Consider the following 63,403-nt stretch of genomic DNA (forward strand, 5'->3'; position numbering starts at 1 on the left):
TGGGCTTGTGAGGAGTGACCGAGTCTCTACTTCTTAGGTAGTGGGCCAAAGGGATAGCTTCCGTCTCCAGGGACTTTGAGCGTGTTGCAAGCAAGGTCTCCGGGCCCGTGGAGGGCTGCTTTCACTCTTGTCTGTCAAACGTGAGTCATGAGACCCTTCAGATGGGGATCAGCGGGCCATGCGTTTGCAAGGTGATTGCTAACCTGTAAAGGGGGGCGTTAGCGGTTGGCAGAGGGAAGTCAGGCTGAGGAGAGCAAAGCCATCGCGGTCGCACGGTAGAAGAAGTCCTTGAGGGAGCCGCAGGAGCCTTACCCTCTGTGAGCCTCTGAACACCTTTGACGCTTCAATCTTCAAGGCTGTGGCGGGCAGAAGGGCTCATCTCCTGTGACTTCCCCCTGCTGAAGCAGGGCGCCGACACGTCCCTCCCCTGGTCCCCGCTGGCCCGCTGAGGGTTTACTAGGAGTCCCGCAAGGCCCAGACGCTGTGCGTGCAGGTGCTAAGGGCCGGGAGTGTCCTCGAGTGGGGAGGGTCATCTGTGGGCTTGACCCGGTGGCAGTGAAGGAGTTCTGGCCCCAGGGCAGAGACGTTGGCAAAACCAACAAAACAGGATGAAAACAGCAAGAAGAAAAGAAGCCCAAGGAAGAGTCCTCTGACGGGTGACCAAAGTCCTGGGGCCCACGCGTCTGGACCAGTCACGGGGCAGAGGCTCAGCAGCCCCGGGGGTCAGGGCCCCGAGCGGCCGGCGCTGGCCTGAGGAGGGACCCTCGGGTCTGACCCCAGAACCTCTTCCAGCTCCCTTCCGACTTCTGCCGGCCTTCCCGTCACCTCGCCCTCTGCTGTCCTTTTCCTTCCTGGAACTGGCCACGCAGATTTTCTCTCAGAGTCTCCGCTCTGGTCCCTGTGTCTTCCTGGAACCAGTCCCCAGCTCCTCCCAGGTGTTTAAAGAGTCAGCTTTTCTTCTTCCTTTAATTTGCTCCTGTGTGAGCTTCAGTGACCCCTGAGGGCCCTTCTCTGACGGCCTGTGTGAAGGAACAGCCCCACGGGCCCCACCCGCCGGTCACCGTGCTCAGGCCGGGCTCTGCCTCTGTCCCAGCACCTGCCATCCTCTTCCTCACTTGTCCTTTGTCAGCCACTCCCCCGATGTATTGGCTGCCCTAAGGAAAGAAGGGACATGCGTGTCTCCTTCCCTCCCTCTGATCTCCTCCTACCCCCTCCACCCCTGGGAGTCGAGAGTCCTCCCAGGTATGAGCCAAGCACTCAGAAATTCCTTGCTAGTCTGAGTTGTGCCTTCTGGGTCACAAGCTGCACTCTGCACCGCTGTCCCCCTGCCAGCCCTGGGAAGGAGAAGAAGCCTCTGAATCCCTATGGGGCCAGATGCCTGCCTTGATCCCAGCACAGGGGGACACAGGGCCAGGCTGAACTGTGCCTCCCCCAGCAAGGCTGCCCCCTTGCTCCTGATGCTGTGACTTGTGTAAGAGCTAAGATTCCTCAGCCTGCCCCCCCAGAATCCTCAGGCCACTGAGTGCATGTGTGAGGACGGACAGGGACCAGGGATCAGGTCCCCTGCTGCCCTCAGGATGGAGCAGAGCAGAATGGCCACAGCTGAAGCTAGACACCTGGGATGCTGACCCGCGACGGACACGCAGACGTGGATACGTCCTGAAGGCTCTAAGTGAGGCCCCAGCACAGGCCTGTGGACAAGCTCTCCACTGTCCCAGGTGTGAGTCAGGCAGCTGCACACATGACAGGTGGCACACGCCATTTTCTGGGTTTTCCTCCCTTGTCTTTCTTGTTTTGTTTTGTTTTTAGGAAGTAGAAACCTTGTACATACAGGCACAGTTCCCACTCTAAACTGTTTCTCCTTCTATCTGTTCATTTGCGGAGGTCTGCTAACGGCTAAGTTTGGAATCAATGGGCCTTCGCTTTGGTAAAGTCATTCCCCGTATGAGAAAATCAGTCTCTCACATGAAAGAAGAAATTTCCAGGAAAGAGCGTTCATCGGCCCAGTCAGGTGTCCACCACTTTTACCATCAGCTCAGACCAGAGGAGAGAGTCTTGTAAGCGTCACATGGTTTGGCCCTCGAGAAGGGGTGTCTACCCCGACTCTCCCACCCAGCCCACGGCGAGTTGTGAGCCTACGTGTGACCCGTGAATACAGAGGCAGCTCCAGCCATCCTGAGACCATGACCAGGGGATAACCAAAATTATAACGCATGTTTTTCTGAGGAGGACAACTTCAGGAGTAAATGAATCTTCCAGTGGCTGAGAAAACTGCCTCCCGGGGAAGGACCAGGACACGTGAGCACGTGTGTGCTTAGCGTCAGAGCGTGGGCGGTGTCCGTTCAAGGGCACCCAGGGAACCGAACCCACATCTGTTGTCCGGTGTCCCCCGCTGAGCCCGACTGAACCTGGGGTGCACCGCTAACGTTTTTAGCTGCATCGCCTGCATCAAAACTCATGAATAATTTGCAGGTGCACAGGGGAGCCCTGGGAGAAGGTGGTTTGGGGGACACACCGGGGTGTCTATGAGGAAGGGAGCCAGGGAGATAGCAGTGACATTTCTGATGCTGTCCAGCCCTCATGGATGGTTTTGAGTTGAAAAGGTTCAGAGTCCGCCACCCCAAAATATGTCATTTGACACAGGACCATTTTGAGGTGAAAGTCATTTCTAAGATGCAGATACAAGAAAAGCTCGTGGGCGGCCTCTCTCCGCCAGGGAGGGCAGGTGGACGCTGGGTCACCGGGCGCAGCTCTAGACGCCAGCCCGGAGGAATCTTCATAACCTTCTGTACTAAGTAGCCTTGCCATTCCTGTCTCCATAGAGTTACCTTCCCATATTTTGCCACCTCTGAACGTATAAACCCCTTTCCTGTTGTCACTTCTGCACAAAATGTTTCCTCCTTGTCTAAATGTTGTAGATGAGCCCGTTGTGGTTGCTCAGCAGGGGTGAACCCCGCGTGTGGGTGTGAGCGATGCGTGTGTGAACACGCTGTCTGCATGTCTTCCTCCTCATCTGCCTTTTCCCAGTCTAGAAGCTCGGGGGATCCAACGCTCTTCCTCCCTACAGAGTCCTGTGAGGAGAGGAGCTGCAGGCAGAAGTGGGGGGACGCTGTTGCCACAAAGAGATGCTGGACAGGGCAGGGCTCACGGGTGCGGACGGACTATTACCAGTACAGCTGGTCGCCCTCAGGACAGCATGTGACGGACACTCAGGGGGACCAGTGCTCTCCTGACAGTTGGCTGCTTGGGGAGAATGAGGACATGACACCATTGACAGGCATATGGTGGTTCGGGGGGGGGGCACAGCAAGAGACCTCTGAGACCCCGGGGACAGGCCCTTGAGACACGCTGGGCTCCAGCCTCCGTGTGGGGGAGGCCGAAAGGGTGGGAGTGGGATCTCTAGTCAGGTCCCATGTTTCACTTTTAATCAGTGTGTGGTGCTCGGTAGTCCTTATTAGCTGGGTCATTCTTTCCTTTGGAACAGGTCAAGTGTGGGTGCAGGTCAAGGAGCCTGAACAGTGGGGGCAGGGTGGGGCTGGGGGGAAGGAACAAGGCTCCATCCACTGTGTTCATCAGAACATCTGAATTTTCTCTTGGGCACACCAGATTGCATGGCAGATTGCAAAATTACATTTTTTACAAATTGTTTGGGGCCAAGTAATAGTGGAATGCGGGCAGAAACTATGTACAACACTTTGATTTCCGGCTATAAAAGCCCCCGTGTGCCTCTCCAGGCTTACTTCCCCTTCTGTAGAGAGCCTGGAGACTCTGTTGAAGAGAGCGGCATAAAAAGTTGAAAGGAGCTGGGATCTCTAAATAATCACTACCACCTTGATGAGCTGTGAAGTGGATTAGCAATCACTTTTTAAAAATTGCTTTAAGACCCCAACATTTCAGAGTTTTTTGTTACAGTTTGCCTCCTCCAACTCGTACATCGTTTATCGTTTACGGCCAACTCATTCCCTATGCTTTTCAGCTTCTGAGGACTCTCCTTCTTCCTTCAGCTGGCTGCTTCCAGAACACGCAGAATCACAGACCCCATAGTCTCCCACTGACCCTGTCTTTTTAAAAGGGAAATAAGCATGACTCGTGATTAGGGCCTCGAAAGGAAGAAGGCATGCTTGGACCTACCCATGCCCACCACTCTTCACCACAATTGGACTTTAGAGACTCTCCCGCTAGCATCTCACAATGAAGGAAAGAAAAGAACAATGAGGCTTGGCACAGAACTAGTTTATGACTTCTTTATAGGGAGCTGTACTCCGTGCACAATAGTGGTAAGGATCGTGAGACTTGAAACGTGTTGAATCCGCGTCCTCCATCAGGTCAGGGCAAAGCTGGGCTCCATCTTTAGAACTTGTTGCAGAAAGTTGAGTCACTGCAACATTTCTCCTCCAAAGCAACATCCTTATTAAAGATCGTCATAGGGAAACACACACTGGTGCAACCTTGGTATCCATACGAAAGGATGTCATCTAGGAGAGGCAGGGAGGGGGCAAGTGAGACCCCAGAGCCTGGGTTGCAGACCCACAGCTGTGGGGTCCAGCACGTCCTGGCTTGCAGTGCTCAATTAATATTGCTGAAAGGATCAGTGGGTCATGGCATCAACAAATTTATCAAGGAACGAGGAGAAAATGGAACTTTCCATCAAGGACTCCTGCTCTCCGGTAGGGAGGAGTATGCGCCTCCCAGGATTGAGATACTTGAGATAGGAACCCATAGTGGGCTCTCGTAGGATAGCCCTGGGGGCTCTGTGTCCTAGGATTCAGTCCGCTGCACACAGGAGAGGGCAGGAAGGGGTGAATAGAAATTGCCCTAATCACCCTCCCCACTGCTCTTCCCCTACCTCTACCCACCCTGCTCCCCAAAACTCTACCACACTGAGGTCTCACTCAGTGGGATGTTAGCTGCCCTTCCTGTCACCCCAGGAGCTAACAGAAGATCCTGTCTCTTCTCTTACAGATACCGGCCCAGTTAGGGGTCTATGGCAGCCGAGTAGCAGAACCAGATGACACAGATTCACAAATTTAGTTGAAAATAGAAAATCAACCCCTGTGAATACTGATGATACTCCCAGGGTTCCTAAGATCCCAGTGCCCTGGGTCATAGAGTCACCTTGCCTTGTCCTGGGGGCCCTGGCTCCATGTGGTCCCGTGGGGGTCCTAACCCAACCCTGAATGCCGTCCTAGCACCCAACTTCACGCAAAGGTCGCCCAGGAGACTTCTTAGGCCCCCCTACCTTTATAGACTTTCCTCAGGAAGCACTGCTGGTAGCGTTTAGCCTGGCAGACACTTTTCCCGGTCTCGCAAACCCCGCTGGCGTTGAATCGTTGACACTGGAAACATTGTAGAGCTGGAAAGTGAAGACCGGCATGATGAGGCTGTCCGGGCTCTGCCTTCCCCCAGGTCAGGAGAGAGCACACCCTCTGGGCCACGGGCAGCCTGGACAGTGGCCGGTTCCCAGGCCCGATAAGGTGGCTGAAAACGGGATTTCTAGGTGCTTGGCTCATACCTGGGAGAACTCTTGACTCCCAGGGGTGGAGGGGGTAGGAGGAGATCAGAGGGAGGGAAGGAGACACGCATGTCCCTTCTTTCCTTAGGGCAGCCAATACATCGGGGAAGTGGCTGGCAAAGGACAAGTGAGGAAGAGGATGGCAGGTGCTGGGACAGAGCAGAGCCCAGCCTGAGCACGGTGACCGGTGGGTGGGGCCCGTGGGGCTGTTCCTTCACACAGGCCGTCAGAGAAGGGCCCTCAGGGGTCACTGAAGCTCACACAGGAGCAAATTAAAGGAAGAAGAAAAGCTGACTCTTTAAACACCTGGGAGGAGCTGGGGACTGGTTCCAGGAAGACACAGGGACCAGAGCGGAGACTCTGAGAGAAAATCCGCGTGGCCAGTTCCAGGAAGGAAAAGGACAGCAGAGGGCGAGGCGACGGGAAGGCCGGCAGAAGTCGGAAGGGAGCTGGAAGAGGTTCTGGGGTCAGACCCGAGGGTCCCTCCTCAGGCCGGCGCCGGCCGCTCGGGGCCCTGACCCCCGGGGCTGCTGAGCCTCTGCCCCGTGACTGGTCCAGACGCGTGGGCCCCAGGACTTTGGTCACCCGTCAGAGGACTCTTCCTTGGGCTTCTTTTCTTCTTGCTGTTTTCATCCTGTTTTGTTGGTTTTGCCAACGTCTCTGCCCTGGGGCCAGAACTCCTTCACTGCCACCGGGTCAAGCCCACAGATGACCCTCCCCACTCGAGGACACTCCCGGCCCTTAGCACCTGCATGCACAGCGTCTGGGCCTTGCGGGACTCCTAGTAAACCCTCAGCGGGCCAGCGGGGACCAGGGGCAGGGACGTGTCGGCGCCCTGCTTCAGCAGGGGGAAGTCACAGGAGATGAGCCCTTCTGCCCGCCACAGCCTTGAAGATTGAAGCGTCAAAGGTGTTCAGAGGCTCACAGAGGGTAAGGCTCCTGCGGCTCCCTCAAGGACTTCTTCTACCATGTGACCGTGATGGCTTTGCTCTCCTCAGCCTGACTTCCCTCTGCCAACCGCTAACGCCCCCCTTTACAGGTTAGCAATCACCTTGCAAACGCATGGCCCGCTGATCCCCATCTGAAGGGTCTCATGACTCACGTTTGACAGACAAGAGTGAAAGCAGCCCTCCACGGGCCCGGAGACCTTGCTTGCAACACGCTCAAAGTCCCTGGAGACGGAAGCTATCCCTTTGGCCCACTACCTAAGAAGTAGAGACTCGGTCACTCCTCACAAGCCCAGGGCGGCTCTTTCTGCTCCGGGATCCTGTCCCCATGCTTCAATAAAAGCACCTTTTTGCAAAGAACCCCCCGCCCCCCAAAAAAAGCACAAAGAAACTGTAGCTGACCTTATACTTTTACCAGGCAGGACAGTTTCAGCCACAATAAGAACTAGAATTTTACTCGAGAGAGGAAACCATCGGAGGGTTAAAAAGAGGGCCTGGCAGGAAGTGGTTTCTGCTTTGCAAGCAGGTTCTGGCTGCTTTGACTTTGAAGAAGGACAGCATACAAGAAGTGCAGCAACAGATGGTGAGACAGGAAGTGGGGAGGAAGCCACAGTCAGTGGAGTCACTGCAGTGGCCTCGCCCTGCTTCCCCGCCTCAGAGTCCCCTGCACAGGCTGCGGGCTGCTTCCGCACACACCTGCGACCCTGCCTGGGGCCTGAGGGGCTAGCTGGGGTCCTACAGAGCCAAAGGCCCCGCAGGCGTCCCTCTCCCCGGAGCAGGGGGGAATCGGCAGGTGAATTCCCCAGCTCTCTCTCCTTGGGGTGGGACAGCGTGGGGCCTGCTCTACCCTGGCCTCCAGAACGTCCTGCCAGGACGGGGCTCCCTGTGCCCAGAGCGCATCGGCTCGAGGAGCCTCCTTTACCAGCTCGCTCCCTGCCACGTCCCCCTTCCTTCAAGCCCCTGCCAGCCTCTCCTGGGACCACCGTCCAGACTAATGCCCTCAGATCCGGCTTCTGGGGAACACGGGTCAAGAGGATGGATTCTCATTTAGATCAAACGAGTGTTTTCTCGATTCATTTGGCATCGTTCGTCTTGTGAGTCTTCCAGTGCACGCACACCACCAACACACCTCGGCTGTCACACCTCGACTGTCACTAGGCTGAGGGCGCGGGCGGAGGGAGGCCGTGGAAGCAGGGGTGCCGGTGACGCCAGCGATCTGCCCACTTTGCACTCAAGCCGGGGATGCAATCAAAGCTGTGGACGCACATTCTGTAGAGGGTCGAGCATATGACCCTTCCGAATGCTGTTATCGGTTCAGTGTTAGAGTTCACACGGACGTGGAAGCACGTGGTTCATGGTGACAGTGTCACGACAAGACTAACTGTACCCCGTGTGAGCACACTTGTATAGTGTGTGCGTGTCTATGCGTGTGGATCAACTATAAATGGTTCCTTACTAGGTAACTACACACGCACGCACACGCACACACATGCATGCACACACGTGCACACGCAGGTAGAGGAACTGCATTCTAGAAGTTTGCATGGAAGGTGATGAGGAACCCACGCGGCTCTCGGCAAACCGTGGCCCGGCTGCCCGTCAGCAAGCGCGTGGGAACTCGGTGAAGCCGCTGAAGAATAATTCGTGATCCCATCTAAGTGCCCACAATGGGACGGGACCCACCTTCGTTCCTACTGATAGAGTGTCTGACTCCATTTCTTCATGTGCGCCCGGGGAGAGCTCTCCAGTCTGCTCCCTTCTGCCCCACATCTGGGCCCTGGGGCTCCGGCCAGAGGCATGGGGGGGAGGTTCAAAACACACAGGCCCTTGCTGCGGCAGGAACACCCCCTGGCCCTCTCCCAACCACCTGGTCAATCCCAAGCCAGTCGCCCTTCCTTGCTCCTCAGGCCATTCAAAGAGCAGTCAGACACAAGTCCTGCTTTCCCGCAAGTCCCAGCAGGTGAGTGGAAAACCTTCTCATTCCCTCTGGGTGCAACGTGACCTCATGGGTCCAGACATCGGAGCCAGATCTGGGGTGAGAAGCCATCCTGGTGCCACGAGATAACCCAAGAGTTGAAATCTGAGGTGCCACCAAGGGAGGACCAACACCTATCAGCCCGAAGCGTGTTTAAGGAGGTGAAGTTATGAAAAACTAAGGGACAAGCAGAAAGGCATTGACATGTGTCCCCACAAATAAGGCCTCCCCGGTTGAATAGTAGCCCCGTGGTATCGCTACCTGTTGGGTGTAAGTCAGGACAGACAGCGAGATCTAGAGTCCGACGGGGAAGTCTCACTGGGGCTGGCACCCCCACTCACCCGGATCCTGGCGGTCCGCACGGCCCTCCCTCGCTCCCCAGCGGCCCACCTTGTAGGAAGTCCAGCTGTGAGGACAGGACGAGCAGCAGCAGCAGGAGGCATCGACCCATCTCCGCGTTTGCTCGCAGTTCCAAGGATCGGTGGAAGCAGGGCAGAGGCGCCGGTGTCCAGAGCCTCTGAGAATCCCGGCTTTATAAGCGCAGGCTGCAGTAGCAGCCAATGGCAGCCCAGCGAAGGCTCACTGCCCCAGGGTACAGAGGGGACAAAGTGCCTCAGGAATCAGGGCCCTGCCTTCCCCCCAGCGATCTCGGCGTAGCTCACTCTACTGGCTTGACCGAGGGAGCCAAGTTGGATAAGAGGACATCGCTCCTTGTATCTCAATTTCCCAGTTGTAAATGGAATAAGAAAGCCTGACCTACGTAGCCTCGGCATTTGAGATTCAAGTGAATTAGGGAATATGTCCCCATCTAAAGAAGTTGGCCATAATTAAGGGAAGTACTGAAGAACGGTGTGAAAAAACATACCACCCTATTCCAGATTCTCTCCTAGTCCATAAACACAGAGAAATGAACACATGCTTAGACTTTTGGGAAGTGCAGGCCAGAACACAACAGCACACAATAGAGTTTGGTGCAGGGTTGTCTCATTTCTTAGAAATAAAACACATCTGCATTGTTTTGTCATGTTTGGCCAAAAGGGGCAGAGGAAAGTATTTCTCCTCCAATCTTTAAGAGCTATGCTACAAGTAACCCATACTTGGTTTTCTTTCTTTCTTTTTTTTTAAACTTACCATTTCTTTTTTAAGTAATCTTTTCTCTTCGGGATGCTAGGTTATAGCAGGTGGAGGGATCCCTTCCCAGAGGAAGAACTACACACCCACCCCACCCAGTGAAACACTCCTAAAAGGTGAAAAATAGTTTTAAAACCATCATTTCAAAACTCTGGGAATAGCCCTAAAGACATCGAGCAAGTTCAAACAGGGGCGCCCTTTCTGCCCCAGGGCCCTGTTGAAATCACGGAGCCGTTAGCCGGTAATGAGTGGAGCCTCACAGTTGGCTTGAAGCCCCAGAGGCGGAGAGCCTAACAGAGGGAAGAGGGAAAGAGCCAGTTCTGGAATGTCCTGCTAAACCACCCTCCCTGGGTCCCAGGGCGTGTGCACGCAGCTGACCCTCTGTGGGGAGACAGCAGACGTTTTTCCCTACGGGCAAGTCAACTTCATGACAAATGTCCAGACAAGTCACGAAATACAGTCAAGAAAACAACCACCCAGAGCACTGGGAGGTGGGACGAAAGAGCAGGAATTGCTCCCCAAAGTTGCTACCATAGTTGACCTCCAATGTCCAGTTGCATCCCAGAAAGGCCCCAGGCACGTGGGACCCACACTCAGGACAGAAGTGGTGCTGGAAACAGTCTGTGAGGGGGGTGGGGGGATGTTGGTAAAGGGTTCAGACGCTCAGTGACGAGCAGACTCCCTGCTGACGAACTAGTGTGAGCCTGGTGACTGCCGTTAACGCTGCGTGGTGTGCTTGACATCTGACGTGGGGAAAGCTGAACGTGCCCTCCCCGGAGTGGGAGAGCGAGGTTCTTGTCTCACTCTCGTGGACAATGGACAAGACCTTCGTGGAAGGAATCTCGTGGACAATGGAGAGTGAGGAAAGCAATAGAGCTTTATTAAGCAAGGCTATAGAAAAAGCTCTTCAGAGTGAGAGGGGTCCTGACAGGGTTGCCACTGAGGGCTTTTAGGGTTGGTATTTATTTGAGAGAGAGAGAGAGAGCACAAGCAGGGGGAGAGGGAGAGCAGGGAGCCCGATGCGGAACTCGATCCCAGGACCCTGAGACCATGACGTGAACCAAAGGCAGATGCTTAATCCATGGAGCCACCCAGGTGACCCCCAACTTAAATCTTTTCACTTCTGTGCTGGCAGCACCAGTGGTAATAACATCTTTAATGGCTTTTTTCTTTTTAGGGTCCGGTTATTTTCTGTGGACCACAGGAGACTGTCATAAGACTCATGCCTCGGAGACCTAGGGCAGGGGTCTGGAGTGTTCCCTTATCTCTGGTTTCCTTACTCTCTGCATTTTTGGGATTTCTGTGAGGCTGATCATGTGGGCCCCTATCTGTCTCTCCCTATCTAGCCCGGCCTATCCCTCACTCATCACCACACACACAACAAAGGTAATCGTGCCAAGGGATTAATTAGCTTGATGTGGTCATCATTTCACAACGTATGAAATCATTACTTTGTACCCCCTTAAATAGATATCATTTTATTGTCCATTATCCCTCAGTAAAGCTGGGGGAAAGACCCTTGTGGTGAGACAGCCGGATGTCTGATTTAACCAAGGTGGCCAAGCAGCCCTTATGGGTGTGTTCAGCAACTGAAGGGACCCGACAGCTCCTCCGATAGCAACGAGGAGATAGACGTATGAAGGAGAACCGAATGGAAATTCTGGAGTTGATAAGGTCAGCTTCCATGAAAAAGTCACCAGAGGGGTCGCGGTACCTTTGACCGGCTGAAGAAGGAACCAGAGATGTTAAACAGGTTGATAGAGACTCTGCGATCTGAGGATAAGGAGAAAAGCATTAGAATGAACAGCACCGCAGAGGCATGCGGGCACCGTCAGGCCCCCACCCAGACGCATGTGGAAGAATCAGGAGGGGAGAGAAAGGAGCGGAAAACATGGCCGTAGACACAACGGCTGAAGACGCCCCGGACAGGATGGAAAACATGAATGTCCACCTCAGGGATGGTTAGCTTTACACGTCCCCTTGGGGAGGCTCTGTCCTCAGTTACTGAGTCAAACGCTAGTCCAGGTGTCCAGCCAAAACAGTGTCCTGGAGGAGAAGATACTCTGCCCAAAGACTGCTCCGTGTCCAGACTGCAGGTGGCTGGCCTAACATGTGACCTGTCAACCCTTGTGATCACGTGACTCCATTTCTGAAAATAAATCTGAAAATAAATCTCCGATCTGAAAATATAAATCTGAAATATATATATATGTGCATACTAGTGCGCATAGATATGTGTGTCTGTGTGTCTGTGACAGGGTGGCTTGCAGACGTGTCCGAGTCCCAACCCCTGGGACTGGCAAATATTGTCCTGCAGAAAGGGGGTAAACAGATGTCATTAAGGACCTGGAGATGCGGCCATGAGACTGGATTTTCTGCCTGGGACTCGAGTGAGCACAAGGGTCTTTATGGGAGGAAGGCAGATCGGTTCATCCGTAGTGGGGAATGTGGTGAGGGAGGCAGAAGTTGGGGCGATGGGAGGGGGTCATAAGCCAAGGAATGCCAGCAGCCTCCCGGAGCTGAAAGAAGCAAGGAAAGGATTTTTCCCTCAGAAGCTCCAGAAGGATCTGGCACTGCTCACATCTGGATTTTAGCGACATGAGACTCATTTTAGATTTTCCGATTTCTGGAATACTAAGAGAATAAGTGTGTGTTGGTTTAACCCACTAAGCGGTGGTAGGTTTTTCAGGAGCAACAGGAAACCAAAACAGATCTTCCTTGACATCCAATGAAGTTACACCCCAGCAAACCCATCTTGGGTCACAAAATCCAAAGTCAAGAGACCATTGAATACACACCTCACCAACTAACTATCATCACTTGGCCTGGCCCACTGTTGACCCTCAGAACACTCACAGCAGCCCATAGCTGGGCAAAATCATCGACGTGAGCCCATTTTATACCAGAGTCCAATATCTCCTGTAATTTAGTGAAGAATGTCATGAAGGTGTCACAGCGTGATTGCAGGGACAGATGGTTGTCAGGCTTTGTGGTCGCCCTCCTGTCAGCAGGGCTGACTGGGAGCATGGCCTGCCACTTCCACCCCCATGGAGAGCATGTCCCAGTGCCTCTCCCCACCCAGGGAAAGATCCAAATTTAAAATCTAAGTACCATTTGGGGGACCTGAGTGGTTCAGTCAATTAATGGTCCAACTCTTGATTTCAGCTCAGGTCATGATCTTAGGGTCGTGAGAGTGACCCCAGTGCCTTGGTGCATGCTGAGTGTGGAGCCTGCTTGAGATTCTCTCTCTTCCTCTCCCCCGGCCCCTCCCCCTGCTTCCATACATGCTCTGGCTCTTCTCTGACTCTCAAATAAATAATAAATAAAATATTAAAAAAAAAACAACCAAGTACAGTTTCTACCGAAAGTATATGGCTTTCACACCACGGGAAGTTGAACAATCCTAAGTGGAGACATGGAATGTAGGGACGTTCAGTCCCAACTCTTCGGCTGGAGGCTGAATGCGGGGCCAGAATGGACCCCGAGACTTCAGGGCAAGTTCACACACATGCTATTCCTGCTGTGCTTCCTCACCAGCAATGTGTGCAAAGCCCCCGAGAGCAGAGCGGTCATTCCACGACACTATTCTTACTTTCCATCTGCCCGAAGGCTCCAAAGATTCCAAAGGATAATGACTTTCATCTGAGCGTCCCCCAGAACCAGACCCCGGGCAAAAGCATGAAGAGCACCCCCATCTGTGCCCCTGATTCCTGTGTGCTGGGCACTGTTCACTCCACTTTGTGTCCTTGAACACTGAGGCCAGCACCCTGGCCAGGTTCGCACAGCTGCGACCTGGCACCCAGGCCTGGGCTCCGGCTCTCTGCCCCAGGGCACCCGGGGCCCTGCTCGGCACAGATCGCCAATACTCTGTCCTGCTCCAGGAGGGGCCGGTCCCGGGGGGGGGGAGCCCCCTCTGCAGAAACAGTTTCTCTCTAATCCCTGTGCACCGTGTCTCCCCAGCTCACCTTAGAGAAGTGAACTTGTCCATGTCTCAATTTCTGAGAGGCCGTCTTCGGACCCATCTGGCTCCATCAGCATATTGACTCATTTATAGTTTACAGTCAGAAGGGGGTCTCTAACAAACTGAGGGCTTCAGAGGGGAGGAGGGTGGGGGAATGGGATAGACTGGTGATGGGTAGTAAGGAGGGCACGTATTGCATGGTGCACTGGGTGTTATACGCAACTAATGAATCATCGAACTTTACATCAGAAACCAGGGATGTACTGTATGGTGACTAACGCAATGTAATTAAAAAAATTAAAAAAAAGAAAAGATTCCCCCTCTTAGAACAAAACAAAACACCCTGGCGGGGTGGGGGGGTGGGGGGGGAGGAAGCATATGTTAACATATATCCTTGTTTGTGCTTTTGCCTGTCCCCTATAAGATTCATTGGGATTTCCATAAAAATTTTAAAGAAAAAAAAAAAAAAAGAAGGGGGTCTCTAACCCCCCTGATCGTGATTTCTGAAGAGCTCCGACAAGAAGACGGACAGCACCAGCTGCTGGGCTCAGCCCAAAGCCAGGCACCCCTTGCAGCTTCTCCCTGACTCTCCCTGCAAGATCCCCAGGCCAGCGGACCCTCGTGACTCCCAGGACATGTGGGTCCTCCCCTGGATTGAGAGGGTGGTGTGCACGTCCTGCCCACCCCATCGATGAGGGAGGGATTCCCACGCCTTCTTTACGAAGATGGCCAAAAGCAGCCTGTGTGACAGTGGACAGATGAGACTGACAACCCTGAGCAGTCCCACGCTCTCACGGCAGGGGCAGGAGGACACCTCACGCCACACAGGGCCTTACGGGGTGGCACGTGGGGACAGCATCATCACACAGGGACTGTGCAGGGTGGGCTCTGTAGAAGGAAGAGACTAGGTGACCCCGGGTTTTCAGAGCAGATGGGACTGGGTCGTAGGGATAATACCACAGCGGTCAGGGAACGGCAATCTGCTCTTCAGGGATGAACAGGAACCACGTCTGGTGCCTTGAGGAAGGGACTGGTCCCTGGGAACCTTATCTACAGGATCAGAATGAGGTGGGAAATTCGCTGGATCATTCCGGGCCCTCCCGGTTACACTGATGTCATGGCGGCACATGACAGTGAACTTGAACATTAGGACTTAGCCCAGAGGGGATAGAGGGCTGAAGGTCCTCTCCCGGGTCTGCTTCTGGGACAGGGACCCCAACATGTACAAGTAGGGGGGTTGGGGGCGGGAGACAATATTTATATCCTGGAGAATAGAATCAGTCAAATTGCTCTCCTAGAACACAGCACAGGACATACAACACAACCACCCTTGGCTGTGGAATGTAGGCACAGATGAGGTCAATGTCAGTGGGGATCTGGGCCTGGGGACAGGGTGGACGCTGTCCCTGAGGCAGGCTGTGATCCTGGGGAAAGCTGGGGCAAGGGTTTCATAATGGGAAATATTTATGATTAAGAGAATGGGGGGAAGTTCTTAAAAGCAGGAGAAGACCAGGGGGGACCTGGCTGGCTCGAGGAAGAGCACGAAACTCTTGATTCCCGGGGGTGAGTTTGAGCCCCGTGTGGGGCGTAGAGATTCCCTACAAATAAAATTGAAAAAAAAAATAAAAGGAATGAGAAGAGCAGTTACATGTCCTGTGTGTCGCTGGCAGGAAGTGCAGGGGGCTGAGGTGGGGACGGCTGTACCGGGACAGCCACTCTCCCCGGGCTCACAGGGCTGGGGGTGACCTTGAGATTCCAAGTGACGCTGGTAGACAGTAAGCTTTCCCTCCCGTTCCCCTATCTCTGAGGGGCCACCCAGCACTGGTCCCAAGAGCTGCCACCAGGCCAGGGGTCTCTGCCCACCCAGGGGCTCTGCCCAGCCTTGCGCTCTCACTTGAGGATGGGAGACAAGCAGGGGATTCTGCCAGCTCGCTGCTGGTGCTTTAGAAAGCTCCCCTAACACCTCTTTTCCTTGTGTACAAGATTCAACTTCAGGACAAAAACCATTTTGTGGCAGGATTCCTAGCTGACCTCCTCAACTCTTTTTGTGTTCCCTTTCTCCCCTTCGCAAAATAGCTCCCACTTTCTCCCAGGAGGTTTCCAGCCCATTTTATGGCTGGCCTCAGGGAGGATTTCTTGGCCAGCGCAAACAGAAGTTGTTTGCGAACAACCTTCCCCACTTGCTGGTTTATCTGGAAGCCCGAAGCCCTTGGCAGGATTACCTCGCTCGTGGGGAGAGGAGGGAATGCCTTGGGGGCTGTGGGACACTGGGATGACTTCTCCTCACCTTGATTCTGGCAGCGCCTGAAGGAGCAGGTGACGTCACAGGGACACGGTCCACTCAGAGAGGTGGCCCCTCGTCTCCATGGATCTCAGACTTGGCGGGACCCAGTGAGGCCCAAGCGTGAGACCAGAACAGGGGCCAGCAGCTCAGCGCAGGCAGATGGCTCTGCTCGGAGTTCAGGCAAACGTTCGTGACCTTCCACGGCTGTGTGTCTTCTTCAGACGCTGCCCTGAAGCAAATGAGAGGAGGGAGAAGCCCCCCAAATCACAGAGACGGAGCGTTTCAGCGTCTGGGTCGGCGGTGCTGGGGTGTCAGACTATGGATGGCTTCAGAGAAGGAGACATGAGGGTTTGCTCGGACCCCAGATTATAGAACCAACAAGTCCGTTCCGACTCCAGCTCCACTTCCTGCCCCAAGGCAGCTCGCAGAGAGCCCTCGAGTCGGGTGGAAGCCCAGTGAGAGGCGGCGTCTGGGAAGGAGCAGCACGGCTTCCGCGCTCTGGGGGACCGCTCTCTGGGAGCCCCCTCTCCACAGGCCTCCTGCAGCCAGAGGGGGGAGAGTCCCAGGGACAAAGAGCGGGAAGAGGACACGCATTTCCCCTCAGCCGAGTCCACCACTGGTGTGTCAGTGAGGACCAGAGTAGACACGGGGGAGGCCTCTGGGTGGTGGCTTAGGCTGGGGTGAGTGTGCCTGGGGGTGGCGGGGAGGCCAAATCCCACGTGGACCCGAGCGACGTGCCTTTGGGGGGCTTCCGATTTTTATGTTAACAGCGAACACCACCAGCCTCAAAGCGTTTTCTCCGGACCTGACCTGTAGCCGGTCAGACCCCATCAGGCCCGGCCGGGGTCCCGAGGCTGCCCTGCCCTGAGCTTCAGGGGCCCACGGAGGACAGGACGTTTGGGACACCGGGCCTCAACATCGTCAGCCCTTCTCTCCCTAACTCCCCGGAAGCATGTGTGAGCGGCTCCTTCCTTCTTCTTGAAAACCCCGTCTGGGCCCTTGGTCTGTCCCCTCTCCCCTCCCGCCCGTCTTGCCTTCCGGGGCCCGGAGCAGACAAAAATGACAAAGACAGCCATGTATGCGGAATTCCTACGACCTGGACGGTCGACCCACAGGGCAACACCGAGCTACGGCATTCCAGAAAAGCAATGGGAAGAATTTATCATCAAAAAACGTTTCTCCCATTTTCCTCAGTGAGACACAAATCTTTAGTAGAAAGCGTCTGGCAAGCGTCAAGGAGGAAACTCAGAGTAAGACCCCACCGCGCCCGTCACTGTGAGATCGCAGCACCTGGGGCAAGAAGAAGGAGGGTAGGACCCTTTCCTCAGAGGAGAGCAGGGGGACTGCCGAGTAACCCAAGTGACATCCTTCGTATCAGGAGTGGCACCGGCTGCTGGAGACAATGGAGCTGTAACGCCTACAAGCTCAGGGGTCCGCCTGGATTTCAGATGACACAGGACAGAGATTTCTGCCTTCGTTCAAATAAACACTTAATTCGTTAGAAAGATAAATGAGGAGAAATGCAGAGGAGGCTTTCAAACTGTTCTTGAACTCACAAATAATCATAGAATTTTCTTATTTCATAGAAATTTGGAAGATTGTGTTTTAAAAAAGCCCATCAGATCCACAAAGGAGAAAAAGAAGAAAGAAAGAGAGAGAGAAAGAAAGAAGAAAGGAAGGAAGGTAGGAAAGATGGAAGGAAGGGAGGAAAGCAGGCAGACCCCAGCAGCCTCCTGGCTGGTCTCCCTGCCTCCACCCCAGCCCTCCTCCTCACCCACACACCTTGTGCTGCACACCTGCAGGCAGAGTGCTCCTGCGACTCCACAGGCACATCAGGTCCCCCGTCTGCTCAACACCTTCCCTGCCTCCCCGGAAACTCGCTCTCAGGAAAGCTGGATCCTTCCAGGGACTGCGAGGCCCTGCACGATCCGGGGTCCAGTGGTTCTCTCCCCTCACCTGCTATGACCCCGCCACTCCAGACTCTCCACGCTCCTTAGGGATTCAAGCAAAGCCCGAGCAAGTCCTGCCTCAGGACCTTTGCACTTGCTGCTCTGAAAGGTCTTTCTCTGGGAGTCTCAGGCCTCACTCACCTGCTTCCTCAGGTCCCTGCTCACAGGTCACCTTTTTGGTGACGTCCGCAGCTGTGTCTGCGTAGCCAGAGAAAACCCCCCTGTGCCCACCTGGTCACCTCGATGAGAGGATCCCTTGAGTGTCACTGTCACAAACCTGGCCTCCACTCTGGCACAATGGTCAATACTACACTGAGCAGAGGAAATGTTCTCGAATAGTTTTCATTCACAACAAAGTCGCTCATTCAACACACACGAAGAGGCAATGACTCTCCGCCACGCATCACAGCGATACCTTGTAACATCATGACGCAGAGTTTAAATCCCACTAAGATTCCCTCCCGGGTTCGTCGGCGCTCTAGGCATTAAAGGCACGTGTGTACTGAATCGGTAAATAGGGAGACGTAAGCTAGGAAGCTCTGTGGGTGTCCGAGGATCTCGGGGTGACGGGTTCCCCAGAAGCAAACCCTGACGAAGGTCCTGCCGGATCAGACAGCAGGTGGATGAGAACTTTTCTGTTGAAGGAACGAAAGACTGAAATGTTATGGTAGAAACATTTTCCTGTGTCATAATGTATGAAGGAAAACCCAAAATCTTTGCTTTCGTGGCAGATTACTGAAAAGAGTAAAGAAAATTCTTCTACAATCCCTTATGAAGAACACATCAATAGCTCAAGGGAACTGTCCTTCTAACAGAGAGAAAACCAATGCCCAGTTTGCACAGGCTCCTTTTTGATATTAAAATTCATTTAACTATGTGTGGGGCAGCTGGTTAGCCGACTGACTCTTGATTTCGCTCAGGTCATGAGCTCGGGGTCATGAGATCGAGCCCTGGGTGGAGCCCAGCACTGCACAAAGTCTGCTTCTCTCTCTCTCTCCCTGTCCCGCTGCCCCTCCCCCGCTCTGGCTCGCTTTCTCTAAAACCGAATAACTACATCTCTAAAAAAAATTAAAAGTCTTTCTCCCCCTCTCTCTCTACTCTTCTGCTCTCTCTCTCTCCAATAAATAAATCTAAAATTCATTTAACTTAATTAAACGCTTTCTAATTTGACCACACATCAAAATTCCTTTGCAAAGTTTCCTTTCTCATAAACCTTCTACAGCTTTCTCTTTTACATTCAGATTTTGTCCTGGGTTTTTTCTCTTCCCCACTTTAAAATAATCGGTCTCTCTTAGGACAAAATTCCTTTCTTTTCCCTCAACAAAGAATGCCTTTCCATTCTTTCTACCCTTTATTATTGGAAGCACAGCTCCCACTTTCCTGCATTAGGGGGAGTCTCCCTTAGTTCTTCTGCTTGTTTTAGTTACATACATTACAGTTCTTCGCCCTTAGAAACCTGATTTTTTCTGAAAATAGAGAAGTCTACAAGCATGAACAGCCTATTGTTCCAACATCCTGGGGCTTGGCAAATGTATGAATATGTTTTATAATTTCTGGAAACATATTTTCTTCTGGTAAATTTGTTTCAGGGTTTGTAACATGTTTACTAACAGACCCAGGTCTCTTTGGCGGGGCCTGTGAGAAAGGAAGTCGGTGTTTGGCAATTACCGTCTTAGTCCTTGATCTTATCTGTCTTGGCCTAGACGGTTACTGGCTACCTATCATCTCATTCAGCTTAGGATCACTTAAGGCGTCAGACGACCAGAAGATCCCAGAAACTTACAAAGTCCACCTAAAAATGTTTTTATGCTATTTCTATTTATTTTCTTTGCTCCTAATAATTATCTTTATACCGTTCACAACAACTCAATGAGACATTAGACACAGTGGCCATCATTCCAAGCTATTTTGCTTGCTGACAATTTTGTGAGAGAGAGCATGAGCTGGTTTGACCAGGTAGAATACAGGTGGTATTTCTGCACGATCATTAGTCCTGCTACGTCTGAAGACAGGCCCGATTTCATGAAACCAAAGTCAAACTAGCTCTTCCTTGCCAACGATTATGCCAGAGCCCATGAGCCTGAAAAGTAGTGGGGTTGGTTCCTGTGATCATTCTGAGAATTTCTATGAAGACTTTAATTTAGGAAAGTGCTTGATTTTCTTTATGTCAGTTACCTAGAGTCCTTTTCGAATGAATTTCGGGGATCCCATCTGGAGGTAGAAAATAGCACCCATCTCCAACACATGCAAATGGACCTTGCAGATGGCTGGGACAGAGACCTTCAGACTCCCCACGCTCAGGATTCCCCAGGGGCCCAAGTTCCAAATGCAGTTCCAGCTCCTGATATGATCACCTCCCTGAAGTCTGTCCTGTGATATTTACATCTCAGAGGCCCAGAATGCAAGCTACAAGCCCTTTGGGATAAACAGGGGAGGGCTGGGGACTGGGGACAAGGCCTCAGCAGTGTGGCTGGTCTCCAGGGCTGCATTCTAGTGTCCCAGAGATCTGTAAGGTGGGGCAGGGACTCCGAGGCCTCAGGAACTGGGCTGCCCCTGAAACGCTATCATAGGTGGGGCCACCCTCCAGCCACGTGTTCTTCTGCAGTAAATACCTTCGGGAAGGTTGCAGAGGCTTTTCTGCCCCTCTGGGGAACTAGTCCATTTTACTTGAGGGGAGGACGCACACTTTTTTTTTTTTTTTTTTTAATTGTATCAGGCTCCGCAATCTGGCCAATTTCAAGGACAGAGCTAGTCTGTAGTTTCTGCGGGACAAAGAGTAACAATTGCTGGCCATATTGAACAGCCCGAGTCTGTCGTTTCTTACTGGTGTTTTGCAAGGACTCTCTCAATGAAGCTATTTTGGAATTTTGAGGCCTTTTGGAAGCTTTTGCATGCCAGTTAGAATAGGTATCCCGTCCTGCTTGTTGAATTCTGGAACCCTTACTTGTATGTGCACTTCTCACATTTTCTCACATCTTCGTAACGGCTGTTGTCGTAATCCTGAAGGGTTTCAGTGGTTTGGCAGGATGTTTAGCCACAAACGCAGTTCCCCCACATTTCTGTCTGGGCGGGTCCAAACGGGTGCTAAGCACCAGATTTTGGGGCCCTCAACCTGATCATTACCATAACAAGCTTTCAGGACACAGTAACATTTTTTCATTTTGGTAGATATTTCTAGCTTCCAGGACCATAGGTTTCAGACATAAATTAAGCACGCGTGCCCGGAGAAAGCACCTTTGAGTGTCTAGAGTTTAAGCATTCCTTTGGTGAATCCTCTGGGCTCTTGGACCCGAACTCATCCCCTGAAAGGAACGTGCCCTGGGGTGAGTTGTGCGGTGGTTCCTGGTGCAGCTCCTCTCCCGGAAGTCTTCTTAGGCGGGCGGGGACCCTAGGGCCCATCTGACCGGTTCCATGACCAGCTCCCTGAACTCAGACATCCCTGGGTTTGGTGGCAAGTGCTCTGATACTCTCAGTGCTCACCTAGGCCCACCAATTTAGGTGGCATTTTGGCCTCCAAGCGCCCCATCAGCGGGAGCCTTCATCTGCACACAAGGGGGCAAACAGGTGAAGCTCGATCTATGGGCAGGAACCGAGAATGTGACTGTGTCCTGCCTTTGAGAGACCCGAGGGCACCACCCCCAATTCCCATGGACCTGGGACTTGGACTGGGGAAAGGACCTAGCAGCAGAAGCGCCCCAACCCAGTCTGGGAACTGCACACTGGCCCTGACTCTTCCTTCTTGGAACTGGGACAGGATTAAGGGCTGGGGTTTTCCTCTCAAAAACCTAGCAATGGTGGTCTAAAAGGCTCAGGGCTCAGCTCTGGGCAGAACCTTCTGCCAGCTCAGGTGCGTTCCAGGCACCACGGATGCTGAAAATGCATGTGAAAATAACATGAAAATTAGCTTCGTGGTATAAGCAGGTTTGCATTCCTAGATAAGGAAAAATCTCCAATTCCTGGGGCACTTGGGGGTCTCAGTCAGTGGAATGTGTGACTCCTGATCTCGGGGTTGTGAGCTCGAGCCCACATTGGTGCAGAAACGACTTAAAATCTTTACCAAAAATTTGAAATCCTAAAGACATCTCGCTCGGCCACAATCTATCATACGCTCCTTTCAGCACTGCGACCCCGCTGGTCCTGCACAGTTCTCAGGACGGCTGCTCTGGACTGCCCTGGATGGGGCCCAGGAGCCTCCAGCGGAAGCCCGAGTTCTCCCTGCCCCGCAGTTACTGCTTCTCTGTGTGAGATCGAGCACTAAGTCATGCAAACTACGCTTCTCATTTCTGCTACACCATCGTCACTTCTCTATTTTCTGCTAATTTGGCAATCAAGAGAAGCGAAATGAGCAATTCTCAAATAATCCATCTGAGCTCACCCCTGAGACCAAGCCTCCTAGGCAGGGCAGGGCAGCGGGTCCGTGACTACCCCCTTGTGACATCGGGGAGCATTCCCGGGTCAGGAGGTGCAGGGATGTCAGGCCCCAGGTGTGCAGGCCGCTCAGGGGTCCACTAGGGATGCTCAGAGCTCCAGACTGATTCCGAGCTACAGACAGGCGCGGGGCTGCCTGTGTGCGAGGTGAGAGCCTGAGCAGCGGCAGCGGGCAGCCTGACAAGCTTCAGCCCACATGGGTTGGACCTGGGCTCCTGTGCTTGTCCTGCGGTGGGGCCAGTGGGACCCTGCCCTGAGCTGCCTCACACAGGGCTGCCTCGGATTTGCAGAAAGCCTCCAAGGACTGACTTCTGAATCCCCGATCCAGAGCTTTTGGGGGAGTCCTAGACAGTGGCTGCATGTGTGTTACAGATGATTAAAGGAAAATAATCACATAACGGAGACAAACAGAATCAGAGAAAACTGACTTGGAAGTGACTTGGCATTGTCTTGAGGCTGACTGATGGCTCTGCTGAGGAGGGAGAAGACAAGGAACCTTCAATCGTTTCCATTTCTAAAAGCCAAGGGGCTCCCGGGTGCCTCGGGGCATTAAGCCTCTGCTCCTGGCTCAGGTCATGAACTCGGGGTCCTGGGATCCGACCCTGGGATCCAAACCTGGAACAGGCTCCCAGCTGAGCGGGGCGTCTGCTTCGCCCTCTCTCTCTCTCCCTCTGCCCCTCCCCGTTGCTCCTGCTCTCTCTCTCCTCAAATAAATACATAAATACATGAAATCGTTAATAAACAAAAGCTGAGAACTTTGCTTTTGTGGAGAGATGGTTGAGCCAGTACATCTGGGAAGTAGAACCAGGGCCAATGTCGGGAGCGGAGACGAAAAGCGTTCCTCCTAGTGATGTGAGCAAGTCTCTGGGCCGCGCTGTGCTTGCTGCTGGGCTCCAGGGCAAAGAGAGGGGAGGGGGCTGGGAGAGGAGTGTGGAGGGCAGTCTCGCACCCTGTGCAGCACGCCCCTCTGTGAAGCCTCGACCCTCAAAATCCCCACGTGCCCAAATACCCTTTGTTCCTTCGAAGGTGAAGGGGTGACACTCGGCGAAGGGGCTACTCTCCTTGCGGAGGTGGTGTCAGCCCAGGTAAAGGAAGCGGTGGCAGGTGAAATGCGCTGAGATCCTGAGTCCAGGGAGAGGAAGACCTTGGAACCCACAGTGGCCATGAGAGAGTCAAGTGTGTCATACTCACACGCACGGATGCAGAATTTCCAAGTAAACTGGGGCTTTCCTGGTGAGGGGAGAGCAGGCCTCGGACAGAGGTGCTTGGAAGCCCCCTGTGTCCCGGTGGGCTGCGGGGGCAGAGCCAGAATGCCGTGGACGCGGTGCTTCCACCCAGCGGCGCCTGCTGGAGGACGGTGCTCAGGAAACAGGTGTTCCTTGGAAGGAGAGAGCCAGGGGCTAGAGAGGAAGATTGTGAGGTGACTGCATGTCCTAGAGAGACCGGGCCGACCTCGCAGGGCTCTGAGGGAGAGAGGGGAAGGAGGCTGGCTGAGTCCCCCAGGCCATCTGAGTGAGTCGTGCCTTCTGGGTCACCAGCTGCACTCTGCGCCCCCCCCCTCAGGAAGGAGGAGCCTCTGAATCCCCATGGGGCCCGATGCCTGCGTGGTACCCAGCACAGGGGGACACAGGGCCTGGCTGGACTGTGCCCTCCCCGCAGAGGCTGCATGCAGGGGCAGCCTTGCTCCCAATGTCGTGACTGCATGAGAGCCAAGACTGGTCCGCCTGCCCCCCCGGAATCCCCAGGCCACTGAGTGCATGGGTGAGGACGGACAGGGGCCAGGGATCAGGTCCCCTGCTGCCCTCAGGACGGAGCAGAACAGAATGGCCACAGCTGAGGCTAGACGCCTGGGATGCTGAACGGCGACGGACACGCAGACGTGGACATGTCCTGAAGGCTCTAAGTGAGGCCCCAGGACAGGCCTGTGGACAAGCTCTCCACTGTCCCAGGTGTGAGTCAGGCAGCCGCACACAGGACAGGGTAGCCACACGCCATTTCTGTGTGGTCCCCACCCTGTCTGTTTTTGTTTTGTTTCTTTGTTTGACTGAAGAGGCAGAAATCATTTGAAAGATGTTCTCTCCATTGCTGTTACTTATTTACGTGCTGGTTGGTTTCGTGTTGCTGAGCTCAAGCCTTGGGGTCGATGCCCTTTGCTCTGGTAGAGCCATTCCCCTAACATCACCACATGGGAGCCCGGACTGTGAGGGGCAGCTGTCCCCGAGTCCCCCGGAACCCAGGCAGTCCTGGGGACCCCATGCCGACATTTGCAAGGATTTATTATGAGGGATGGCTCAGCTTGTTCCCATCCTGCTGCTAAAATGAGTAAATAAATAAAGTAGAATTGATGAGGTTACAGGGGCTTCCCTCTTCAGCCACTTGCCTCCTGAAACTTCCAAACTTACCACCATGTGATTTCTTGTAATTTTCAGTGATCTGTGAAATAACATTTTTGCATTTTTCAGAAACATGTAAACCACAAGCCTCAGCAAGTAGGAACAGAAATACAGAAGAAAACCATGACCTTTCTTTCACATGAGCAATGAGGCTGGAATCATTCATATCCACGTTTTTAGGAGAAATAAGCATGTGAGCCCCAGGCTCAGACACTCTTCTTGGCCCCTGCTTGAGGCGAGGGCAGTTTGAAGCCAGCTGTCCTTGGGGACTAGGGAGCAGGGAGCCTCCATCTCCCTGGCCCCCCAGGGGCCAAGGTCCCTGCAAAGAGAACAGAGGGGCCAAGGTGGTGGTGGAGGTGGGGGGCCTGGAGCTGAGCTGGAGTGTCAGCACACACAGTGTCTAGACAGCCGTAAGGGAGACGCTGCCCCCCCCCCCCCCCGGGGAGGCAGGTATCCCCAAAGGCCCATCTGCTATACAGGTTTGGGGCAGTGGCCAAGGACAACATAATTAAATCACTAGTACCAGCTGAGCTGTGGACATAGGGGTGGTTCACAGTGATTTTTGCCCAGAAGAGCTCTTTAATCAATTCATGCCCTTTCTTATTTAAGAACTGTGACCCAGGGGCGTGTGGGCGGTACAGGTTGGTTGAGGGTCTGACTCTTGGTTTTTGCTCAGGTCCTGATCTAGGGATCATGGAATCAAGTCCTGTTTGGGGCTCTGAGCTCAAAGCAGGTTCTGCTTGGAACTCTCGCTTCCTCTCCCTCTGCCCCACCCCCACCTCAAATAAATATTTAAATCTTAAAACAGGCACACGCACATGAAAAAAACCACGTGACCCAGAACTTCATTGCTAAAGGCAATATTGGATATTTCCAGCTGGGTGCTGGGGAGGTGGCGAGAATGAGGCCATGGCCCAGCCCTTGAGGGCTCTAGGGGGCCAGGGCCATAGGAAAAGATAAAGTCTGAGTCTTAACTAAAGTGAGTCTTAATTTTGTCTCTGTAAAGCAGTGTGACCCAGGACAGTACTTGATGTCCTGAATCCGCAAGTCCTCCCTGGCGAAGCAGACGCAAAAGCCCTTCCTGGTCCGTGATTTGCGGGGAAGAGTCCAGCTGGGCACGCATGTGCGGCATCTTTAACAACCGCAGGGAGCTCTTGAAATCTGATGACCTCTTCTCTGTCTCAGGTTCAGCCGCGAAGCGAACCTTTAAGGCTGCTCTCCGCTTTGTGACCTGTGCTCCTGAGTGTCAGTGAGATCACTTTTCTCCGGGTGGGAAGAGAGCGAGGGGCAAACGCTCAGCCTTTGAAGGGGGTGGGGAGCATGCGCACAGGCCCCGCCCTAATTGGGACGGCACAGTCTCTCCCCCGGCTCTCTGGGAACCAGGGAAACAGGCCTCCCCTGAGCTGGTAACGTCTCCTGAACTCATGCCACCTTTTCCTTCCCCTAGCCTGCCCTCCTCCTCACCTGCCACTGATAAGAGTTAAACCCTGGGCTCACTTTTCTCCCCTCCTATGCCCATCTTTCTCTGGATTACCTCTCTCTCCCTCCACCCCTCCCTCTCTCCCTCCCTTTCTCACTTCCTCTGGGTGGGAGAGATCAGGCTCTCCTCTGAGGCAGTCTCTGGTCGGGAGGGGGGGCATCTTGCGCCCCACAAGGTACGACACCCTATGCCCCTCTCAGTCTTCCCTGTCCCCCTCAGTATCAGGAAAAGGACGTTTATGCTCAGACCCCTCCCAGAGCAGCATGAGTGCCAAGTAGCAGGACTGGAAACATAGAGACCAAGACCACAAGGACCATCCCCTCAACCTCTGCCCTCTGCCCTGTCCGCATCTGGGAGGAACAGGATAGAGGGGGAGATAAGGAGGAGCTGGGCATCCTGCTGCCTCCACGAGCAGGTGCACACTACGACCAACATCACCACCTGTGCTTTGATCCCTAAGGAACACTCAGAGCCATGAACACTTTCGTGCCGGCCCCTCCTCCTCTGGGCTCCAGTTGGCTCCACGTCCCAAACAGTGGGGGCTTCTAGAAACAGCTGGTTTGCGGTATTTCCTTTGGTAGGCTGTCTGGAAAGAGACCCCACCCCCACCCCCTGCAGCCTCACTACAGGTGAGTCCAGTCTGGCACTCTCTGACTGTAGGGGAGGCAAGGCCAGCAGACATGCTCTGACCAGGAGACAGGGGTTACACTGGCTGCCCCTAGTATCTGAGGCCTCAGAGAGATCAGGTGGAAAACGAGGACTTACAACACCTCCTCCCTTCCTTAGGTATAAAATTTGAGTTGTACAGGAGGTCATGAGAAATTTCCTACCCTGTCCCCATCCTTCCCACAGACCCATCACACAGCCTTGTTTGGCAGAGACTATAGGACCAGGGATAGCAGGGCACAGTGGGAGGGCTTGGGTCTTCCAACATTCAGTGGAGGTGTGACAAAGACCTAAGACACCAGGAGGGGAGAGGAAGACGTGGTCGCAGCTACAGCGGAGCTCTGGCCACCCCGCTCCAGCTCCTGACTCACCGCTGTTCTCTCTCACCAAGAACAAGTCAGTCAGGAAGCTACACTGCAGCCATGGCATTTAATGACACCAGGAAGACACCCATGGAACTGGAGGTGGTGATTCACCGAATTAGAATTACTCTCACCAGCCGCAATGTAAAATATTTGGAAAACGTGTGTGCTGACTTGACCAGAGGTGCAAAGGAAAAGAATCTCAAAGTGAAAGGAACAGTTCGAATGCCTACCAAGATACTGAGAATCACTACAAGAAAAACTCCCTGTGGTGAAGGTTCTAAGACATGAGATCCTTTCCAGATGAGGGTCCACAAGGGACTCACTGATTTGCACCGTCCTGAGTTTGTTCAGCAGATTACTTCCATCAGTATTGAGCCGGGAGTTGAGATTGAAGTCACCACTGCAAATGCTTAAATCAACCTTTTAAATAAATTGATTATCAGTTGTTTAAAAAAAAAAAAAGAAAATACAAGGGGCTCAAACTCATCTGAATTGAATATAAATTTCCTCAGACATGACTTGAGGGCTCTCTGCAAGCTTCCTTGGGGCAGGAAGCGAAGATGGAGTAGGTATGGATTTGTTGATACTATGATCTGGGGTCCAGGAAATATCTGTTTCATTCTCTTGAAGTCACCCAGAATCCAACACCCCACCACCACCGACCCAGATGCTAAAACAATCCATCTCTGTGATTTTGAGGTCTTCCCCCCTCCACTTATTTCCTTCAGGGCAGCGTCTGAAGAAGACAACACCCGTGAAGTTCACGAACGTTTGCCTGAACTTCGAGCAGAGCCATCTGCCTGCGCTGAGCTGCTGGCACCTGTTCTGGTCTCACGCTTGGGCCTCACTGGGTCCCGCCAAGTCTGAAATCCATGGAGACGAGGGGCCACCTCTCTGAGTGGAACGTGTCCCTGTGACGTCACACGCTCCTTCAGGCGCTGCCAGAATCAAGGTGAGGAGAAGTCATCCCAGTGTCCCACAGCCCCCAAGGCATTCCCTCCTCTCCCCACGAGCGAGGTAATCCTGCCAAGGGCTTCAGGTTTCCAGATAAACCAGCAAGTGGGGAAGGTTGTTCGCAAACAACTTCTGTTTGCGCTGGCCAAAAAATCCTCCCTGAGGCCAGCCATAAAACGGGCTGAAAACTTCCTGGGAGAAAGTGGGAGCTATTTTGCGAAGGGGAGAAAGGGAACACAAAAAGAGTTGAGGAGGTCAGCAGGAATTCCTGCCACAAAATGGTTTTTGTCCTGAAGTTGATTTTTGTATACAAGGAAAAGAGGTTTTAGGGGAGCTTTCTGAACCAACAACAGCGAGCTGGGAGAATCCCCTGCTTGTCTCTCATCTTCAGTGAGAGCACAAGGCAGGGCAGAGCCCCTGGTCTTCTGGGAGCTCCTGGAACCAATGCAGGGTGGCCTTTCAGAGATATGGGAAGTCTGTGTGGGAACATTAGGGAAAGCTTGCCAGCTACCAGCTTCATTTGCAATCTCAAGGTCATGCCCCGCCCTGTGAGCCTGGGGAGAGTGGCTGCCCTGGCTGTCCCCACCTCAGCCCTCACACATCCTGCCAGCGACACACATAGCTCATGTAGCTGGTCTTCTCATTCTTGTAAGAACTACCCACTCATTTTGCTAATCATAAATATTTCACATGACAGAACCCCTTCTCCGAAATACATTGGTGGGGAGGAAAAAATTTTCTATACGCTTCAAGATTCTTATACGTGGCCTAAGAATTAAATTGACAGGAGACAGATTATCAGGGAAAAAATCAAATTTACTAATGTACATATGGGGGGTTTGCATAAACGTGAGATTCCAAGGGCAGGTGGGCAAACTGAGGCATTTATGCTAATCTGAACTAAGGAGAAGGGCTAGGAGTCTAGGACTTCAAAGGGAAAGAAAGCAATTCACAGGGAGATGAAAAAGGCTAAGGGAGGGATGGAGGTACAGAGAGAGAAAGGGAGGAGACAGGAATCTGAGAAAAAGAGCACCAAGGGCGATGGGAAACAGAAAGCCTTGATCTGGAGGGGGAAGCTGTGGAAATGTCAATACCCAGAGCTGAATAGGACCAGGCTTTAGGGTTTGAACAGGGGCAAGGTGGCCCCATCCTTCGAGGCTACAGGAGCAGAGAAAAGGGCTCAATGAATGACTGAGCAGGTCAAAGACGGGCTAACTCTCTACAATTGTTCACAGTGCCACTGGGGGATTCACGAATCTGAGCCCTTGGTCTCAAGACAGGCACGGAGAGGTCCCCACGGTCCTGGTGTCCATATGGGAGACTGTCATCTGGAGAGGAAGACAAGAGAAGAGGATCTCTGATTTGTGGCCTCCAAGATCAAGTGTGTCCCACATTCAGGGTAAAAAATGCATATTTTTTGAGAGAATGAATGATTCAGCCAATGGGAAGAAACAGCACATGGTCCTAAGGGTTCAGGTTGCCAGGTAAGAAGGGACATCAGCCACCACCCTGCAAGGACGGAGAGGCCCCTAGTGGGCCATCTTCCCCCAAGCCCTCACCTTGCCCCCAAGGCCTCCAAGTCCCTAAAGCACTACCACAAGCAAGCTCCACTTGAATTTGCATAGCTAGTCGCTCCCATCCCTGAGTCTGCATGGGGACTCCACAAAGACCCAGGGACCCCGCAACAAGCCCTTTTCCCCTGATAACTCTGTTGGTCCAGTCAAGGGCCAGGGGCAGTTCATCACCAGATCCAGGACCCTTGTGCCACTTTTTCCCCCAAAATGATTTCACAGTCCTTTATTCACTCTCATGTGTATGCTTAGATGATATTTATTTATTTTTTTAAAGATTTTATTTATTTATTTGACAGAGAGAGATAGCCAGCGAGAGAGGGAACACAAGCAGGGGGAGTGGGAGAGGAAGAAACAGGCTCATAGCGGAGGAGCCTGATGTGGGGCTTGATCCCAGAATGCTGGGATCACGCCCTGAGCTGAAGGCAGACGCTTAACGACTGCGCCACCCAGGTGCCCCGCTTAGATGATATTTAAATACTGCCAGGTTGATTTCAGCCCTTGGCTCAAACAATGCAAACACTAATTTTGCATACAGTAACAGAACCCCGATCTGGGAGAGCTTTCCCAGTGCTTAAGGGTGGAGTGTGTAGGGAAGAGCCAAATGCTAAGCCCTGTAAGGAATTTACAGATCTTAACTCCAGGAAGCAGATTATAAAGCTGTGGGGACATTTACTTAACACGGTCCCCCACAGGGAAATCCATGATGCATTCTGGCCATGGCGCCTTTTGCAGCTTTTTAAGAAAAATCCCCTCCTGATCTCTCTGCTTTTGATCCCAGGGCTCCTGAGAGCCACCTGCCTCAAAATCAGGCAAAGGTCACCCAGGCGATGTCTCAGGCCCCACCTTACCTTCATGGTCTGTCCTCAGAAAGTTCTGTTGGTTCCCTTCAGTGTGGATGGCACTTTGCCCACCCATGGAAACCTCAACTTCACTGATATCCATTTGGGCATTGAAATACACATTAGCATTCCATCTTACACTCTGGAAATATCCTACAATTGGAAAGTGAAAACAGGCATAATGAGGCTCTCCGGGCCCTGCCTTCCCCCAGGTCAGGAGAGAGCACACCCTCTGGGCCACTGGCAGCCTGGACAATGGCCAGTTGCCAGGCCTGATGAGGTGGCTGAAAGCACGGGATTTCTGGGTGCTTGGCTCATACCTGGGAGGACTGACAGGCTCCCCCTCTCCTCCCAGGGATGGACTGTGCTGCCTGGGAAAGGTCAGGTCCTACCCCGTAGCTCCTCCAGCCCCACTCATATGGTCCCATGACCATCTCCCCAGTCCTTCCTGAGAGGAGCCCACATTGCCTTCACCACCCACAAAACCTTCTTTGCTCCCTTTCAACTCAAATTGAGGGCTCTCAGCAAGAAGGCCTGAGGAGCCAGGGAGTGTCAGGGATTAGAACTGAGGTGGGAAGGAGGTGAAGTAAAATTGGGAAAGGGGGGAGGAAGGAGAAAGGGAAGAGCAGGGACAGAAGTGGAAGAAACAGAGAGGGGAGGCAGAGGGGGAGGACACACATGGGGTGAGGGGGCGAAGGCTGTGATCACCTCTGAGGTTAAGGTTTGGCCCTTGCTCTTCACCTCCCCGTAGCCCACCAATTCACAGCTCACCTGCAGCCTGTCGCATATGTCCTCCATGATGCCCAGACGCTCGACTTCTCTGCAGGTATCCCAGCATGTAACAGGTGATGAGCAACACGATCGGTGACAGCAGCAGCAGCGGTGGGATGACGGGTCCCATTGCGCGTGCAGGCCCGGGGAGCAGAAGGCAGGGCAGAGCCACAGGCCTGAGTATAGGGCTTTACCACCCTGGCTGGGAGGGCTCGCCAGTGGGAGCTGAGGCACAGGGCTGCACTTCCACCCCAGAATGAACAGGCTGGCTGCGGGGAGCCCCAGGCTTCCTGCCTGCCTCTCGGGGGTGGGGCACACCACCATGTGATTTCTTATCCTTAGATGGCTTTCCTGAATATGGTGTGAGCCCAGACTGAAACCTCCTGATTTCTCAGAAATGGATAAGTGCCTTGACTCTTGCTTAAAACACACACACACACACACACACACACACACACACACACACACACACAGTATAGTGAACTTCCCTTCTTGAAGAGGAAAATGACCCTGAGCAGTCCCAGGCCAGGAGGCCCCACAAAATGGAAAGTCACTAACAATAAGCTAGAGATAACCAGAAGCCTTCCTGGGAGCAAGAGATAATCAGCCATTTCTGCTTCTGTAAACAGGCTTCTGGGAACAGGCTCCCCGCACTACCGTTCCCACCTAAAGCAGCCCCCAGTCCCCTAGTTTAAGCCCACTGACCAGCAGTCAGTGTAGCCCTTGGAAGCTGACTGTCTGCAGGGCCCTATAAAAGCCCTGGAACCCTGTGGCCCGGGGCCCAGAATTTGGAGCATGAGCTCATCTGGGTCCACGGGTTGAGAATAAACCTGAGTTCTCCTACTTCTCCAAATGTCATTTGGTCTTTCGCTGGTCTGATTTTTAGTTTTTCCACAACATTTCGACAAAAGAACAGCCTAACAACAAGGCGATCCTCCTTAGTAACCCTAGCAAGGGCTAGCCACAGAAATGTTCCCCACTGCAAGACAGCAGTACTGGCCTCCTCCAGCCGAACCTGGCACTGGCCCCAGCCTGTCAGCAGCGTGGGCTCCAGCCTTAGCTGGGGACGCCCTCTGCCGGGTTCTGTTGCCGCAGTAACACCTGTGTCTGCCATAGAGCCGCTGTCTCCCTCTCCCATTCTCTCTCTCTCTCCTCAATCCCTTGTCACGGGGGTTTACCTAACGGGTTTATCTTCTGGGCAGCCTGCATTCCAGACTAGACATTTTGGTGTGTTTATACGGTGAGGAACGTAGTTTAGAAACACTCCTCTGGAGGGGTGCCTGGCTGGCTTGGTGGGTGGAGCAAGCAACCCTGGATCTTGGGGTTGTGAGTTCAAGCCCCATGTTGGGTGTAGAGATTGCTTAAACAAAAATCTTTAAACACAAAACAAACACTGATCTGGGAAAAGAAAGTTTTGTAGCTTTGTGGGAGTGGGAGACCTTGGGGCCACACCCCAGACCTTGGGGCCACCCTTACCCAAATGCAGAACTCAAGAGTGAACGGATCTGCTCTCCCCTGCATCTCTCCCAGCTTAAGAATGGGAAACCCGCTGAAATAAAGGGCTTACTCCGTAGGGGTCTAATTATTCCCCAGTCCACCTCTGAAGTCTGACAAGGCTGAGACAGCTATGTCATCCCAAAACAGCGTATGACACTGATAGAAAGCTTGCTATGACCCAGACTTACTGCTGAATACGTGAACAATATTGAGGAGGGAACAGAAGGCTAGCTGAGGACAGAGCACAGGCTGACACCCCGCAAGCCCCCGCCCCCCAGGTGGGGTCTGTGTGACATTCCTCAGGCACGCCCCACTGCCCTAAAGCCAAGGGACGGAAAGCAAATGGTTAACTTAGAGAGATTACACTCCTGCGGGACAGGAGTCTCCCTCAGTTTACAAAGGTCTTAGTGATTTACAAGAAGAAAGCCTTCTTATCAAGAACGTAACTTCCATGGGGCGCCTGGGTGGCGCAGTGGTTAAGCGTCTGCCTTCTGCTCAGGGCGTGATCCCGGCGTTCTGGAATCGAGCCCCACATCAGGCTCCTCTGCTGGGAGCCTGCTTCTTCCTCTCCCACTCCCCCTGCTTGTGTTCCCTCTCTCGCTGGCTGTCTCTCTGTCTCTGTCAAATAAATAAATAAAATCTTAAAAAAATAAAAAAATAAAGACTACATGTGTTGGAATGTTGCTTAGAACCATGATGGATTTCAATCTTTACTCTTTTCTGTCAATGTCCTCTTCTAACTTAAGATACAAAATTGGGTAATTTCCATTTTTAAAACTTTTCTTGTATTCTCCATGGGTTAAAAATGGTGGGTTTTTCAAAGCAAGGTGAAATAGGCTGTGACCTCACGTCAGGACCTTCAAGCCTTTGTATTTCGGTCCACATGCCAGGCACCCATCGTAGTCTGAATGCGATGGGGAGACAGGGGGGAGGTCAGGCCTCCCTCCTACAGGGGCCTTTAACAGTGGTGGTAATCATAGCAACTTTCTTGGGGGCGCCTTGGGTCACTCTGGCATGAGGTACCTCTGACACACCCGGTACATATCCCGGACACCACCCGGGAGTCAGTGGAGCTTTTCTTTGGTAATAAACCTTCTCTAGCATGGGCGCTTTCTCGGTCCCCAAGGATTCTCCCTTGGGATGTCTTTTAACCCACTGGAAACAATTCAGATTGCAACATTTAGGAAAGGACTGATGTCCTCTAACATTGCATGGCCTCAGTAGAATCTATCAATTAGATCTCCTCTGCAAGAAACATGGCAGATGGACCGAGGGTACCTTCATTGCCTGTACCTAGGCCTTCATTGCTCTGCACCATGAATGTGACCTAAGGGCCTCCTGCAGAATGTGTTTGCCCAGTCGTGTGGGCTAGTAAACTCCCTCCTGACACATTGGATGATATCTAAATAAGCCTCCTCTGAGTAAACCCAGGTTGCTGGAGGAAACAAGCCCTCCCAGATGAAGGGGACTCTGACTCTCTCTCCCCTCCCCCATTTCACTCTCACTCTTTCTCCTCCTAATTGATTGAGGGCTTCTCCCTCACTCATTTCCCGGGTTAATGGCTATAACTAGAACCAACTCTGGTTAGTCTACCTCGGGACAAGGACCTTAAGGGATATTCCCAAGCAGCTGCTGAAACGCCCTTTGTTTCATGGAAATTCCCTGTCTTCTCTGGTCAGTCACGGACTACCTATTCCCCCGTGTTGGCAGGAAAACATGGCGTTTGCGCCTCTGTGGAGCTGATGAGCTCTAGAGCCAGGAATCCTTTCTCTGCTTCTGGCGCCACTCTGCCTCTTCTGTCTGTGCTCCGGCTCCTCCTGTTTCTGCACCACCTTGGGTGCGCCCTGCATAACCAGCTTCTAGACCATTCTCGGTCCCTTCTACACCATTAGCCCCTCCTTCTACTCTCTCTATCAAGGAGCGAAGAAGAGCATCCTTTTCACACACATCTATGGAAGTTCACGAACTTTTGCCTGAACTCCGAGCACAGCCATCTGCCTGTGCTGAGCTGCTGGCCCCTGTTTGGGTTTCACGCTTGGGCCTCACTGGGTCCCGCCAAGTCTGAAATCCATGGAGATGAGGGGTCACCTCTCTGAGTGGACCGTGTCCCTGTGAGGTCACCCGCTCCTTCAGGTGCTGCCAGAATCAAGGTGGGGAGAAGTGCTCCCAGTGTCCCACAGCCCCCAAGGCATTCCCTCCTCTCCCCATTAGCTAGGTAATCCTGCCAAAGGCTTCAGGCTTCCAGATAAACCAGCAAGTGGGGAAGGTTGTTTGCAAACAACTTCTGTTTTCACTGGCCAAAAAATCCTCCCTGAGGCCAGCCATAAAATGGACTGGAAACTTCGTGGTAGATAGTGGGAGCTATTTTGCGAAGGGGAGAAAGGGAACACAAAAAGAGTTGAGTAGGTCAGCTGGGATTCCTGCCACAAAATGGTTTTTACCTTAACTTGAATCTTCTACACAAGGAAAAGAGGTTTTAGGGGAGCTTTCTGAACCAACAACAGCGACATGGCAGAGTCTCCTGCTTGTCTACAATCTTCAAGTGAGAGCAGAGGGGCTAGGCAGAGCAGAGACCCCTGGTCTTCTGGGAGCTCCTGGAACCAATGCAGGGTGGCCTTTCAGAGATATGGGAAGTCTGTGTGGGAACATTAGGGAAAGCTTGCCAGCTACCAGCTTCATTTGCAATCTCAAGGTCATGCCCCGCCCTGTGAGCCTGGGGAGAGTGGCTGCCCTGGCTGTCCCCACCTCAGCCCTCACACATCCTGCCAGCGACACACATAGCTCATGTAGCTGGTCTTCTCATTCTTGTAAGAACTACCCACTCATTTTGCTAATCATAAATATTTCACATGACAGAACCCCTTCTCCGAAATACATTGGTGGGGAGGAAAATTTTTTCTATACCCTTCGAGATTCTTATACGTGGTCTAAGAATTAAATTGACAGGAGACTGATTATCAGGGAAAAAAATCAAATTTACTGATGTACATATGGGGGGTTTGCATAAACGTGAGATTCCAAGGGCAGGTGGGCAAACTGAGGCATTTATGCTAATCTGAACTAAGGAGAAGGGCTAGGAGTCTAGGACTTCAAAGGGAAAGAAAGCAATTCACAGGGAGATGAAAAAGGCTAAGGGAGGGATGGAGGTACAGAGAGAGAAAGGGAGGAGACAGGAATCTGAGAAAAAGAGCACCAAGGGCGATGGGAAACAGAAAGCCTTGATCTGGAGGGGGAAGCTGTGGAAATGTCAATACCCAGAGCTGAATAGGACCAGGCTTTAGGGTTTGAACAGGGGCAAGGTGGCCCCATCCTTCGAGGCTACAGGAGCAGAGAAAAGGGCTCAATGAATGACTGAGCAGGTCAAAGACGGGCTAACTCTCTACAATTGTTCACAGTGTCACTGGGGGATTCACAAATCTGAGCCCTTGGTCTCAAGACAGGCACGGAGAGGTCCCCACGGTCCTGGTGTCCATATGGGAGACTGTCATCTGTAGAGGAAGACAAGAGAAGAGGATCTCTGATTTGTGGCCTCCAGGATCAAGTGTTTCCCATATTCGGGGTAAACAATGCATATTTTTTGAGAGAACGAGTGATTCAGCCAATGGGAAGAAATAGCACATGGTCCTGAGGGTTCAGGTTGCCAGGTAAGAAGGGACATCAGCCACCAGGCTGCAAGGACAGGTGGGGCCCCTAGTGGGCCATCTTCCCCCAAGCCCTCACCTTGCCCCCAAGGCCTCCAGGTCCCAAAAGCACTACCACAAGCAAGCTCCACTTGAATTTGCATAGCCAGTCCCTCCCATCCCTGAGTCTGCGTGGGGACTCCACAAAGACCCAGGGACCCCTCCACAAGCCCCTTTTCCACCCTGATAACTCTGTTGGTCCAGTCAAGGGCCAGTGGCAGTTCAGCACCAGATCCAGGACCCTTGTGCAACTTTTTTTCCCCCAAAATGATTTCACAGTCCTTTATTCACTCACATGTATATGCTTAGATGATATTTAAATACTGCCATGTTGATTTTGGCCCTTGGCTCAAACACTAATTTTGCATACCGTAACAGAACCCCGATCTGGGAGAGCTTTCCCAGTGCTTAAGGGTGGAGTATGCAGGGAAGATCTGAATGCCAAGCCCTGTAAGGAATTTCCAGATTATAATTCCAGGAAGCAGATTACAGAGCTGTGGGGACATTAACTTAAAACCATCCCCCACAAGGAAATCCATGATGCATTCTGGCCATGGCCCCTTTTGCAGTTTTTTAAGAAAAAAACCCTTCCTGATCTCTCTGCTTTTGATCCCAGGGCTCCTGAGAGCCACCTGCCTCAAAATCAGGCAAAGGTCACCCAGGCGATGTCTCAGGCCCCACCTTACCTTCATGGTCTGTCCTCAGAAAGCTCCATTGGTTCCCTACAGTGTGGGTGGCACGTTGCCCACCCCTGGAAACCTCAACTTCACTGATATCCATTTGGGCATTGAAATACACATTAGCATTCAATCTTACACTCTGGAAATATCCTACAATTGGAAAGTGAAAACAGGCATAATGAGGCTCTCCGGGCCCTGCCTTCCCCCAGGTCAGGAGAGAGCACACCCTCTGGGCCACTGGCAGCCTGGACAATGGCCAGTTGCCAGGCCCGATGAGGTGGCTGAAAGCACGGGATTTCTGGGTGCTTGGCTCATACCTGGGAGGACTGACAGGCTGCCCATCTCCTCCCAGGGATGGACTGTGCTGCCTGGGAAAGGTCAGGTCCTACCCCGTAGCTCCTCCAGCACCACTCATATGGTCCCATGACCATCTCCCCAATCCTTCCTGAGAGGAGTCCACATTGCCTTCACCACCCACAAAACCTTCTTTGCTCCCTTTCAACTCAAATTGAGGGCTCTCAGCAAGAAGGCCTGAGGGGCCAGGGAGTGTCAGGGATTAGAACTGAGGTGGGAAGGAGGTGAAGTAAAATTGGGAAAGGGGGGAGGAAGGAGAAAGGGAAGAGCAGGGACAGAAGTGGAAGAAACAGAGAGGGGAGGCAGAGGGGGAGGACACACATGGGGTGAGGGGGCGAAGGCTGTGATCACCTCTGAGGTTAAGGTTAGGCCCTTGTGCCTTGCTCTTCACCTCCCCGTAGCCCACCAATTCACAGCTCACTTAGAGCCAGACCCCATCGTCCTTCCTGAAGCCCAGCAGCATCTGTCCTGTGCAGGAAGCCCAGCAGGAAGGGGACGGAGAGCAGCAGCAGCAGCAGCGCTGGGATGCCAGGTCCCATTGCGTGTGCATGACCAGGGAGCGGAAGGCAGGGCAGAGCCACAGGCCTGAGTATCGGGCTTTACCACCCTGGCTGGGAGGGCTCGCCAGTGGGAGCTGAGGCACAGGGCTGCACTTCCACCCCAGAATGAACAGGCTGGCTGCGGGGAGCCCCAGCCTTCCTGCCTGCCTCTTGGGGGTGGGGCACACCACCATGTGATTTCTAACCCTTAGATGGCTTTCCTGAATATGGTGTAAGCCCAGACTGAAATCCCCTGATTCCCCGGAATTGAATTGATAAAAATAAACAAGACAAACACTAAACCCACTATCCCTTTTGAGAAAAGAACAGTCTAACAACAAGGCGATTCTCCTTAGTGACCCTAGCAAGGGCTAGCCACAGAAATGTTCCCCACTGCAAGACAGCAGTACTGGCCTCCTCCAGCCGAACCTGGCACTGGCCCCAGCCTGTCAGCAGCGTGGGCTCCAGCCTTAGCTGGGGACGCCCTCTGCCGGGTTCTGTTGCCGCAGTAACACCTGTGTCTGCCATAGAGCCGCTGTCTCCCTCTCCCATTCTCTCTCTCTCTCCTCAATCCCTTGTCACGGGGGTTTACCTAACGGGTTTATCTTCTGGGCAGCCTGCATTCCAGACTAGACATTTTGGTGTGTTTATACGGTGAGGAACGTAGTTTAGAAACACTCCTCTGGAGGGGTGCCTGGCTGGCTTGGTGGGTGGAGCAAGCAACCCTGGATCTTGGGGTTGTGAGTTCAAGCCCCATGTTGGGTGTAGAGATTGCTTAAACAAAAATCTTTAAACACAAAACAAACACTGATCTGGGAAAAGAAAGTTTTGTAGCTTTGGCTTCAGGCTCCTCTGCACCCCTAGCCACACCCCAGACCTTGGGGCCACCCTTACCCAAATGCAGAACTCAAGAGTGAACGGATCTGCTCTCCCCTGCATCTCTCCCAGCTTAAGAATGGGAAACCCGCTGAAATAAAGGGCTTACTCCGTAGGGGTCTAATTATTCCCCAGTCCACCTCTGAAGTCTGACAAGGCTGAGACAGCTATGTCATCCCAAAACAGCGTATGACACTGATAGAAAGCTTGCTATGACCCAGACTTACTGCTGAATACTTGAACAATATTGAGGAGGGAACAGAAGGCTAGCTGAGGACAGAGCACAGGCTGACACCCCGCAAGCCCCCGCCCCCCAGGTGGGGTCTGTGTGACATTCCTCAGCCACTCCCCGCTGCCCTAAAGCCAAGGGACGGAAAGCAAATGGTTAACTTAGAGAGATTACACTCCTGCGGGACAGGAGTCTCCCTCAGTTTACAAAGGTCTTAGTGATTTACAAGAAGAAAGCCTTCTTATCAAGAACGTAACTTCCAGAAGCAAATTCCCAACTGTCTTAATGTTAATGCTTTGCTAGAGGGAAAGACAACCTTAAGTGGACAGTGGCAAGGCCTCTGTTGTTCTTGTAGGTCCTCTTTAGCATAGGAAGTTTCTTTTGAAAGGCGCCCTTTTCCTTACTCACAACCCCCAAATACATAACCAGCCACCCCTCACAACCCTGGGGCAGCAGCTCTTCCTGCCCACAGGTCCAGTCCCTGTGCCTTAATAAAAGCACCTTTTTACACCAAATACATCTTAAGAATTCTATCTTGGCCATAGGCTTTAGACCCCACCCCACCAAACTTCACTTATATTCCAGAAACCACATCATTTGGTGCCCAACGTGGGGCTTTGAATCTTTGCATTTGGACCCTGAGCTTTGGTGCAAACTTGGTGAGTACTTCTCTTCTCATCCTTTTCTCTCATTCAGGGGCTTTTCAGAGAGTACGGTCTTACTGGAGCACTTTCATGCCCATTGCTCAGGGTGCAATCCTCTAGCCCATGGCTACTCCATGGGGAGGAGAAGCCGGCCTTTTGGCTGGAAGTTAGTACCCTGGCTGGGATGGTAATAAGACCCAGAAACTTGATGCCCCTCCCATTACTCCTGTCCTTATACAAAGTCGTCTGTCTTGGGTACAGGACAGCCACCTAAGTCACCAGGACAGCTGCCAATCCTAAGACTTCTGTGTGAGGTTTCCTCCTCATTGGTCTAATGTGAGCCCCTTCATATCCATGGTCTAGTCACTTCTGGTCACAAGACTTCCACTGGGAGCTGGCTGAAACCAGTACCCAACTGAATTGAAACCCAAATGGGTACTCTTTCCTAGGGACGTTGGCTGTAAGTACCACATGGGTTGGAATGTTGCTTAGGTCATGATGGATTTTATCTTTACTGCTTTCCATCAATGTCCTCTACTAACTACTTAAGGTACAAAATTGGGTACTTTCGTCTACAAAAGTGGGTACTTTCTTCTTGTAAAGCTTCTCTAGTGTATTCCATGGGTTAAAAATGGTGGATTCTACGTGGCCTTCACAGCAAAGCAAGCCAAGGCACACATGGCCTTCACAGTGGGGCCTTCAGCAGAGCAAGACAAGCTGGCCACCTTCCCCGGGTTATACATACATGGGTCAGCCCCCTGGTGTGCTGGTAAACATTTGACAACTGGCTTGTGGGGCAAGGCTGGATGGGAAGTCCTGATTTGTAGCATTTGTGGATTTCCACGGTGCAAATGGCAATTTTCAGCTACCATGCTGACATCACTGACCAGGGAGTTGAGAAGAGATGTGCCCAGCATTAAGAGTATTTCCCTCGGGGCACCTGGGTGGCACAGCGGTTAAGCATCTGCCTTCGGCTCAGGGCGTGATCCCGGCGTTGTGGGATCGAGCCCCACGTCAGGCTTCTCCGCTAGGAGCCTGCTTCTTCCTCTCCCACTCCCCCTGCTTGTGTTCCCTCTCTCACTGGCTGTCTCTATCTCTGACGAATAAATAAATAAAATCTTTAAAAAAAAAAAAAAAGAGTATTTTCTTCATACAGATACAATAGTACTAAACAACCTTATGAGCACAGATAGTAAATAGTAAAATGTCATAAAATAATTAAGAAGTGATGAGGTTTTGAGTATTTCTTACCTTTGTTTCTAATATAATTTGTCAGTTTATATGTTAATTTTAAAAATATCTGTGTTCAACAACCAGCTTGTGGAATTCCTGAAACTTGACCAATCAGCTCTCATCAGTCAGTTCAAGCCAGTTCCCAGCACATCACGGGTTAAGTCACCACCACACAAAGAAGCTGGTCAAGTGAAAGGTTCTCAGCTCTCCATAGACAAGACTATTCCTAGGGAGCCTAGTTGTCTCTCTCTTTCTGTGCTCCCCCCGCAAGCCCTTGGGAGAAGACCATTTGGCTCAGCTCTTTTTAAACCAGGCTACAGGCTGTAAATATTACCAGGGCTGACCTAGTGGGTTCTTCGCTTCACTTCGGGCCTTTAGAAACTGGAGGTTCCCCTCATCTAGGATGGCAGAGATGGGCAGAGGAAGGACACAGGGACTGGAACACCTCTGGACATCTTAGCTCCGGAACACTTCTGGTCCCACAGCAAATTCTCCATCACTCCATGTTTTTTTATACAATGTGCTCAGATACTCAGTGCAGGTTTGGCTCCGAAGTGCCAGACCACTGGACACAGGGAGAAACTTTCCAAAGTACAGCCTAAGGAAAGCCAGCCTGGGTGGAATTGGGATACAGTTCCGTAAGGCCAACCTTAAGAAAAAGAGGGAGGAAAAAGTTGGAGGCTGAGGTTTAAGGAGAGGCCATTCAGGCTTTAGGTCCTGCCTTTCAATACTGTGACTCCTAGGGAAGGGTGAGGGAGCAATGTTCCAGAGAGTTCTGAAAATTGCAAAAAAGGGTGCCACCAAATTTTAAACAGCTGGTGGGTGATATACATAGTGCCTCTCCCTTTCCATGAATTTCCACTGCTTCTATCAACAACAGTCTAACTCAGTATGATCCCGCAGCTGTTTCTCCAGACTCTCTCCACATGGAGAAAAAATTATCAACAACCTGCTCCTTCATGCATTTCTTCCATCCACAGAAGCCCAGCCTCAGACCCACAAATCCTAGTTTTGTCCTCCAACACATGCCAAGTAGGGTAGGCCTCCCTCTGCAACTTTTGACCCCTGGTGACCCTGCTTTCTCCAGCTGACCCACAACCTTAAGCCAGCCCACTCTAAGAGCTCTCTATAAATTTTCCTCTATGAGGCAGAGAGAGGCCCAGAAAAGGCAATTCATCCATTCCTTCATTCAGAAAGCATTTATTAAGTACGTATTTGTGGCAAAATTGCCACTAGGTAGCAGGGATACTACAGTGATCAAGACAGACAGGGACCCTGCTTTCAAGGAGCCTAGAGTCTAAAGGAGGAGATAAATATTAAACGAACAATTATAGGAGTGATAAATGCATCTATTCTGGATCCAGCTTTCAGTCCTACATGTAACAAAGTGGCCCAAGGGAGGTGGGCAGGGAAGAAGTAGGAGGTGAGGCCAGAGCATCTCTGCCACCAACCCCCATAGAGCTTTAGCTTTTTACCAGGTGGATGCTTCACTGTATCCATATTCTACCCCCTTGAGAGAAATGACAGCTCAAGGCACAGCTTTCAACAATCTCTTGTTGATCCTTTTTCGGGCCCATATCATTTATTTGTCATTAGTTTCCTGCCCCAACCGACATGTTACCATAGCCTGGTTGAGAGCAGGAGCCATGGAAGACAGGAAACCCAACAGCAGCTTTGTCATGTCAAGACCCAACCAGTGTCAAAACCATGGCAGAGGGGCGCCTGGGTGGCTCAGTCATTAAGCGTCTGCCTTCAGCTCAGGTCATGATCCCAGGGTCCTGGGATCAAGTCCTGCATCAGGCTCCCTGCTCAGTGGGAAGTCTGCTTCTCCCTCTCCCGCTCCCCCTGCTGGTGTTGCCTCTCTCACTGTGTCTTTCTGTGTCCAATAAATAAATAAAATCTTCAAAAACAAAACAAAACAAAACAAAAAAAACCATGGCTGAAAAGGAAGAAGAATATAGAATAAATACTTTTATCTCAATCTCTGTGTGTGTGTGTGTGTGTGTGTGTGTGTGTGTGTGTGTGTGTGTGTGTATGTGTATTTCCCCCTCTAATCTTCCACTGGCTAAATCCAGTGTGAACACCATCAGCAGTCAGGGGATCAAGACAATTGAGATTAGCCTCCAGGGCCAAAAAAAGGGGCTGATTCAAAGGGCCAAACACAAAATAATCAGCCAATCACACCTCACTGTCAAGAACATTTCAAAAAGAGAATAAATAGCTTTTAAAATGTATTACAAAGAGAATATGTTATTTTGGTAATATGATTTTTTTTTTAAGGATGGGGCAAAGAGCCCCCATACACCATGCTATACATGGCAAATCAGCCTTCACTCGCACAGTTCGCCCTGATTTGTTAGAAAGCCATCTTGCCTGAGCAGCCAACATGAGAACCTCAGAGCTCAACCCATTGTGAGGCACATGGGTGGTCTCTGAGGTTCTAGAATTCTCAGGAGCTGTAGCTTAGCATTGGGAGCTTCTGCTCACAGTTTTCCTTCACAGCTCTTGGGTGCCCTACGCCAGGGTCTCCTCTTTCCCAAAATCCAGATGAAGAAGTTTCTCTTACTAATGAGTCTTTATCTGATTGGATGTGCCAGAGGTGAGTCCCCTATCTTGGCTCTGGGAGACTTCTTTCAGGTCTTCCAGCCCTTGAAGAAAGAAGACCAGAATATTAGTTACCCAAACCAATCTGACTCAGAATCAGAAATAGCTGAACCAGTTCAACTCTGAGAGCCAGTTGATTCCTCCTCGTAATGGCTTTACCATCAGAGAAGCCTGCTGGCTTGGCACAGTCTCATTCCTACTACTTCTTTCAGCCACTCACCATTTGTACCTGATGCTCTGTGAGATGAGAAGATAGGCCTAATGGTTCTGTGGAAGTCCAATGAAGGTTTGTCCCAAGGAACTGAGTGCAAGGGATCTTTCTGTAGTTAATGTAGCAAGGAAAGATACAAGGAGATGGGAATGTGATGTACCCAGAAAGCCGTCTCAGAGCACAGCAGGGATATGGGCCAGAGACCCTAAGAGTCTCTCCTTCATGGCCAGGTTCTACCCATCTAGGACCCCTTTAGGGTCCTCATTCATGATGGGCTGTGTTCCCTCATTCCTCCTAGAGGAGAAGAGAGAGGCCATGAGCTCTGAACTGTCGGCTAAGTGACAAAGTGTTTTCCGTAATGTTGGTTGTCTGAGATTTTGGTTTTTGCTCTTTTAGACTGTCAAAAGTTGATTCAGAAACGTAGATACATAGCTACCAGATGGTAGTATATACCAGCCACGTGGCGAAGCAGTGAGTCATCAACTCTAAGAACGACTAAGAAATGAATGTGCTCTTTCAAGCTTCCTTTCTACATCAGAAATCTCTTTATTAAAACTTCTGTTAACTGTTAAAAGAATCAGTCAAGCAGATAATATTCAGCAACAACTTTTAAAAATAAAAACCTCCCCAAAGCCTTTCCAAACCTTACCTTTCCTTTATCAACATATTCTAATCCTAGTCTTTCAGAAAGTCATCAATTATAAAGACTGTGAATTACCCAGAATATATGTATCTATGGCAGGACTCTTACAGAGATAAGGGTAATTCAGCACCCTAGGCTACCTTGTCCTCAACAGATCTTGTCATTCCTCTCAGCTTTTGGCTAGGATTAATAATTCAGTCTTTATAGTCTACCCACCCTCCTCTGGGTTACTCAGTCTAATCACAGAGTAATAATCAAATTGTTTGGTGCTACGTTCAATAAAATGAAAAGTCCTACCTAAAGAATATTTGTCTAATAGTCATTGGTGAGATGGATTCAAGGTAGAAGGGACTGGCCAGAAGAGAATGACTGGCTAAGAGTTTTCTTAAGTCCCAGTATGAAGTGGGAAGGAGAGAAAAATAAAATTAATTGAACACTTAGGCAATACACTAGGCACTTCACAATTTATCTTACTGAAAACTCATGCAACTGGGGCACCTGGGTGGCTCAGCCATTAAGCGTCTGCCTTCAGCCCAGGTCATGATCCCAGGGTCCTGGGATCGAGCCCCACATCGGGTTCCCTGCTCAGTGGGAAGCCTGCTTCTACCTCTCCCACTCCCCTTCCTTGTGTTCCCTCTCTCACTGCCTCTTTCTGTCAAATAAATAAAATCTTAAAAAAAGAAAGAAAGACAGAAAGAAAGAAAACTCATGCAACTACATGAAGTCGGTACAAATGGTCCATCACAAGGAATCTCAATTCAGAAATAAATATGCAAAGAATGTTTTTATCTTAATAACTGATCCCAACTTTGAGTGTCCAACCCACATGGATTGGGGACACAGTGTAAGAAAGAACTTGAATTTGCCAAATAAAAATGTCTTAAATCCGGTCTGATCATTTTTGTGGGTTCATTAGATATTTGTCATCTCTGGTTTAAAAATTATCCTGTCCAAAGGGTAAAATCTTCTACCTTCAATTTCAGCTAGAATTACTTATCTATTGAACCAAGTTGCTTTCTCTTTCCCTTTTGTATTTTCGTCCTTCCTGCCTTTCACCCAGAGAGGAACCGGAGGGAGGGCTGGTGGTAGACTTCTGATAATGTGATCGATGGCACACTGATTTCCTGATGCTGGCTTTGTCGGGGAGGCACACCATTTTCCCTTCGGGTGCTTTTGGTACATGGGTGAGTGGGTCCCCCTGTATGTTTCTTAATAACGTGGATCTTTAAAATACTTTCTTAAATGCCAGAGGCGGTCTCCGTGTGTTTCATTAACGCCTCCGTCCTTCATGGTCTCTTGGGTAATGGGTTGATTTCCTCCAACATCTGCAATACCTTCAGATGCCTGACCAGGCACACAGGAAACCCAGGAATCCCATATTAGCCTTACTGTATAAGAAAAGCAGTCTTTGTCCTGGACATTCTTCCTCTCACCTTCACTCTCTCTTCTGTTCCTTCTCCATCCCAGGAGCATCAGGTCAGCCTGATGAGCCTCCTGGCTCTATGGACCATCAAGCTTCAGTTCAGCAATTTTCAGGTGAGTACTTTTCACTCGGAAACCCTTCAGATGGTGAGGCTTTATATGAGACTTCTGCAGGCGAGAGCACTTTAAGCGAGCATGCTTCGGGCGGGCACACTTCAGCTGAACACGCTTCAAGTGAGCACACTTCAAGTGAGCATACTTCAGGTGAACATGCTTCAGGTGAACACACTTCAGGTGAGCATGCTATGGGTGAACACACTTCAGGCGAACACACCACAGGTGAGCACACTTCTGGAGAACAACCTTCAGGTGAACAGCCCTCTGGTGAAAAGCCTTCCAGTGAACAGGCTTCTGGTGAACAGGCTTCTGGTGAAAAGCCTTCCGGTGAACAGGCCTCAGCTGAAAAGCCTTCAGGTGAACAGCCTTCCGGTGAACAGGCCTCAGCTGAAAAGCCTTCAGGTGAACAAGCTTCCGGTGAGAAACCTTCTGGTGAACAGGCTTCAGGTGAACAAGCTTCAGCTGAACAGGCTTCAAGTGAACAGGCGTCAGGTGAAAAGCCACTGGGTGAACAGCCTTCAGGCATTCCACCTTCAAGCACATTTTCAGGTGAGGCACATTTTCAGGTGAGGTGCATCTGGACGGGTGCTTGTCCTTGACTTCAGCGGAGAAATAGGCAGCACATTAAGAAACCCACCTTTAAGGAGAGGGCATAGAAGAAAGACTAGCTCACAAACACGTCACAGACATCTCTTTACAATAATACCAGGAGGCAGGATATAGGTTCTGTGGAGCCCTGAAGGCTAAACCATTTTGAGGGCTCTTTAAAAAAAATAAAATAACACAAATACAAAATGCCTGCAGTCCCTCCAACTTCACTCAATGTAAGAAATTATGAATATAAATGCCCACGGCTCCCTTGGAAGGGGCTCATGGGACACTAACCTTCATGAGCTTCATGCTTAATCTGCCTCAACAAACTATGTTAGAATGCCTCGCAAACTCTGGAAAGAGACGACTAGCCCTGAAGCTGGTGGCTTTCTTTTGTCTGAACATGGAAAATAGAGCATGAACACACTTTTGTCTGTTAGTCATAAAGAAGTTCCCAGCACAACTGCAATTCTTGGGCTTTTACTAAAAAAGGAGTTGTTCAAGAAAGGAAAACAAGATCCAGAGTTTGACCCCTGAAGATATTCCCAGACATAAGCACTTCATATTTCCTCCCATTGCATAAGAAGTAGTATTCCAAATCTTCAGATGAGAGAAGTGGGGCTAACGGCGCATAGCTAGAAAGTAGCAATCCTTGGATTCAAACTTAAGTTGGTCTGACTTCGAAGCTCACATGCTTCCTATTTCTTTACGCTTCCTTAACTAGGGAATTGGCAATGGAGATAATAAAAGAGGCAAAATGGAAGCATTTCAAAAAGAATGTCCTTTGTGACAAATTGACATTGTTGAAGGTCAACTTGAAAACGGAGAACGGTCACTCTTTCAGCGTTTGCAACATTAGAGCATTCTAACATAGCTTATTAATCAGTCAGTTCTTACTCTAAGTGTGCCTTGTGGGTGAGAGTATGATGGGGGAGTAAAAAGGGGAGCCAGTCATGTGATTAAAACTCTACTTGGCTCCTATGGAGTTAGACGTGGCAGGAGCCAGTGGGGATATGAATTGGAGTAAACATCAGTATTATAGAGAGAAATTTGGGATTCTTCAGCAATGAAAATTATAGATGAAGCAGTAATAATGAAGGAATTGCCCCTGGTCCAGAAGAGAGACTATGATCTATCAGATTCAGGGCCCTCAAATGCCCAAAGAACCAAACAATGACATGTGTTGTATCCAGGCTACTTGCTGTCCATCATCCCTCTCCTTGTGACTCATGGCTCTCTGCCTGGTCCATCAGGAAATTTCATCAGGCTTATCTTAAATTTGCAGGCCCAATATTAAATTGCCACACATGCTCATATATGAATGATCAAGGAAAATGTCTTCGTGGAGAGGGAGTCTGCTCCACTCAGAATTCCCAGCAGTGCATGTTAAAGAAGATCTTTGAAGGTATGTGGAGACTTCATAGTACAGTCTGTGCCAGAGAGACACATCAACTAACTTGAGTACTCTTGGGAGCAACTGGGGTGGTGGGAGCCCAAGGCGGGGTCAAGCTGTGATTCCCCAGAAACTGGAGAGTCAGGAGAACCTTATCCTTTCAAGAATTAAGAGCAGAATTCTTGTTACTGATGGGGAGGTAGAGGCCCTTCCCAGCAGGTCTATGATGTCTTAAAAAGAGACAGGGAGACTGGCTGTCTCTTCCTGTAAAAGAAATGCATGAGTTGCACCACCTTGAGATGTTGAGACATTGACCATAACATAAGCTCAGGACTGTGTCTGTCTTGTTCATGGGTATATATTCCTAGCACTTAGCACATTTAGGCATTTAGTAAATGCTGAATACATGAATAAAGAATTGTCTATCAGTCAGTGTTCACAGGTTGCCAGACCTATCTTGCTATATTCCCATACTCTCTACCCTTATACTCACTCCTCATCCCCAAAATAAGGTTACTGCCATCCGGTGAACCACACTGCCTGACTTCCCTTGTGGTTTGTCTAGTCCCTCAAGGCAGGCAGTGGACAACAGATGTGGGGAAGGGCCCAGAAAAGACAGTTGGAAGGAGAGGGGGAGGAAGAATATACAAGCTAGAGGTCTTGGTCGTGCCTGCACGGGGACACTGGGGACCATGGATGAAGGCGAAGGTCGGAGGAGGAAGCCTTCTGCTCACTACAGTCTGTCTCTGCTTCTTTCAGGTGGAAAACTCCAATTCATGGTTCAGGGGTGTGAGAACATGTGCCCATCTATGAACCTCTTCTCCCATGGAACCAGGATGCAAATCATATGCTGTCGGAACCAATCTTTTTGCAACAAGACCTAGAAGCCTGTGCCCTTGCTTCCTGCCCTGACTCAGGCAGCAAAAATTCTCCATCACCCTAGAGGGCTCGATTTATATTTTGTTTCTTCCCAGTCAATAACTAATCACATCTGCTCCGCCTGAGCGTCAGACAGGATGTTCAAATACCTCACCTTTCCTCCCCTCTCCGTGCCCCGTTACCCATTCTTCTCTGTCATCTGCCCTTCCCTTATCCCATCTCTCAACATTCTTTTCTTTCTCAATAAATTCTGCATGGTCAAGAATATAGACTGGAGACGGACTTCTTTTCCCATCAGCCAGTTGCAGGGTCAGCCTGAGCTTGCTTCCTCTCCACACACTACAGTGGATGCGTTTTAAATCCCTCCACATTCATCAAAGTGGAGGGGTCCCCCAGGGCAGAGACCACAGAGAGAAATGCAGGGTAGCTTAAACAATACTGTGAGACCTTCCCTGACCCCCTGCATTTCTATCACAATAGAAACCCCACCCCTTCTACCATCCTGGGATGGTGTCCAAAACTCACCCCTTTTTTGGCTCTTGAGTTTTCAGTCTGAGTTTACTCTTAACATAACAATAAAATGACTCTTTTTTATTTGCTATATAAATATATAATAGGTCATATTGCATAAATCTTTTTCTCACACAATGTTACTGGATCATCTCAGTAGAGAGGAGCAGGTGGAAATACTATAATAGTGCCTCTCTCATCTTGTATTAGTGTTATATTCTTTAATGTGTCTTCACATACATGGTCTCATCTGATCCTCAGCAAAGAGTCCAGTAAGGCAGACAAGAAAGACAGAATCATCCTTAGTTTACAAATACATAGAATTTATTTATTAGTACACCATGTTCCAAACTTGCCATGGTTACAGTGTTACATTGAGCCAGGGCCGGATTTCAAAACCCAATCTGCATGATTTCAATTTGAGTTGTTTCCACCACATGATAAATATTAGGCAGAATAGTTCTTTCAAGATCAAAATCAATCCTCTCTTCCAACACAAGCCCTTTTTTGCCACTGCTCTCCCACCTCTAATTAAGACCTCCTGAGATCAGCTGGGTGGTCTTAACAGTGTTTTGTGCAGAGCAAAAGCCTTTGATTTTGATAAAATCCAATTTTTTCTTTTATGGAGAGGGCTTTAGATTTCATACTTAAGAACTCTTGGAATACTGGGATGCCTGGGTGGCTCAGTCAGTTAAGCGTCTGCCTTCAGCTCAGGTCCTGATCCCAGGGACCTGGGATCAAGCCCCACGTCAGGCTCTCTGCTCAACAGGGAACCTGCTTCTCCCTCTCCCTCTGCCCCTACCCCCTGCTCGTGTTCTCTCTCTCGCTCTCTCAAATAAAATATTTTTTTGAAAAACAGATTTTACTGTTTGTGAAATTTAAAAAATTGTACACACATACACATACACACATCATGGACCCTCTCCCAAAAACATTGTAAATAGACTCTTCATTGGCAGTAACTGTTGGCTAGAAGACAATGGAACTTATCTCCAAATTTCTTTTTTTTTTAACAATTATTAGAGGTATTTTTCTCTATATAATTTTAATTTCCATTGTCTAAAACTCAGTGATGCTTACATTCATATTTATTTGTTTTTATATGGGATTATCCAAATTGACAACACATTAAACATTTTTGCACTTTAATAGAGAAATATAAACTGTGGTTAATTTAATATTTTCACCTATGGATTTAAGTATGTACTATTTGCTTAAAACCAAATGGGCTGGGCACTGACTTTGGATACGTATTTCCATGCAGACAATCATGATTGTGAAGAGAGTGGTAACTAGCACTTACAGAATATATACTCCATGCTATGTGATGCATGTAGCAGTTTGTTTATGCTTTCTCTTTTAATCCTGAAAACAATTTTACAAAATTATTAAGATTACAGGATCCTAAGCAAGACAAATTGGAGAGTTTGTCACAAGCCAAAATAAATGGTGGTGGTCCAGAGATTCCATCAGGCTCCTTTTCAAATTTCTGAGTGAAAATTATTTTGGATACAGAGTACCATCCCTTGATAAACTGGCATTCAAAAATAAAGGCCCAAAACCTGGAACTAAAATCCCAAAAGAATTCTCAACTTAAAATATGGTCTACTGGGGCACCTGGGTGGCTCAGTCTGTTAAGCATCCAACTCTTGGTTTTGGCTCAGGTCCTGATCTCATGGGTCCTGAGATCAAGCCCCATGTGGGGCTCCCCACTCAGGAGGAATCTGCTTGGATATTCTCTCTTCTCTGCCTCTTCACCTACTTGTGCTCTCTCTCTCTCTCAAATAAATAAAATCTTAAAAGAAAGAAAGAAAGAAAGAAAGAAAGAAAGAAAGAAAGAAAGAAAGAAAGAAAGAAAGAAAGAAAGAAAGAAAGAAATATGGTCCACTGAGGTCAAGAAGAAAAATGAAATCCTACTAAAATTATTGACTTTTTTTTTTGAGGGAAGGGGATAAATATTAGCCGAATCTATTCTATAAATATAGCTACATATGTTGAGGAAATAAGTTCAAATATGTGATCAAAATGTAAGGGAAGGGAAGTTCTGGCTTCAATTAATAGTGGAATAGTTTGGTCGAACTAACCATCTTTTAGATAACAATTATAAACAGGGTGAAAAATAAGAAAGAACTATTTGAAAGTTCCTTGAGAGAAACTGGAGAGAAGTCTTCCCCCAAAAGATAGGAAGAACCCAAGTGAGATTTGCAAGTCTGTGGTCTTATGCCTGAGAGGACTTCTTAGTCCACATATCAAGGGAGGGCAAAAACCAACAGTTGACTGGTTTGAGGATTCAGAGAACAAAGATTAGGGCTGGCAGAGCAGCCATCAAATTAGGGAAATCCAGGAAAGAAAGAAGCCACAATTAAACCTCAAAATGAGTATAAACTGTGACCAAATTCTTGGCTGATCTCTGACTCCAGGAGGTCTGACAATAGCAGCTGGAAGCTGAAAGAACTGAGCAGAGATGTGTGCTGCTGTCTACCTCAAAGAAAACAGAGTTTGGACTACAAGTCAACCTAGGAAAATACAAGTCAACACTCTTCAGAGAAACACACAGAGTCCAGAGCCTCTAAAATGCACCATTCACTATGTCCACTATATAATAAGAAATTAGCAGACATAGAAATAAAAATGTGACCCATAGCAAAGAAAAAAAGGATACTGACCCCAAGATGTACCAGACATTGGAATTAGTAAACAAAAGCAATAAGCAGCTATTAGAGATGTGTTCAAAAATCTAAAGGAAAATAGTGTCATATGAATGAACAGATAAGGAATCTCAAAACAGAAACTAAAATTATAAAAAAGATAAGCAATCTCAAAACAGAAACTAAAACTACAAAAAAGAACCAAACGGAAATTTTAGAACTGAAACTACAATAACTGAAAAAAATCACAAGATGATCTTAACAGCATATTGGAGACCACATAAGAGTCAGCAATCTTGAAGAGAGCTCAACAGAAATTATCCAATTTGAAAAACAGAAGAAAAAAATATCAAAGAATGTGAACAAAATCTCAGTGATTTGTGGGACAATATCAAGCAACAGAACATATAATTAATTGGAGTCCCAGAAGAACAGGAGAGAGATAATAAGACAGAAAAAGCATTTAAAAAAAATAATGGCCAAAATTTTCCCAAATTGGGTGAAAAACGAACTTACATATCTAAGAAGTTCAGTGAACCAAAGGTTGGATAAACATGATAGAAAACCACATAGGCACATAACAGTCAAATTACTAAAATTCAAAGATAAAGAATAAAACCTCAAAATTGGTCCAAACAAAAGATACACTGTAATATGTATATAAGAGAACACTGATACAAATGTTAGCTGACTTCTCATCAGAGACAATGGAGAGCAGAAAACAAGAGAATTACATGTTTAAGATTATTTATTGGGGCACCTGGGTGGCACAGCAGTTGAGCGTCTGCCTTCGGCTCGGGGCGTGATCCCGGCGTTATGGGATCGAGCCCCACATCAGGCTCCTCCGCTATGAGTCTGCTTCTTCCTCTCCCACTCCCCCCGCTTGTGTTCCCTCTCTCGCTGGCTGTCTCTATCTCTGTCGAATAAATAAACAAAATGTTTAAAAAAAAAAAAAGATTATTTATTTATTTATTTAAATTGAGAAAGAGAGAACAAGCAGGAGGAGGAGCAGAGGGAGAGGGAGAAGCAGGCTCCCCGCTGAGCAGGGAGCCTGATGTGGGGCTTGATCCCAGGACCCTGGGATGATGACCTGAGCTGAAGGCAGATACTTAACCGACTGAGCCACCCAGGCACCCTAAGAATTATATGTTTAAAGCCATAAAAGAAAAAACCTGTCAGCCAAAATGTTACAAACAAGACAATTAATTATCCTTCAAAAATGAAGGTAACAAAGACATTTTCATATAACGAAATAGGAAGAGAATTCACAACCAACAGACCTGTACTACAGAAGGAAAACAAAAAAAAAAAGCTAAAGTAATTTCTTCGTGCTCAAGGAAGCTAAAGGAAAAGGACACCAGATGGCAACTCTGACCTACAGGAAGAAATGTGGAGGACAGATATAATAAATGTGGTAAATTTAAGACATGTATACTATTTCTTTTGCTAATTTTAAAAGCCATGTCTGCTTAAAGCTAAAATTATTTTTAATGTAAAAAGATATATATATATATATATATATAACAATAATAGCACAAAGGAAAAGGAGGTAACTGGAACTACACTTTCAGAAGTTTCTTATTTTGAAGGCACCTGGCTAGCTCAGTCAGTTAAGCATCCAACTCTTGGTTTCAGCTCGGGTCTTGATCTCAGGGTTGTTAGTTCAATCCCCATGTTGGGCTCCAGGCTGGGCATGAAGCCAACTTAAAAAAAAAAAAAAACAGGGGCGCCTGGGTGGCACAGCGGTTGAGCGTCTGCCTTCGGCTCAAGGCGTGATCCCGGTGATCTGGGATCGAGCCCCACATCAGGCTCTTCTGCTGTGAGCCTGCTTCTTCCTCTCCCACTCCCCCTGCTTGTGTTCCCTCTCTCGCTGGCTGTCTCTATCTCTGTCGAATAAATAAATAAAATCTTTAAAAAAAAAAAAACTTCTTATTTTTAAGTGAAGTAGTACAATATTAATTTAATTCAGTGTGAAGAGATACAGTAATCCTTGGAGAAAAATCATTTTAAAAAATACACAAAGGTACAGCTAAAAAGCCAATGGAAAAATTAAAATGGAATACTAAAAAGTATTTGATTGACTCAAATAAAGGTAGAAAATTGTGGCTGTTGGGGGGGCGGAGTGTTTTCCATTGTTTCTCTTTAATAAAACTTTGCTCTGCTTTACTTTTGTTTTGCTGTCCTGTAATTCTTTACTGTGGCAGTGAAAAAAACCAAGGTTTCTTCCTGTTTCCATCTCACTCTCAGTAACAAAGGGAAGCCTCATACACTCCCCCTCCCTCCCATCAAAGACAATAACCAATCAATTACAGCTAAATACCACAGAAACAACTATGGTCCCATACCCACCAAAGCAAGCAAAGGCCAAGTGAGGAGCCTGCACTCCCACCCTAATGAGCCTATAATTAGGAGCCCAACACCCCTGCTGTGGTTGTGTCAAAGAAGGCCAAAGAGGGAGTTGGGAATTTCATCCCCCAGTAAGAAACAAGGCCCTTGCCAAACACTGTCAGCATAGGCCATGTGGAAAGCCAGGATTTCTGCCTGCACTTAGCAATAATGGGGAGTTCCCATTCCCATTGGAGTGGTATCAGAGGAAGTATAGTGGGGTTGGGAGTTTCCCCATTACCCAGCAGTAATGAGACAGCCCCCATGATAGTATCAGTGGAGACCACTTGTGGAGCTGGAACTCTAACCTGCACAGCAGCAATGAAGGGCCTCCCAACTTGGGTGTCAATGGGGGCCAAATGGGAAACCTGGATATCTGTCTCTACTGGACAGTAACAAGGTATTTTCTCCCTCATTGCTGGAACAGTGTTGTAAAAAAGGAAACTAAAACAAAAGGTTTAAGTAAGATTCAATGTCCAGGACATAATTTAAAAATGTCCAAGTTTCAAAAAATCACTCTTCATATCAAGAACCAGGAAAAGCCCAGACTAAATGGAAGAAGAGGAAAAAAAAAAAAAAAAAGACAATCAATCTATGCCAAAATTGAGATGATAGATATGTTTGATTATCTGAAAAAGATTTTAGCAACCATAATAAATGTGCTTCCATGAGGAATTATGAACATTCTTGAAACAAGTGAATGGAAAGCCTCAGTAGATAAAATGTTTCAGCAAAGAAAAAAAAACAAAGAAATACCAAATAAAAATTTTAGGACTAAAAAATATAACCATAATAAAAACCTCAGTGGATTAGACTCATCAACAGAATGGAGGGGAAAGAGGAAAGAATGAACCAGAAGATAGAAAAATAGAAAAGAAAAAATAGAAATCACCCAATAGAACAAAAAACAGCAAAAACCAAAACTGTATATATAAACACAAAGAACAAAGCCTGAGGGATCCATTAAACTGTAACGAAAGATACATGCCATTGGAGTCCCAAAAGAAGAGAAGAAAGAAAGCAGGACTGAAAATACACTTAAATCATAGCTACAAACTTACCAAATTTAGGGAGACATAAATGGGGTAGGGGCATGAACACAAAGGGAAACCCTCCCTGACACCCTCCTAGGCACCAGAAAACAGCACTCCAACAGGGGAGGAATTTGAAGCTTGTGGCCCCTGGAAAGTAACAACAGCAACAATGAAGTGTAACCTATCGCAATTCCCATCTAGACTAATTCATCCCCTCACACTGACAGCCTCACTCAAGAAGAAGCATGTCCATTTCTAGGTGTTAATACTATTTATCTCATTCTTTACAATTCTATCCACTGTGCCAAACATTTGATTAAAAAATTACAAATACAAAAAAAAAAGAGAAAATAACCCATTGTCAAGAGATAAAGTAATTCTCATAACTGAACTGTGCAATGGCCCATTGTTGGAACTATTCATCAGGGAACTCAACTAAAATATGTTAAAAGGTTGAGTGAAAAAGTTAGACAGTTTAGACAAACAGACGAAGAATTTGAAAGGAGAAATGCAATCTCTAAAAAGAGTCCTATGCTAGAAATAAAAAAACACAATATCAGAGGTAAAGATTTTCTGTGCTGGGCTCATTAGTAGACTCAATACAGCAAAGGAAAGAAGCAGTGCACTTGAAGACTGGGCAATAGAAATGAGACTGAAACATGAGTAGATATAATAACAATAAAATAATAAATAATAACAATAATATACCAGCACATAGCATCCAACAGCTGTGGGATAATACCAAACATTCTAACATATGCGATCAGTTTCCCAGGCAGAGAAGAAAGAGAAAATGGGATGGAATATATACTTAAAAACATAATAGTCAACATTTTCTAAAAATAATGAAAAACATCAAAACACAGATCCAAAGAAGCTATAAGAATCTCACACAGATGAGTACTGAAAACACCACCACAACCACCAAACTGCTTAAAACCAAAGATTAAGACCAAATCGTGAAGACACCAGGAGAAAAAGGCACTTTAAGTAAATTGTGATAAATTAAAGGTGTGTACCATAAGCCCTAAAACAAGGTATATCTCTACATGATAGGATGGGATTGCTAGTGATGTCTCTTTTGGCCACTATTTCATACTTTTTTCTAAATTGAATATTTTACTTATGTAATTTAAACATAAAAACAAAAATTCCAAACAACATCAACTTAAAAAGATACAGGATTTATTAAGAAAAAAGCTACACGGTGGAAAGGGGGAAAGACTGAGGAAGTGTGTGTGTGTGTGTGTGTGTGTGTGTGTGTGTGTGTGTGTGTGTGTCTGTGTCTGTGTGTGTGTCTGTGTGTGTCGGGGGGGGGGGGTATGACAAAGGGGCAGGAGGAGTCCCTTCCAGCCCTAAGTTCTATGAGTAAGAGAGAGGCAAGATATTGGAGCCATTATGACTCTGGTCAGACTGGCAGAAAAGGAGCCTCTAAATGGAAGGCACATTGAGGGCAGGGATCAGGTCTGTTTTATTCGCTGTTCTAAAATCAACATCTAATTACAGAGCCTAGCAGGCAGAAAATATGCATTGAAGGAAGGGAAAGAAGGAGGGGGACGAGCTTGCTATATTCCAGCCAGTGATAGGAGAAGGGAGAGAGGGATGGAGGTACAGAGAGAGAAAGGGAGGAGACAAGAATCTGAGAAAAAGAGCACCAAGTGCCATGGGAAACAGAAGCCTTGATCTGGTGGGGGAAGCTGTGGAAATGTCAATACCCAGAGCTGAATAGGACCAGGCTTCAGGGCTTGAACAGGGGCAAGGTGGCCCCATCCTTTGAGGCTACAGGAGCACAGAAAGGGGCTCAATGAATAACTGAGCAGGTCAAAGATGGCCCAACTCTCTACAGTTGTTCACAGTGTCACTGGGGGATTCAAAAGGAATCTGAGCCCTTGGTCTCAAGACAGGCACGGAGAGGTCCCCACAGCCCTGGTGTCCATATGGGAGACTGTCATCTGGAGAGGAAGACAAGAGAAGAGGATCTCTGATTTGTAGCCTCCAAGATCAAGCCACCACCCTGCAAGGACATGGGGGGCCCCTAGTGGGCCATCTTCCCCCAAGCCCTCACCTTGCCCCCAAGGCCTCCAGTTCCCAAAAGCACTACCACAAACAAGCTCCGCTGGAATTTGCATAGCCAGTCCCTCCCATCCCTGAGTCTGCGTGGGGACTCCACAAAGACCCAGGGACCCCTCAACAAGCCCCTTTTCCCCTGATAACTCTGTTGGTCCAGTCAAGGGCCAGTGGCAGTTCAGCACCAGATCCAGGACACTTGTGCAACTTTTTTTCCCCCAAAATGATTTCACAGTCCTTTATTCACTCTCAGGTGTATGCTTAGATGATATTTAAATACTGCCATGTTGATTTTGGCCCTTGGCTCAAACACTAATTTTGCATACAGTAACAGAACCCCGATCTGGGAGAGCTTTCCCAGTGCTTAAGGGTGGAGTATGCAGGGAAGATCTGAATGCCAAGCCCTGTAAGGAATTTCCAGATTATAATTCCAGGAAGCAGATTATAGAGCTCTGGGGAAATTAACTTAAAACCATCCCCCACAAGGAAATCCATGATGCATTCTGGCCATGGCCCCTTTTGCAACTTTTTAGAAAAAACCCTTCCTGATCTCTCTGCTTTTGATCCCAGGGCTCCTGAGAGCCACCTGCCTCAAAATCAGGCAATGGTCACCCAGGTGATGTCTCAGGCCCCACCTTACCTTCATGGTCTGTCCTCAGAAAGCTCTGTTGGTTCCCTTCAGTGTGGATGGCACTTTGCCCAGCCTGAGAAAACCCCCGGGTGATGAAAGCCCAACAGCTGTTGACCTTTGGATGCTGGATATATTCTAAAATTGGAAAGTGAAAACAGGCATAATGAGGCTCTCCGGGCCCTGCCTTCCCCCAGGTCAGGAGAGAGCACACCCTCTGGGCCACTGGCAGCCTGGACAATGGCCAGTTGCCAGGCCCGATGAGGTGGCTGAAAGCACGGGATTTCTGGGTGCTTGGCTCATACCTGGGAGGACTGACAGGCTCCCCCTCTCCTCCCAGGGATGGACTGTGCTGCCTGGGAAAGGTCAGGTCCTACCCCGTAGCTCCTCCAGCCCCACTCATATGGTCCCATGACCATCTCCCCAGTCCTTCCTGAGAGGAGCCCACATTGCCTTCACCACCCACAAAACCTTCTTTGCTCCCTTTCAACTCAAATTGAGGGCTCTCAGCAAGAAGGCCTGAGGAGCCAGGGAGTGTCAGGGATTAGAACTGAGGTGGGAAGGAGGTGAAGTAAAATTGGGAAAGGGGGGAGGAAGGAGAAAGGGAAGAGTAGGGACAGAAGTGGAAGAAACAGAGAGGGGAGGCAGAGGGGGAGGACACACATGGGGTGAGGGGGCAAAGGTTGTGATCACCTCTGAGGTTAAGGTTAGGCCCTTGTGCCTTGCTCTTCACCTCCCCGTAGCCCACCAATTCACAGCTCACTTAGAGCCAGACCCCATCGTCCTTCCTGAAGCCCAGCAGCATCTGTCCTGTGCAGGAAGCCCAGCAGGAAGGGGACGGAGAGCAGCAGCAGCAGCAGCGCTGGGATGCCAGGTCCCATTGCGTGTGCATGACCAGGGAGCGGAAGGCAGGGCAGAGCCACAGGCCTGAGTATCGGGCTTTACCACCCTGGCTGGGAGGACTCGCCAGTGGGAGCTGAGGCACAGGGCTGCACTTCCACCCCAGAATGAACAGGCTGGCTGCGGGGAGCCCCAGCCTTCCTGCCTGCCTCTTGGGGGTGGGGCACACCACCATGTGATTTCTAACCCTTAGATGGCTTTCCTGAATATGGTGTAAGCCCAGACTGAAATCTCCGGATTTCTCAGAAATGGATACATGCCTTGACTGTTGCTAAAACAAAACAAGACCAAACAAAACAAAAACCACTATAGTGAACATCCCTTTGACAAAAGAACTGTCTAACAATAAGGCGATCCTCCTTAGTGACCCTAGCAAGGGCTAGCCACAGAAATGTTCCCCACTGCAAGACAGCAGTACTGGCCTCCTACACCCGAACCTGGGACTGGCCCCCAGCCTGTCAGCAGTGTGGGCTCCAGCCTTAGCTGGGGACGCCCTCTGCTGGGTTCTGTTGCCACAGTAACACCTGTGTTTGCCATAGAGCCGCTGTCTCCCTCTCTCCTTCACCCCTCACTGCAGGGATTAACCTAACATTTTGGTGCGGAAACTCTGGACACAGGGCTCTGGCTCCATAGCGAGAAAACCATCCTGCAAGAGGAGAAGCAGCGGGCACCAGCAGCCCGCCCCTGGCTAACTCTCCAATCTGGGTGGGCTCCTTGCTTCTGACCCTGTCTCAGCCTAGATTTCCCCCTCCTGTTGCCTTCTCTTCTCCGCCCCATGGCTCCAGCAGGGGCCACTTCCCATTGCTGGACATCACATCCAACACCAGCTGTCTTCATGCAGGTGAGTTTTCCCATTTCTCCATCCCTGGAACCCTCTCATATCTTCTATCTGCCAGGCATCCAGGCTATGGTGGTGGCATGCTCTCAGCGGACACTCTCTGAGCGCTCCCCGCTGCTTCCTTAAAAAAAATAGAAGTCTTTGGGGACACCCCTCTCATCTAATATTTTTCATTTCTTTGGGAACTGGAATCCTCATTCTCTCAACCTCCATCGTGGGTCAGACCCCCTCAAAACCCCCTCGTAACACTCCTCTTAGATGTCTTGGGCCTGACCTCCAGCATTAAGCCAAAAACATCTCATTTTCTATTGCAGTATGGCCTGGCCACACTACGAACCAGATAATGATAATTGCTGGCCAAAAAATGGTGCTTTTAATTTCCAAGTACAGCGTGACCTCAGAAACTTCCTCCAACACAATAGAAAATGGTCTGAGGTCCCTTATATGCAGGCCTTTGTCAACCTCCAATCTAAACCCTCTCTCTGTCAACCCTATTCACCCTGCCAGTCCTTCTCCTCAAAACAAAACCTCCCCCTCTTCCCTCCCAAAAACACCTTTTGCCTACAACTTCAGGCAGACGCATTGCTGCCATTACCACCTCCCACTTCTCTGCCCCCCTCTCCTGCCCATCCCTTGGTGCCTCCTTCCCCATCCCCCTCAAAAAAAAATCTCATGCCCCTGCCAACATACTCCCCTCCTCAGGGAGACGGCAGGGGCAAAACGCATTGTCTGCATTCATGTGCCACTCTCCCTTGCTGACCTTTCCCAAATTAAAAAGTGCTTAGGCTCCTTGGTCACCGACCCTACCACCTTCTGAAAAGAATTCCTATACATCAACCAGTCCTATAATCTTACCTACTACATCTAATTCATCCTATTGTCCACCCTCTCCCCTAAGGACAGGGAACATATCTGAGCAGCAGCTCAAATTCATGCAGACACACTCCATCAACAGGATGCCACCCACAACCCCATTGATATCATCATTGTCCCCAAAATTGATCTCAACTGGGACTACCTGCCCAATACACCCGATAGACAGAGTAGGGGCCACATGGTTATCTACCTCCTGGCTGGTATGGGTAACACTGCCCTCAAGGCCATCAATTATAAAAAGATTAAAAAAAAAAAAAAAGTCGCCCAGGGCCCGATGAAAACCCTGCCTCCTCCTACTCCTGGCTTTCAAAAGCTGTAACGAGATACACTACTCTCACCACCAACACACACAAAGAAAGGATCTATCTTCACTTACACTTCATTTCACAATTGGCCCCAAATATCCATAAAAACTCCAAAAACTAGAAGATGGCCCACAAACCCCACAATGGGATTTAATTAAGGTGGCCTTTAAGGTCTTTGATAATAGAGAGGGGGAGCAAAAAAACCCAAAAAACTCAAGAAATCAGGCAAAATATCAGATACTGGCGGCTGCCATCAGGCAAGGCTCCCAGGGTCCTCAAAAACCTAATGCCCCACACATAAGCTCACCAGGACCATGCTTTAAATGCAGCCAACAGGGCCACTAGGCAAGAGCTTGCCCCAACCCCAAACCACCACCAAAGCCTTGCGCTATCTGTGGCAAAAAGGGGCACTGGAAGTTAGATTGTGTTCTGTAAGACTATCTCCCGTCCAATCACTTCCAACTCAAACCAATCCCCTAACCCAAATATAGGCCTGGCGAACCTACTGGGTCTGGCCACCAAAGACGGATGGGGCCTGGGGTCTGTTGCCCCCACCACCATCACTGCCTCAGAGCTCACAGTAATGCTGTCAGTATCTGGTAAGCCCATCTCTTTCTTACTGGACACGGGGGCAACATTCTGTCTTACCAGAGTTTTCCGGCCCCTTTCACAGCTCCTCCATCTCCACTGTTGGGGTGGATACTCTCCATACTTAAACATAAGATGAATGTATCTTTTTGAATTAGTGTTTTGGGGTGGGTTTTTTGTTTTTTGTTTTGGTAAATACCCTGAAGTGGAATTACTGGATTGTATGATATTCCTATTTTTAATTTTTTGAGGAACCTCCATATTCAAAGAAAAAAAATATTAAAAACAGCCAAAGAAACATGAAGCCTTATGTATAGGGAGAAAACAATCAGAACTCCACTTTTGCACAGGATTTAAAAGATAAATGAGTAAAAAATAATTGTAAATCTATGTTAATGGGTATATAATATATAAAGACATAATTTGTGACATCAGTAAAATAAGATGGGGAAAGGAAGAAGCAAAGTTGTGGTGGACTAGAGTCCTTTCATGACAAAATTAAGTTGGTGTTAATTTTAAATATATTGTTATAACTCTAGGATGGTGGGAATGTAAAATGGTACAGCCACTATGGCAAACAATATGGGGTTATCTCAAAATATTAAAAACAGATTTACCATATAACTAGCAATTCCACTTCTAGGTATATACCCAAAAGAACTGAAAGCACAGACTCAAATAGATATTTGTACACCCATGTTCACAGCAGCATTATTCACAACAGCCAACAAGGACAAACAATTCAAATGTCCATCAAAAGATAAATGGATAAACAAAATGTGAATTATAAATATAATGGATATTATGCAGCCTTTAAAAGGAACGAAATCTGATATATGCTAAAACATGGGTGAATCTTGAAAACAAATGCTGAGTGAAATAAACCAGACACAAAAGGACTAATGTTGTTTGATTCTACTTATATGAAGGACTAGAAGTTTTCAAATTCATGGACAGTAGAATGGTGGGTGCCAGGAGCTAGTAGGGAAGGGTAAATGAGGAGTTACTGTTTCATAAGTATGAAAGTTTTGGTGTAGGAAGATGAACAACTACTAAGAATGGGTGATGGTGATAATTACACAAAGTGTGAATGTACCGAACACTACTGAACCCACACTTAAAAGTAATTAAAATGATAAATTTTATGTTGTATATATTTTACAATTAAAACTAATACCCAGAAAATTTCTCTTTTTAGATTCAGACAAAATTATTCTGAAATGTATATGAAAAGACAAAAGACTAGAATATCTAAAACAGTTTTGAAAAGGATAAACTGGAAGGAATCAATCTACCAAATTCACAATATATATGTGTAGTAATCAAGGCTGTGCAGTATTACTGGACAAACAGAAAGACATACAGAACAATGGAACAGAACAGAGCTCAGAAACAGACCTACAAATACACCCAACTGATGTTTTTACAAAGGTGCAAAAGCAATTCAGTGGAGGAAAGATAACCTTTTCAGCATATGGCAATGCAACACTAGACATTCAGAGGCAAAAAAACAAAAACAAAAAACTAAACTCGACCTAAGGCTCATATTTTACATAAAAATTAACTCAAAATGCATCATAGCCTTAAATGTAAAATGAAAAAACAAAAACTTTAAGAAATAATGTAGGAAAAACCTTTGAGATCTAAGTCCAGACAAAGGATTGTTAGACTCTGTGTCTAACAGATCCCACAAACATCATTCATAAAATGAAAAATTAATAGCTGGACTTCACTGAAATATAAAACTTTTGCTGTTTACAGACTTGTTAAGAGGATGAAAAGGCAAACTACAGAATGGGAGAG

General features: G+C 49.2%; 3 protein-coding genes, 1 long non-coding RNA gene and 1 pseudogene across 4 annotated transcripts; 2 read left to right on the plus strand and 3 right to left on the minus strand.

The window, feature by feature from the left end:
* Positions 1-4,230: 4,230 nt before the first annotated feature.
* Positions 4,231-6,829, minus strand: LOC123792713 (protein PIP-1). Its single transcript, XM_045798078.2, has 3 exons — positions 6,564-6,829; positions 5,240-5,353; positions 4,231-4,475 (listed from the first exon to the last, which is right to left on the minus strand). Exons 1-3 carry the CDS (start codon positions 6,574-6,576, stop codon positions 4,351-4,353), a joined length of 252 nt encoding a protein of 83 aa, XP_045654034.1. The 5' UTR covers positions 6,577-6,829; the 3' UTR covers positions 4,231-4,350.
* Positions 6,830-27,148: 20,319 nt separating this feature from the next.
* Positions 27,149-27,555, plus strand: LOC148108797 (small ribosomal subunit protein uS10 pseudogene; annotated as a pseudogene).
* Positions 27,556-28,840: 1,285 nt separating this feature from the next.
* Positions 28,841-31,554, minus strand: LOC123792712 (uncharacterized). The gene is made up of 3 exons (XM_045798076.2): positions 31,230-31,554; positions 30,468-30,611; positions 28,841-29,373 (listed from the first exon to the last, which is right to left on the minus strand). Exons 1-3 carry the CDS (start codon positions 31,357-31,359, stop codon positions 29,246-29,248), a joined length of 402 nt encoding a protein of 133 aa, XP_045654032.2. The 5' UTR covers positions 31,360-31,554; the 3' UTR covers positions 28,841-29,245.
* A 4,139-nt stretch (positions 31,555-35,693) lies between these two features.
* LOC123792439 (uncharacterized) lies at positions 35,694-59,047 on the minus strand. The gene is made up of 3 exons (XR_015726977.1): positions 58,787-59,047; positions 58,106-58,231; positions 35,694-36,214 (listed from the first exon to the last, which is right to left on the minus strand). It is a non-coding gene; the product is annotated as an uncharacterized LOC123792439 (long non-coding RNA).
* Positions 45,483-49,065, plus strand: LOC123792440 (sperm acrosomal protein FSA-ACR.1). The gene is made up of 4 exons (XM_087868554.1): positions 45,483-45,603; positions 45,887-46,507; positions 47,835-47,954; positions 48,702-49,065. The coding sequence occupies exons 1-4, from the start codon at positions 45,600-45,602 to the stop codon at positions 48,824-48,826; spliced, it is 870 nt and encodes a 289-aa protein (XP_087724680.1). The 5' UTR covers positions 45,483-45,599; the 3' UTR covers positions 48,827-49,065.
* Positions 59,048-63,403: the final 4,356 nt, after the last annotated feature.

The sequence above is a fragment of the Ursus americanus genome, chromosome 16 (assembly GCF_024610735.1).
Source record: "Ursus americanus isolate L20-20 chromosome 16, mUrsAme1.1.p, whole genome shotgun sequence".
NCBI classification, from domain to species: Eukaryota; Metazoa; Chordata; class Mammalia; order Carnivora; family Ursidae; genus Ursus; species Ursus americanus.

Coding starts and splice junctions, on each gene's coding strand:
- LOC123792712 (XM_045798076.2), bottom strand. CDS start 31,359: ATGGGACCCGTCATCCCACCGCTGCTGCTGCTGTCACCGATCGTGTTG. Junction 30,612..31,229: donor ACATATGCGACAGGCTGCAG/GTGAGCTGTGAA, acceptor TTCCAATTGTAG/GATATTTCCAGAGTGTAAGA. Junction 29,374..30,467: donor TCTGAGGACAGACCATGAAG/GTAAGGTGGGGC, acceptor CTTCCTCTCCAG/ATGACAGTCTCCCATATGGA.
- LOC123792440 (XM_087868554.1), top strand. Junction 46,508..47,834: donor ACCTTCAAGCACATTTTCAG/GTGAGGCACATT, acceptor TTAAATTTGCAG/GCCCAATATTAAATTGCCAC. Junction 47,955..48,701: donor GTTAAAGAAGATCTTTGAAG/GTATGTGGAGAC, acceptor TGCTTCTTTCAG/GTGGAAAACTCCAATTCATG.
- LOC123792713 (XM_045798078.2), bottom strand. Junction 4,476..5,239: donor CCTGAGGAAAGTCTATAAAG/GTAGGGGGGCCT, acceptor TGCCTCTCCTAG/ATGACATCCTTTCGTATGGA.